Genomic DNA, 71,014 nt, shown 5'->3' with positions numbered 1-71,014 from the left:
CCATGCTGTATTATTACTAATATAATAATGTGTGTTCATAGCCTAAACCTGCACTGACAGCACAATTTGTACTTACTTCTCTGAGTATTAGTTGTGGATATTTTCATTTTCATACCCCCTAGAAATGTCATTCTACTATTAAATTCTATATTCAAAAGCACAGACCTACACCTGTTGAAGGGAATACGAAGCCTAAGTCTGACAATGCTGGGCCAAGTCACTGCAGGCCTGCGTTTTTGTGACACCAGAGTTATTATTTACAAAATTCCTTGTAACCTTAATCCACTCATGTGTGATTGAAATTACTGTTAATAACTGCCACACATGTTCTGAGACAGTCCATTGTTGTGTTAATGGTGTTTTCAGACTTCATCGTTCAGAGCACACTGTGCTGCCAATCATTCTGTTGCTCAAAGAATTCAGTAAACAACTCAACTCACAGACTTGTGCTTCCATACTGTTATTGTTCACTTTGTGTGGATAAAAATCAAATGAGGGATGAGAGTATTCACTTGATCCAATATTCTTTGTGAAATAAAGAGTGAACGTCTTAATAATATTCCGAATAATACATGTCTTTATAGTTGTGGGTCAGTCTTAACATTAGTGGCTGACAATGGTAGTTTCCCCTGAGATCTGAATATTCCAACACAGGCTGTCAGTAATCTGGGAAAAAAATGAAAAGTCCCTGCATTTTCTCATTAGACTACAAAACATACTGACTTCTCTCTACAGAGCAGGGTAAAATACACATGTGCTGAAATGTGAGTCTGAAAGTGAAAGTGAATATCAACAACACTGAGGCAAGATTCCTCTGGCATCTCCACCCTGCCAAGCCCGTGTTCTGTCAGGTAAGCACAGGAACGCCAAGCCTCCGCAGGGTTACCCAGAATAAACCAGGAAACAAACCCCAAATCTTCAAAATAAAAGTAACACTAAATTCACAGTCATGCTACCTTGGGCAGGCCAGGAGATGATTTAGCCCATAGTTCTAAACATTTAGGAACTATATCAAGGATTTATGAGTGGAATACAGTGTTACCACAATCTGGCCTTAAAATATATTTTCCCCATATACTGACTGTAGACTGTAGTAAAAAAAAAAGAATGTTTCTTCTCAGTAAAACTTTGCTAGATGACCACGGACATTCTTTTACTGTTGTAACTCATTTCACTAACATTTCTATTGATTTTTCTGTGTAATTCTCTCTTTCCTGGTGTACTGGAGTCACTCTTTATAGAGTAAAACTGAATTTTGCTAGAGGCTATTGATACACATTTTTCTGTTACAAATAACACTGAACTGTTTTGATGGTCCATTTTCATTATGTACCCAAAAGTTTATGTAGCATAAAATGTAGATAGGCTTGCGAGTTTAATTGTAAACATTGAAAGTAGCTTTGCTTATTCCTTGTGCTCATTGCTGCCATTGTTAACTAGAATATGCCAGTGCTGTAATTTTATCTGAAGCACATTTCTTGATAAATGTACCCTATTTGGTGCTCCGCTTTCCCTAACTCCGGGACTTTTATTTTGACACGCCCTGCGGTTTCAGTGCCTCAGCGGTGTGAACACACTGACAGAGAGACATAACCGGGGGCTGGCTCGTCCTGGGCTGCATTAAAGCTGGAGCTGCCGCAGCAGCACACACATCAAAGGATCTCCGTCTCGTCCACACAGCAGCTCTCACCGACAGCAGGTCTACTGGATGGTGGAGCCATTTCGTCTTTTTTTTTATTTATTTACACACAGCGGGATCGGGAGTCCGGGCAGCTTAACGGGACATAGTCCGGATTTTACCCGTACACGGTAAGCACGGGCTGCCGTTGGATTGCTGGTGGGTCTGTGCGGGCAGGATAATGGCACGTAAATGGAAATCTATGGTGTCCTTATGATGAGGACTTAAGGTTTAGGCTGTGTGTGTTTTGAACGCCTGTAGAGAAATGAGAGTCACGTTCATCGGTTATTTTTATCCTCTATGATAATACAGTACATAGCGTTTTTTTTTCTCCTGTAATTTCCCATCCTGTAACATCTACGATTCCCTCTATATTCCTGTAGCCTGGTTCTTCTTCTTCTTACTTTGTTAATATGCTGTGCATCCTTATGTTAAAATGCATTGTAAGATCACCTCAGTGCTTCTGCGTAATGCACCGTCCTATCATTGAACAACCGCAGTCATAGTGATGATGTCGGTCCACTTGCGGGAAAAATGACCGAATTCCATTGATCAGTTCCGACTATTTGTTTTTGGTGTTGTCTGTAAGCGAATATTCACCTAACCTCTCATTTATTTAGCCGTTGCCTTGTTTTTTTTTTTTTGTCATTTTAGTCGAGCCGTGTCGAGATGATGTACTGAGGAGAAAAGAGCACAGGCTCCCCGGTTGTGTTCATCCTGAGGCTGCAGCGAACGGAGGGGGGATTGCGGTACAAGGTTAATAATCATCATCAATAAAGGTCGTCTCTGCGAGCGGGAACCGACTCGAAAGGGTGAATCTCGCCCCTGTGTGGGGGGATCGGCGGAGAAATATAGATCTATAAAAAATTATGGCCACCCTACTGCGGAAGATCGGTCTGATCCGTCTGCACGATCGAGACACCGAGGACCCAAAGCACCACCAGGGATCGTTAAAGGGGACCAAAGGGAACCAGAAAAACAACGCCAACAAACATTGTCAGACCGCCAACGAAACCAACATCCTGAGCACCCCGGAGATAAAGGCGAGGAAGCTGGACCAGCACGGCAAGGACAAGCCGACCGGCAAGGATAAGCAGGGCAAGGATGCGAAGGAGAAGCAGCAGACGGGAGGAGGTGGGAGTAAAGCGACCAGTGCCTCCTCGATAGCACCGCTGGCTCCTCATCGGCAACACTGCACCCAGGTCCGGACGCGGAGGCTGATGAAGGAACTACAGGAGATTAGGAGGTTAGGGGACAACTTCATCACGGTGGAGCTGGTGGAGGACAACCTGTATGACTGGAACGTCAAGCTGCACCAGGTGGACAAGGACTCGGCGCTGTGGCAGGACATGAAGGAGACCTGCACCGAGTTCATACTGCTCAACGTCACCTTTCCCGACAATTTCCCCTTCTCGCCGCCGTTCATGCGGGTCCTGACGCCCCGGTTGGAGAACGGCTACGTGTTGGATGGCGGGGCCATATGCATGGAGCTGTTGACCCCCCGCGGATGGTCCAGCGCCTACACGGTGGAGGCGGTCATGAGGCAGTTTGCAGCCAGCCTCGTAAAAGGACAGGTGAGCGGAGGAAGGGGCTGGTGGGTGAGGGTCCTATCTTGGAATATCATCAACCATACGGCATGTTAATCATCTCTACTACATTTATTTTCAGCCATGACTCGCACTGGATATGAGCAATTCCATTAGGCAGTCACGCGTCATGTGTAATTAGCGTGTAAAGCTGCTCTTACGCACACATAACATATGGCCACCATGACACGACCTTTAGTCTTGTATGAAGTTTTAAACCATGATTTCTCTTAATTCAGTTGACAAAAATATGGCAATATTGTTTTAGGGTAATTTTATCTGTTTCTAATGGAAATCAACCTGCAATTAGGATTTTTTTTAAATTGTCATTTTTGGATATACTCACTCAGGATATATTTGTAGAAGAGGTGTATCCAAACAGGAATTGTGTTTTAATTTTTAAGGGGAAAAAAATCATTACAAGACAAAGCTATTTGGTAAAATTGGTGAATCTCCTGTATCTCTAGCCTATTTATAGCATCTTCTATCACTCTGTGAGCTGTAGGTGCTGCACTGTAATATCTCAGGCCTCTAGTCTCCTCATCCCCCCTCCTCTCTGCTATGAGCAAACCCATGATTGTGAATATTATTAATCTTTATGTGACTTTACGGCAGCCATTTCATGCAGTGCAATGCTCCGTGTCTCCTTGATGCCAGCTCTTCTCTGCAGTCTTGGTTTGCTCTCCTTTTATCGCCTACATAAATCAGCTTGCTTTGACAACAAAGACCTGCTGCCATGCAATGGAAAAGTCTCTATGCAGGCTGTAATGCAGTGTCACAATAGCTGCACTCCTATCAGATTATCCTAAAGGAGGAATACGAGTATTCAACATGTGCAAAGCGTGGTGATGGATACATAGGCAGATGGATAAATACAGACAGCAGGTAGCCTACCTACCAGCAGTCCTCAGTGACTTAGAATGACTGGATTATGTAATCCTGTCAAATCTGTTTTGCACATTCTCAGTGCACTGCAGCAGCAGCAGCAGCTGCAGCTCTGCAATTCCAATGGAAATCGCTGCATCTCTAAACTCACTCCAGGCTACAATCATTTAACTGACTAGATTCCCTGTTTTCCACCCAGATAAGAACCATTGCTTTCTAGTGCTCACTTCTGTGTTATTTTCCAGTCATTTCATCTGCAGAGTCCGCTTCGTTCACCTCACTCACTCACTCACTCACTCTCTGCCCTTTTGACGTCAGCTGCATGACAGCACTGTGGCAGGAGACCTTATGTAAACTGTCACTGGATTCTCCTCCCCACCCCCCCCTTCCCCCAAACCATCAACATCTTTTTTTTTTTTTTTGGCTTTGATGATGTAACTAAACATTATTCCCGAGTCATCTGTGGTCATTAAGCATCTGTTACCAAGAGAGGTCATCCAAAAACTGTACCCAAAGCAGAGAGAGAGAGAGAGAGAGAGAGAGAGAGAGAGGGGAAATGTGTGTGTGTTCATCTTGATTTTCTGCTTGAGAGATGAGCTAGCAGCTCTGCAGTGCTGCCTAATTACGGTGAAGTATCTTCCTTCTCCAGTTTGCTAATGGAAACAATATTGATTAATTATTCCTGTGTGTGTTTGTGTATGTGTGTGAGCATCTCTTTATCTCTTTGTTTGCTTCTTTTGTGGATGTGTGTCTACACAGGCGCTCGCATGCGTTTCATGTCCTAATTTTCTGGGAGATGCGCTCGTCTCTCATACATCACGACAATCAGAGCACACAGAACTATATATAAACCTAAACACACAGAATATATTTACTCGTCCTTGGGAACCGGGTCCTTGTGACAATAGTGTTGTGACTTGTTTTAGAAGCTCCCTCCCTATTTTTAGTGTGTGAGGATACATGCAGTGACAAAGTGGTGAGGTGCAAGTCAACAAAGCCACATGTGTCCTCACCTGCAGATGTGAGGAAACGCACACTCAATCACAGAGGCTGAGGTGAAGTAAGAATTTAAGAGGTTAAGAGGACCAAACTAAAGGCGATCATCAGTCTGGCCTCCAGATACTTAATTTCCAATTTTAAGACAATCACTGTCAGAGTGTAATCTATCTCGTATGGCATAGTGTTCTGCTGGTGTCTAGTAGTCTAGTCTAGTGAGGGCAAACTCAGCATCAGGTTTTATCTAGGTGTCTTTGTAGTGTGAGCCAATTTGGAAATTGATCTGTGGTGCTGTATTGTTGTCTTTACAGCAGTGTTTAGAACATCAGTGTCACTTAAATTATGGTACATTTAATGGCATCTGTTCTGTAGTCAGTTTGCACTGCAGGCAGGTCTAATTAGATTTCTTTATACACAGATATTCTCTGTTCATTTCTATAAAAAAATTAAAGAATCCCACACATTAGCGATCACTTGTACTAAGTCTGATGGCAAAGTTTTGAGCTTCAGATGTCCATTATGTAAAATTAAATTAGTCATAATTGTCATTTCATTATTATTCATCTCAAAATATAAACTTGTTATCAAATATGGTTTCAAATGAACTGCTATCAAGTGCCAAAAATAGACACTTTAAGTTAAAAGATGTAACACAACTGGTAGATGGTGGATTTTCACAATTGTTTATCCCAGTTGCAGTCCTAGAGCCATAGCTAGAACCAAAAAAACCCAAAAACCCCACAGATGTAGCGTGTCACTTCACTAAAGTCTGGGGGACTCACATCATGACATCATCATTATTTTCACAGACTTTGGAAAGTTTCTCCTGGTACTGCTTGTTTTGAGTAACCTCATGTGTAAAGTTGGTGGAGTGCCCCTTTAAAGCTTCCTGTTTTCTATAGTGGATTTCATTGTTCTGTTGAAGTTCATTTCTATAATATAGATAAGAGGAACCAAAACCAATGACATATACTTAAAAAAAAAAAAAAACAACAGTGACATTACCCTTTAATATGACCCCACCATCAGTCCCATCAGTGCCCACGGGGCTCTCCTTACTGATCTGATGAGGATGATGATGACATTGATCCCTGTTTGTTTATCCTGACCCCTTTAAGCACATGTCTGCGTTATGCAATCCCCCCGGCCCCCAGAGCTGCTTCCCAACATGCACTGGGGCCTTCCCTGCTCTGCCCATTGACTGAAATCTCCATTCACACGATTACCCAGCAGCCACTTTACACGAGTGTGTCCCTCTCAATGAGCGAGCGCTTAGCTGAAATAGATAAACACTGACATGGCACTGTATAGGCCTGGGGCGCTCGCTCAGCTGAACTGCAACGCACACACAAACACGCACACACTCACACTCTTTTGTTTGCCCATTCTTTCCCTCACAAGCAGATATTTTTACTTTTTCTCTATCTTCTATCTTTGGATGCGTCATACTGGGCCAAACTTGTAGATGACTGCGAGCACAATGGTGCTAATTAATGCTCAATTTCCCCTTTTCAAGCTGGAGTCACAGACTTTTTTATGGGCTCTTTAATCAATACACATATTCAGAAGCAGGTTTTCACTCTCTGCGTGAATCTCAGTCACACACTTTCTTCACCTCTGGTCTTAATCTATCTCCCTGTTTCCTCATCTGTCTCAAACAACCACTGTCCTGTCCTGTATACAAAGAGTATCCATCTAATTTGTTCTTGCACACATCCACTGCCCAGTGTTCTCCCCATAGGGAACAAACCAACGAGAAATTGCCAGCTATTGTGTGTGGAAACAAGGACACGATGCTGACAGCGATTGGTTTAATGACGACACTATGTTCAGCTGAGGGTACATTCATTCCTGCCATCGATCACCTTGGTAATCGCACCTCTTTAACAATGGCCAATTTCCATTACAATATCAATCCAAGACGGCAGCAGCCGACTTGATGTGGTGACAGCTTCCATATGGTGGGATGTGAAAGATATGCATGGGTAATGAGGTTGCATGTGATTTGAAAAGAGAACGACACATCCCAGCTTTTCACCAATGCTCTCTGACAGTAGCCAACCGGTGCATTATCTCTGTTTGTCTGCCTGGGTAATCTGTGTTACAGGCTTCTGGCTGTACTGAGTGGCTGAGCAGGTTTCAAGCAGCACTGCTAAAGTGTCACCCAGTTGGTTTATTTTTCATTTGAAAATCTGGCTGGATCTTTTTTTTTTTTTTTTTGAGAAAAGAGAAGATTTTCATATAATGTGGCTTTGTAAAAGAGAGGAACAGAAAGTACATCCCCAAGGGACACTGCATGTAATGTCTCTGAATGAATCACTCACTGAGACACACATTCAGGTTTTCAAAACAAGTGAAAAAAAAATCCCACACGAATGGGAAAGTTTTTTTGTTTCCAGTGCTAATCAGCTTCAAAAATCATGTCATTGTTTCCATGCTGGCAGTGAGATCTGTCATATTCTGCCTTGTTTCAGTTGTCTGACTTCATTTCATGTGTCAAACTCAATATGAGATTAAATGGCTTGTCATGGTCGATATTGTTAGCGAGGACTGATTTCAATTTGATTAAAATACAAGGGTAAATAATAGGACTAGCTCCTCAAAAATGTCTGAGAGACAGAGAGACAAATTGAGAGAGAGTGTGTGTTGCTAAGCCCTGGAGTGAAATGAGGCCAGTGTTGCTACAGGAATGGAAACTGTAACCCTAATCTCCAGATCATTCAATGTTGTCACCTCATCTCCCTTTATCCCCTGCATCACTTTTGACCCAAAATAGCCATGCAAGTACGCACTAGGACATACTGATCTTCCATCAAATGTCATGGGAGTGAAGAATTAACACTGAGCTGTTTGATGTACCTCACTGTTTGGAAGAGTGCACAGTGCAAAAATGTCAGTCTAAAATTGTTAAAGGAGGTGAAAATTGTGAAGAGATTTAGTGCCCACTTTCTACTGATCTGTGGATCTGTTCTAAATGTTCTAGTAACTGTTATCTTGTTTAATCTCTCGAGTCTTTTACCTAAATCTTGTGTTTAGGCTCTTATTTCCCCTGTACTGAGGCTGAAATTGTTTAAAATAAGTGTTATTTTTCCAACACAGGAGTGAGTCAGTGTTTTACAGGGATACAATGCCTTTTTCATGCTGAAAAAAAAATCCTCTCTTTAAACATATTGTAATGATCTCAGCGACAAATACAACACTACTAAGATACACAGGGCTAACAGGTATTCTGTACCAGCTCATAAAGAAGTGTGGCTAAGGCATAAATGTAGGACGTATTGTAACATATAAAGCCTCAGTTCCTGTAATATAACAGCCACTGTTAACCAGACAGACACAAAAAAGGAGAAAAAAAACAGCAAAACTATGAATGAATACCAAAAAACCCACAACTGACAGTTTGCTAATTGTATTGTAAGAAGCTAGCAGGGCTGTTATCTGAAACAAAACACTGGAAATATCAGCAGAGATATACTTGTTTCTGAATACAAACTGGTTCAGAGATTTTTTTTTCTTGTGTAAGCTGACATGGTTGTGAAACAAGGCATTTTAAAGACTCAAGTATAGCTAAAACAAGTCAGGCTAAAACAGCTTATTTAGCAACAAAGCAAAAACTAGTAACTCATGCCAAGTAGCCATTTACTTTTCCTCCTGCTTCAAAACCCAAATTCACCCAAATTACGAAAGAAACAACATACACATTTTCTCACCTACCTGTGGCAATATCTAACCATGCAAATAGTTTTGGTTTCGGTGGCCCATCTTTTAAGACATCCATCTCTGAGATATCTGTCAAGAAATGATGATTGGAATTTAGTTTTTCGGAACTCACAGCAGTGAATTTTTTTTTTAGATCAATAAAACCATATTTTTATGGTTTTCATATTGAATAAATAACACGTAAGGTGTTCACTTGTGAGCTTTGGAGGAAGGTAGGCTTTGTTACCTTCGGAGGGAGCCAGGCTAGCTCTTTACCCCGTTTCGAGTTTTTGTGCTATGCTAACCGACTCATCGACGCTCCGAGGAGCTAACCAGAAATCAAATAACCGTACTTCCCCAAAACATCAAACTATTCCACCAGATAGAGAATGAAACACACTGAAAAGCTGATCATATCTTCCTGTGTATCACTACATAACAATGTTGACCCCTGGCTCCTTAGCTGTAGACTAAAGGCTCCATTTATCCAGTGTTTTTCACCTGAAAATCAGGATAAAGGCATATAGCTAAAGGATTAAAGCGCAGACTATGTGTCTAATAACTTAAGGTTATTTATCTTTACTGCATTGCAGCATGCAGAGGAGCTCTCTGTCTCAAAGAATTTCATTAGTATTGGTTTCAGTGGAGCTGAGTGTCCCCGGTGCCAGTCTCTCCCTGCCAAGAAACGTTTGGGTAGAAGTGGTGCAATGTTACAGAGCATGTACAAACAAATACAGTAAAGTACCTGACATATCACACAGCTGCAGGGTAGCGTCTAGTGAGTCAACCACAGCACAAATCTAAGTGTAGCTGCAGCATGACCAGTGGACAAAGATTTACTGTGCAGTCAGATCTGTGTCACGACCGTCCTTTTGTGATGTTTCTGTGTTTGAGAAGTGATTTTCAGATATAAAACGATGCACTCTACTGAAATTCATATGAATCACATCTTTGTCATGGCCATGTATTAATCGGAGCTTCGGTGTTTCAACGCAGTTGTTTCTTTTTCTATTTATCCTCCCACGCACTCTTCTTCAGGGAAGACTTAGCACCGTTGCCAACAACAGAATAATCAGCTTTATCGTCACAAGCAACACCCACACTGCTTTTCTCCATGTTTTTTCCCCCCATGTCATTCCATGTTCATTATTAGTCCAAGTGTGTGAAAGAAGGGGGGTTTCAGCAAGGTGGTGCCTGGGTGAAAATGTCTTAGTCAGATGTCATGCTGCTCTGAGTGAGATGCTTTTCACGCTCAGCACGAGAGGGTTACATGCTCATATATTTATTTTCTGTATATTTACAACCTTTTCATCGTTTAGTGCAGTGGTTGATTAGGGTCTTCACTTATCTCCCCATTGCCTGGTGAAGTGGGGGGCATATTTTCACTTCTGATTAAACCTGACATCTTAAAAGCTCTTTCCCTGCCTTTAAACAATGATCTAATGTTGGTCAAACTGCATTCAGATCACTTGTCCTGTCAACATCTCCCCTGTGGCTGAGCATGTACCACCAGGTTCATCCATGTGCACATGGGGAGCTGTGTCTCTGTCTTTATATATTTTGTCTGGAAACAGTTTTTCCAGAAAGAGCTTGACAAGACCACTGACAATTGTCAACAAGAGAAGCATCTTTTCTTTGATCTGACAATGCATCTCCAGATCCAAATACCACAAATATCCTTTTGGCATTTTCTTCTTTTTTATTTTTTATTTTCACAGAATATGAATATGACAATATGTAAGAAAAAAAGGCTTTGTATTATTTTTCTGCAAACAGAAATTGTGCCTTTAGAATTATTTAAATATTTTGATAATTGTGCAATCATTTAAGTCACTTTTCAAACAAAAACTCAAATTATTCTCTAGCTTTTCTCTCTTTTATGTTATTGTAACTTGAATATCTTTGGAGTTTTTTACTGTTTTTCAGATAAAATAAAAATGTCACCTTTGGCTTTAGGTATCTATGATGGCCATCTTCCTCCAATGATGAAGATAATTCTTAGTTGTAGCTTTAAACAGTTGCTGCAGTCACCTAAAGTTCTACACATAGTGGCTTTAAAGTTAAAGTGAAGTTGATTTTGCTGCCTTGCAAACACAGCCATAGGGCTTGGAAAAAAGCCGCTAACACCATTAGTCTAATAGTTACGGCAAAACAAAAATACATTCATCATCTAATGGCAGAGATCCTAGATTTAGATCAATGTCTGATCAATTGTTCTTTTGCACAGAACATGTTTGTCTGTCCAGTTTGGTGGAAATTAATTCATAATTTGGAGGTTTTCTCCTGACAGCCAGCCAGACAAACAAATGTACTGTGTGAAAAGAGCTTCTTTGGATGACATACGTAATACATTTATGTTGCCAGGATGTTGAGGTCATGAGTTCAATTTCACCCATCTTTACGAACAAAATATTTAAGACAAAATCATCAATCCTTACAAAAACTTCTGTTTTACTATTTAGAATCTCATAAGAGATTCTAAATAGTATCTGAATCGGACCAGTATAGGAATAGTTTGACATTTTTGTCGAATTATTGTCAAATACAGCTTCTGCCAATGAGTCTGACAAGAAAACTGATACCTCTCTCATATCTGACATATGAGGCTACAGGCAGAAGGCAGTTAGCTAAGCATAAAGACCGGAAACAGCTAGCCTGGCTTGTTTGAAGGTAACAAAATACACCTTTGAATGAGTTCATTTGTCATTTCAGCAGACAGTTTGATGGCTTCTGTGTTTTTTTATTTTTGTATCTTTCCACACAACCTAACCTCATTTCCCGGTCACCCCCTTCCCTTCTCTCTTTCTCTGTATCTCCGTCTTTCCTCACAGGGACGTATATGTAGGAAAGCAGGGAAGTCCAAGAAAGCATTCAGCCGCAAGGAAGCCGAGGCCACCTTCAAGTCCCTGGTGAAGACCCATGAGAAGTACGGCTGGGTGTCCCCGCCCGTGTCCGACGGCTGAGTGCCAGGCCACCGACCCCCTGACCCCTGCGCTAGCCGGACAAAACCCAGCTAGCCCCGACACGCAAAACGACACACCACACTAACTCAACAATCTCTCATCCTTTTTCTGTTTCACACAAGAGTTCTTTTCTTTCTCGGTTTTGTGTGTCTGTGCTATTATCTTTTGAATTTTTTTTTTGTCCTCCATCTCCACCAAAACTCTCGGAGAGCAGACACACCATCATCATCATCACTCCTGCACCGACAAGCAGCTTTCATTCCCCTCCCCCTCGCCCAGGGAGATTCTTTCCCCCATTTTGGAAAGGCCTGAGAGGGGAGTTTTCTGTGTGTGTGTGTGTGTGTGTGTGTTTGTCACTCCATCGGACATCAGCTGGGAGTGTGTGCACAGGCATCGGAGTGTGTGTTACTGTTGGTGGATTTCCTTTTTGTTATTTTTTTCCCAACACACACCCACTCACGTGCAGCCGGACTAATCGAACAGTGTGGACTTTTCCACCCATATGAAAGACTACTGAATGAAGGAGACTCATCCCCCTCTCCTGTTCTCACCATCCCATCCTCTCCTCTTTCCATCCCTCGCTCCTTTCTTCTCTTTAGCAATGAACTGGCATTACTCCTCTCTCTGTAGCTGTCGGGTCATTTACATGTAAATGAAGCTGTTAATGTTTAATAGACGGCAGCGCACTGGCGTTTATACTCACTCATTCACTCCTTCATTTCCCCTTTCTTTCGACTGTGCCATTGCTCACAGTTCAATGCAACATGAAGATTGTAATTTACATGGAGCTGTGCTCTCTTTCTCTCTTTTTCTCTGTCTCTTTCTTTAGCTCGCTCGTTCACTTTGTTTCTCTTTCTTCCTCTCCGTCTCTTGTGGCTAAATTTAGAGCTCACTGTTGCGTAGATGGGTATTGATTTCTAATGGAGAAAAAAAAGTCACATGTTGCTTCATGCAGAGACTATGTATGATAAATAGAATGACAGTCAATCACCTCGCTTTCTTTCTCTCTCTACTCTCATGTTATCGTGTGTGTGTGTGTGTGTAGGAGAGGAAGAAGACTGTAATTCCCATGATTTAGATACCAGATGGTACAGCTGAGGGCCAGGCCTAAGTCTGTGTATGTGTATGTGTGTGTGTGAGCAAGGGAGACAACCCTTTAAACAGAGAAAAATATGATTTACTGTGAATGACAATAAGGCCTAAAGGGAGGGCTGTTTTTTTGTTTTTGTTTTTTTTTTTTGGTAAATTATTTGTCACTGTCTTGTTCCACCGTCTCTGTTAGCTCCTGATTATTACTACTGTAAACACGTGTGGTTGTGAGCGAATATCTACGTGCACATAGCCTCGTCTCCGATCCATGTAAAGAACTAAAGGTCAGTAGAAAACACACTTTGGACGTTTAACTGTGCACCAGACGCGCACACACACACACACATTAAGTTCGCCCACAAACACACTCGTTGCATCCACCTGAGGCCTTGACGGCAGCGGTAATACCAAGAAATGAAGACAGACAGGCGCTCGAGCGCTGCCGTGGATGGAGTGGTGCTTTAATTGAGTGTACGCTTCACAGCCCACCTGATTGATGTCTGCTGAAAGAGAGGCAATAGGGAGAGGAGGAGAAGAACAGAGGGAAAGGAGGAAATTGTGGGAGCTTTGATCACTACCGGCTGCTTCTCAGAAATGTCACGCTGCTTGCAAAATGGCCGAAGACTGACATTATTTGCTCTACCTGCTGTGATTACTTAAGAGACACACAGTTCCTGAGTTCCAACCTTTAAAAGGACTTTATAAAATATCTAATATTAACTTTGTGGCTGCAGCAATGTCAGTCTCAATCAATTGGGCGCCTACTAGTCACAGACTATCTGTCCATCCAGTCCAGTGGGGTCCTTGTGTGTTTGTTTTGCTATCTGCCAGTTAAATGTCAGAAGGAAAGCTGCTAATTGGTCTGACATTTCAGCAGAGCGTCATTAGAGAAGAGCAGCGAGAGCAGAAGGATGGAGGATGTCAAACCTCCCGCTCAGCACTGACATTTTGTCACTTTCCGCTCCTGGTCTGTGTGTTTTGTTTTTTTTGGGGGGGGGCGGGGGGGGGGGGGGGGGGGGGTAGTAGGGAGGGCAGAAAGTGGGTTAGGTGAGGGGAGACAGGGGAGCAGCTCAATGCCAGTGGGTTCTCAGCAGGCCCAGCCGTAATCCTGGAGCAGGATGTTTAAACCGCTGAGCTGAAGCCAAGCCATGCTGCCAGCATGCCACGTTTGGATCAGGTTGCGCTGCGTCTCCCTTGTGTTGCGTTTGTGGTTGACAACAAATGTCCGTCTGTGTGTGAGTGCATGTGTGAGTAAATATGTGTGTTACGCTCCCATCATGAAAAAAAGACAAAAAAACAACAACAGCAACAACACACCATCTGGTATGTGATCATGTATGAAAGCGTGTTAGTCCTCTTTGAATTTGGCTAGTCATTTCAGGGTCGATCGTATAGTGATCTCTTGGCTTGTCAGCGGAGAAAACTGTAAACTGAATTATTATTAAGACAAAATATCTCAAAAGCTCAGTGTTTGCTGGTTTCAAGAGAATCATTTTGTGATATAGTTTAGATTGGTAGTTTGCAGACACTAACTGGGTGAACTGATTATGTTGTATTATATCTGCATGTGATATGTGATTGGTAGCTAGCTACTGTATATCTTTTTTCAAGAAAAGCAAGAAAAAATATGGGGAAAAAAACAAAAATGCAAATGCTTTTCTTTTCTTGGTCTTTTTTTTGTTTTCTTTTTTGGGTTCTGTACTGTATGTATTTTTTTTTCTTTCTAAGCGTCCTAAAAATGTCACATTGTGTTATATGAATGTTTGTGTTTTAATTTATTTGTGGTTTGCCAAAATGAAGATTTGAAGCATGTCGCAGGTATTGTCACAAGAAAACGAGAAGAAAAAAAACTTTACTAAGAGTGATAGCCTAAGTATTTGTGTGATGGGGAAAGTGTGTTTATTTGGGGGGATTTCAGGGAGTCAAGAAGGATAAAAGGTCACAAAGCCTCAAGATTACAAAAGGAATATTTCCTTCATTGGGAGAGCATCAAGGTGGAATTGGGAGAATTCCTATGCTCCCTTGAATACTTCCTAGTCCCCTCCATGATGTCACTACTGTCCCTTCCCCATTGGTCCTGCTCTAGAAAGTGATTTGGCTTGTGGGTAATGCAGTAAACACAAAGATCTGGACTGAAGTTCCCCTCAGTCACAGATCTAGGATCAGTGTGACCTCCCTGTGCTTCAAATCTGACTCGTTAAGGGAATCTGACCTGTGATCAGTAACTCTGGGCAACTTCGTACCACTCCTGACTTGAGTGTTTGGTCGAGACCGAGGTCTTAAAAGTTCAAAAGGTGAAAGGTCGCTGCAAGACCAAACAGGAATGTGCAATAAAAGTTACAGCTTATTCAAACTCTGCTGATTTGGTGGTTTTGTTTCATATCAGCGTCACAAACTTCTGAGTCTGCCCTGCTTCCCATGCATACCCATGCATACATTTTAGTGACCCACTTCAGGCTGCTGTGTCCTCTACCTGGCCGCTGCATTGTCCTACTTTGATTTGCTGCAGTCAGTAAGACAGTGTTTCTAACATCCTCAGTAAGGACAGCCTATAATCATCTGTCCCCTACTCTTGTGCTTTTATCAGACAGCCTCCAGCTTGATGGCAACACAGTGTTCCCTCTGTGTGTGTGTGGAGTGGTCGCTCTAATCTGACAGGGGCACCTGTAAGTGGACGTGTTCTGTCTGTCATACATGCACACACTTTCACTTTTACTTCTAGGGGATTTGTGTAGAAAATATGGGTAAACCAGGGGGTTCATTTACAACATGTTTATTCCTGCCATTTTGGATTCCACTGTAACTGTTTGTCAGCACCGGTGCGGCAGGTGTTAGACAACACTCCTATCTGCTGAACTACACAAACTTGCAAAAACAAAATGAGCACACATACACCCACCCTTACACCCTTACAAACACATACACACACATTGCTATCATCATTGCTGACTTATCCCAATTAATTGATCCCTGAGCACTCTTGTTTTTGTCTAGTTGATATTTCCCTGCTGCTCATTAGGGCAGGAGAGAGATCGAGCTGTGTATGGATCAGAGAGACCGAGTGAGATATTAATGACACCATGCAGGATACTCCGAGGACACCGGGGCAAGCAAAGACGCTTAATTTTCTGATTAGTTAACACAGTAAGCACATAAAAAAGCAAGTTCTCAGTGTATGTACATGTATGTGTTTGCTTCTACGCCTGCTGGTAGAAGCAACAGACAAAAACATTCATTATTCAAAGGTGAGACAACAAGAATCAATCCCCTGAAGGTTACCTTGACACAGAAAAGATCCAAAACCATCTCAGCGAAGCTCAGAGATACAAAAAAAGAAAACAAGAATAGGAGGCAGAGTGAGACGAGAGACCAAGCTGAGAGGAAGGTGACCGTGATTGTGCTTATGTATTCAGGTTATTGCTTTTATTCCTCACCCCCTCCCCAAGGAAGCTGTTTATGTGATTTGTAAAAGCAACACGCAGCACGATGAAACAGCTCCATGAAAATCTGAGAGATTTGAGCATATGGCACCTGTTTTCATTGGGAAAGCTTGGTTGGAATGAGATTTTAACGGGGGTGAGGAAATGGTGATAAGCTATGTTATACGGTTGGTGTCATACTCTGAGTATTGTTTTATTCAGGATTATGGATGTAGTGAAGGGCAAAGCCTCCTCAATGTCATCTAACCACAGGTGTACCTGTGGAATAGTTTGCAGAGAGAACATAAATCTTTATGATAAAGTCAGAGGACATATCACTGCAGCTAGTAGTGCACCGGGGTGTGCTACTAAAAAAACATAAGGGGTGTTTTAAGTGAAAAGTGAAAATTGTTTCTTTAGGGAGGCCCCTGGCCAATTTCTGTGTAGAGAGATGGCTGTTATCACACTTTTTATTTATCAGTCATGGGGAATAGAGTTGAAATGCTCTGTTAACTGTATTATTTAAGGAATAGCTTAACAGTTTGTGATATAAGCATATGTGCTTTTTGTCTGTTAGATGAGAAGATCATTATCAGTCTCATGTGTACGAAGCTTCAGGTTGGGAGAGGGTTAGTTTAGCTTAGCGTAAAAAGTAGGGGAAACAGCTAGTTAACCTAAAAAAATGAATCTACCAATGCCTCTAATGCTAATTAACACGCTAGTTAGCTTAACCACAGAGGTAGCAGAAGCTTTTGCGGTTAAATACAAATCACCTGCTTCGTATTTTAGCTTCGAGGGTTTGTTGTAATTGATTAGCGAAATGATTGTCAATTAATTTTCTGTCAATTAATTAATGAATTAATTAGGAAAACACTGCGAGAGAGACCCTCAATGAAGCAAGTACAGACACCGAACAAGGAGTATGTTAATAGACAAAAAGGGATGGAACAAGACAGTGAAATAAGGCCACACAGCCTAGAGAGCAGGGGGCGAGCTTCTCCTCTCTGTCTGAATTGTATTAGCTTCATTAGATAAGATGTGATTTGTGAGTATCCCATTTCCTCTGCCCCATCTCCACTGACACACACGATGCCGAGGAGATTTCCCAGAATGTCTCTATATGAGATCACCCATGTCGAGAGCTGGCCAGAGGCCGCTTGCTGCTTGCAGAGCACACAAACACAAACACACACCATTAGACACACACGTTTATCGAACTATCCCCGCACACACAGAAACACTTGCTGCTCAATTGGTGACAGAGTTAATGTCAAGAGGATCAGTAGAGGCAGAAAAGGGCTCTTAAAGGGGCCAGAGAAGAGAAAAAAAAACAGAAGGGCAGAGATCTCTGGGGAGAAGCCATCAAAAAGCCTGTTTTGAATTATAGATCCTCCCCTCCTTCTCCACACATAAGTCAATCCATGATGTATATAGCTGTCTTTTGAAATGCATAAAATACTGGAGGTGCTTTTGCATTGATTCTATATGGCTCACACATTATATATTATCTGGTGATCATGCTAATTCCCACAGGATGATATACAATACAACGATGCTGTGTGTTTGTTGGAGTAGGGGCTGAGAGATGCTTCTCCTCCACAGCAGGATGAGAAATAATATGAAATATTGTGTACATAAGTGATGTCATAGCTCCAGTGTAGGATGAGATGGACACTGGAGATGTGATTTCTATACAGATCTCTATACAGGCTGCATGCATTATGCATCCATGCCCAGTACGCTGGTGTCTCACTTGGAAATATGGTGCTAAATAATAAATTTGTTTTGCTTGTTGAAAGACAGATGCATGGATAAGATGGACTGTGTGTATGTGCACAGGAGGCTTTGCACAAATATCATGCATGCATTGTGTATGTATGCGTGCATGTGTGTGAGCTAATGGGGCCGTCAAAAATTGATTCTGTTCCACGAGCAAACATCTGCCAGATAAATTAAAAGAGGACTCTTAAAGCAGTTTGAAGAGTGGACGCTGTTCGCAGCAATTACAGTAAGTGTAGCTTTATCGACACGCAGTGAGCATAGCTGCTGTTGCTCATTAGTATCATTGTGTGTAATTTACCAATATAGCTGGCTACCATCTTCGAGTGTGTTGTGTGAGTCATGCCCTGTTAATGATACTCATACATGGCACACTTTTCTCCTATACACATTTGTACACATATACAAACAGAATACACATCAAAATACTATCCATCAGAAAACCACCATGTGAATACAAAGTTCCCACTCAGAACATTCACAGCATAACTTTCATTAATGAAAGAGCCACTTAGTCTTACTGTGATATTGTTATCATGAGTAAGGCCTTACCATTACAGGATAATGTTTCATCTGAGATGCTGTTTTTGCCAGACTACACAGCCAGACACAAGGCCAGAAGACACCCAAGGTCAATGCCAATGCATTCATAAATGAAAGGGAAGAGATCCAGTGCAAATGAGGTGGATAGCGTGTATGTCCAAAACCTTTTGAGTACTGAAGCAGGACAAAAAAACAGCACACAAAGAAAAAGGAGAGGCAGTCTGCTGACAATTGTAAGCTCCCAGTTGTTTTTTCTTTGATGCAATGTTTCACTATATTGCGAATTTCATTGCATGGACAGCTTTTCCTTTAAGGAGTCAGATCCAATCCCAGAATAAGATATAAAAATTTATTGTATTTCCCTTTTGCCTCTAACAAAACTATGGTCCATACTAAACTACTATTTGTTAATCATAAGTTGTTATTTTATGTGATATTCTGTTGAAAATCACACTATATCATCCTGTGTGTAGTGGTGATGTATTTTTTCAGTTCCAAGAAATAAACAGCCTGTAAGTTTAAATATAATTCCAACTAAATTTAATTTAATTTAATCTGCAGGGAAAACTATTTAATGTGGCAGAATAAACTGATGCCCACTGTTTATTGTACACATTGGCAATTAAGTTAAATACGATATTAGTCCAAAATATATGCTGTTATGTGAAGCTTGTAAAATGGGTGTTTTTCATTTCTCTGCCTCCTGACAAGTGAGGAATGATCTCTGAGACCCGCTGAAAGTCCCTAATTGTCCAAAGGTAGGACAGAATAGAAGCCTACTCCTGCTGTACAGTGATACTAGTCTCTGATCTATTTGACTTCAGGCATTGTATGGCTGTAAATAATATAGTATTAATGCAGTCCAAATCACAAGTTCATGTTCTTCCCTTTCTCGTTTCTGTTCTGTGCGTTTGGCCTTTGATGATGTTTTACACCCACAACTGTACCTGTTTGGTGAAATCAGGGTGTAGGTAGTAGCGAGTTGGAGAGTATAAAAAGGGGGTGATAAATATAGATTCCTGGAAAAAGGAACACACAGTACAATCAGTCTTCTCTCTCTCCTCCTGTCTGTCTTTCCCTGTCACTCTCTGCTTAAGCGTGTGTGTGTGTGTGTGTGTGTGTGTGTGTGTGTGTGTGTGTGTGTGTGTGTGTGTGTGTGTTAAATACAGATAGAGTGTAAAGCTCTGTACTCCTCTCTTTGAAACTGCAGTTAGCTCTTACGTAAGCTCTGGCACTGGGATGGAGGCTACAGCAAGCTTTGGCAGCCACTTCCCCTCTCTCTCTCTCACTCTGTACAATCTTTGCCATTCTTAGCAGACTGGGGCTCACTATAAATATTTTATATGGCACAGTGCATGTGGGAAAAATGTATTTTTAGACTCCTCCGGTACTTTCACTAGAAGCCAGCTCTCTGTGAAGCCAGACAGCTTTTTGGGGTGGATTAATTTGACTCTCCTTGTGTGCGCATGTACATCAGGGTCGGCGTTGATTCAATCAATTCTGACTGCTGTCCACCGACAACAGTTACAGCACTGATTGTCAATGAGTTCTTTTGAGGCAGGATACGCTATGTGAGCATTAAATTCAATTTAAGCTCCAGTTTTAAGGACCTGCGTCTCAGTGTATGTGGGATTTTACACAAGGTGATTCCTCGGTACCAGAGGACAATTAGAAAGACAGAGACATTGATAGCACAAGAAGGGGACTGCAAAGGAAAATCAAAGAATAGGAAGAGAGAAAAGCCTGTGCAAACGCCGGTAGTGAGGGACGGGATGTTAAAATGCAAAGCACACCCTTCCCCCGGCCACCAAGACATGCATGCATGAACATGAGCTGCAGACAGTGGTCACACACTCACAGTTGCAGCGCAGCAAACACCCGAGGATGAAGCCTTTTTCACGCACAGAGACATAAAAGGGAATAGAAAAGCAAAAAACTGCAGCCACTCATTGGCAGATCAGGCATTAGACATGTCCTCGGATCACTGGCTACATCAGTGATGTAATTTGTGCATTTCCACGCATAGACAGAGGAGGATCTGTGCAGTTTTTTCAATCAGGACACACAACATCCTAATGGAAAATTTTAATATGGAAACAAAAAAGAAAAATTATTTGTCTGTTTTACGCCTGATCTACTGGCTCTACTGTTATTTTTGAACAAGGCTATGGGTAACTGGGTCGATTGCGCACACACTCACACACACGTAACCCCACCTAGAGTGCCCTCAATCTAACCTTGATCAATTCTTTGAAGGGTCATGATTGGACGCAGGATACGACAGCACATTGAGCGGTTTATTGAGCTACCTTTTTTACCCATTTTATAAGCTCTGCGGTACGATACCGAATATAAATCAGACTCATTAAAAGCCACTAGGTTGGATGTGTACTGTATGATCGAACTGCAGCATACCCATCCAAAACAAGCTTTCACAGAGTAAAATGATGACCCAGTGTAACAGAGCAACAAATACTATGGCAACAACTTTGATGGATGTTTTATTACAGGAGGATTTCACTGCATTTTCTCTCCTTGGTGTCTAGTCTTCCTCCCTAATTCATTTCTCTCCTCCTGCCTCTCCTTACCCTCCTTTCCTCGTCGTCTTCCTGACAAGAGGACGGCAGCCATCCTGACTGCTAATGAGGGACAGGGTTTTTTGCTATGTGTGCGTGTGTGTGTGACAGAGTCTGAGGGAGAAAGACACAGAGAGAGTGTCTTTGTTTGTGTGTGCATGCCTGTGTTGGGATTTTGGAAGAGGGTAAGGCCAGGAGCAGAAAGAGAAAGAGTGAAAAAGATAAAGGGAGATGTGCTCTCCAGCTCTCTTCCCTCGATCTGTTTCCTCTTTGTTACTAGGCAACACCTGCAGGCATGCACTAAATAAAGCTTTGTACCCGCTATTCAACCCCCCACCCCCACCCCCCATCTCTAAGTCCAACTCTCACTCTCAGTCTCTCTCCTCATCAGCCTCATCCATCTCTTCTTTCCTCATTAATCCCTTAACTCTCCAGGACCCCTATGTTTCACCCCATCATCCCAGAACCCATCACTTTCCCCTCACATCCTGTTCTTTCCGTCGTCGTCCTCTTCCTCCTCTATAATCCCCTCCATACACCAGAACAGAGGCTTTTTTTTTTCTTGGTAGGAGTTCTGGTTTGACACTGAACAGGCACGACAGCGTTCCTTGGTTTGAAAAAACAAAAAAAGGTTAGGGACGTTGTTAGCGAGGTAAATCAGATTACAGGTTCCAGTGTTGTCTTTAAGAACGTCTCTTTCTCTACTGAAAAGTAGCTACTCTCTCTCCAGTTGCAGCTGTTGGATCCAAATCAATTTTAAAAACTTAAGTCAACCACTTACAATACCTCCTAGATACATTTTGCAAACAGTTTACAATAAGGAGCAAACTAGCTTGCTGATAATATTAAGATGAAGGTGATCTGTTGATAAACGTGACATAGAAAAAGGAACTGAGATACAAGATTATCATCTGGATTGGGTTGCACCAGTTATTCGTAAATCCAGTACAAAAACTGTGGGTAAAGTTCTTTGTAGCTACAAGCTAGTTTTTAACTAATAATTTAGTCTGGTCACATTAAAACTTAATAAATGTCTTAGTAAAGACTTAAGCGATGAATAAATCAGCTGCTAGGTTATATAGCACACAATCAAAAGCAATCATCTGTGAAAACAAAGTAATCATGTAGCATAACTTAAAAAAAAATACAGTTGTAGGGCGTAAACATTATTGGGGTAAACCCAACTGACATTTTTCAACTGTATTATTTTTGCATTTCGTATTTATATATACATGGATGGAGAAATGTGTCTTTTACAGCGCTCCGATCATAATACCTAGCTAACGTTATTGGGTCATTTAGCAAAACCATACTTGTATATGGTTTTGTGTGTGTTGTTTCAATTAGATGCAATTTAAAATCTCCCCAGTTAATGTCATTATTAATCAGCTTTTTATCAAGTGTTGTGTCAGATGTATTGAACATATTCCAAATGACCTCTTGTACTAAACAAGTCATGTATTAGTAAGCTAACGTTAGTTTTAACTAGTTTTTAGTTTCAGTTAGCTATGCAACAGCTACACAGCTACACAGATACTGGGTGTAAATATTTTAGTAACAACGAGCCTATAAGTAAGAACATGTTTAACCCTAGTGTGACCCTTTTCAATAGAGCAATACATAAATCTCCACTAGGTAGACCTTCATGTGACTAGAATGGCATTCAGTAGAGCACATAGCTTTGCCAAGGCCAAACAATGCTGCACATTTGTCCAGCTCTTACAACAGAAAAACAGCCCCTGTCCCATACCCCAAGTTTGGTGCAAAACTCTACAATACTTTTTCCGTAATCCTGCTGACAAGTAAACAAACAAACAACAAACCAATGAATGGGCACAGGGAAAACATACATCCTTGGTGGAAGTAATAACTAAGATAAGTATGAACTGGTGCATCTGGCTAATGGTCTATTAAGGTTATTAACAGTTCTGATAGTAACCTAAGCATATGAGACATGGCACTTCCCCACAGACTTATTGAAAATCCTACATTCTGTGACTCACATAAGTACAATTAGCTTTCCTCTGGGAAGCTGCTGCAAGTGCTAAAAGGCAGTCTTAAAGCAAAAGGCTTAAATGCTTTATTGAATGGTTAATAAAAAGAAAAGTGAAAGTGGTCTAAGTCACAGAGAACCAAACCATGAAGAAAAGTATGCATGCAGAAGTGGGTTCATTTCGAATAAAAGTTTACAAGTTGTTCTGTTTTGATTATCATCATAGGTTTTCTATTTTATTTAAAAATGTTGATGCTTCTCATTGTTATTATTTTGCATATTAAGTGCCTCAGAACTCCTTCAGAGCAGCAATAAACCAGAATCAACAAACTGCCTCCACAGACATCAACAGAAACACTCTCCAGCTGCTACATGGATCATTTCATGCACTTTTAAAGGGATAAAAGTAAAACTCAGAACTATTTTCTGGTACTGTACTTACTGAGGAATGGATTTTGCACGTTTTTGAGCAATAAAGGGTAGAAAAGTTGAGTGGTATGAGCTTTATCTGTTCAGAAAAATGGATCTGAAAGGAGACACTGCTGCCAATTTAATTCACTCTGTGGGGAATCCAATGAGCATGCAGCATTAATGCACAGGGTGAACAGGTGACCCGGCCCTCACCTAGATTATGCCCTGAACTCTTAATTCATTTACCTTGAAAATATCATTATTTCTCTTAAGGTGATTTATCAGCGAAGACAGGATGAGGGCTGAGGAGACAGAGACGGATAGAAAGATACAGGCAGTAAAGACAGCACACTTGGGGGCACAGGCAGGTAAAAGTAACCCCAAACTGTCATTCTGACATACTACCCCCATCTTCCTCTACATGCTGCTGAGGAGGATAAATCTTTGGACCATATATGAAATCAGTCAACCTGAAAGGCAGCGAGTAAGTACAGTTTGTAAGCTGTGACCCTGTGCTGTTTGGTGATGTTGGATTTGACCTATACAAAGGCATTTCGTGATTTAAGACTCCCAAACCCTTCTTTTTATATAATGATAATCAGAATATGCATACATGTAAAAAAACTTATGAAATTATTAAATAAGACTGTATCATATTCATATCACTCATTTGACTAGATTTGATAAATAAAACTCTCACATGGTCCTGATATTATTCCAATTACCTTATTTTACTTGACATAGAGACACTGAGTGACGAGTTAGTACTCAGTGTCCCTTCATAATGTTGGTGCTGTTCATCTGTTGACCGAGATAAGAGTGAAGAGGACTCAAGTGAACCTCTTGAGGCTTTAATTTGGCTAAATGCGCTTGTGGGTGTTGGCTCACCTGTGAGATATGACTTTATAACACATTAAAGGGAAATTCAGATTGAAATCCTTGGTGCAGTCCAGGGAGATGGCACATTCAGCACTAATGGTTCTATATGAGGAGTGTGCACTGACACACATGCAGCACGGGACAGAGGATGAGAGGGGGGAAAAAAAGGATTAAAGCCTGTGAAAGCTGCAGAGTCATCCGCGAGAGAACAGTGTGTATCAGAGAGAGAAATAAAAACGCATAGAGATGAGCTCTGTCTCTGTGCATGTGTGGCGTGGGAGGAGAGCTGCCTTGAAATTGTTATATTTTGTGGGTGCACGTGCACACATGGATACAAACACACATTGGCTTTGCACAGTAACACTATCAGACAGAGCCAACATCCATAACCAGAGATTTACCAGTGGATTTTAAAAGGGCAAGCAGTTGTGTGTGTGTGTGTGTGTGTGTGTGTGTGTAGAGCTGAGTGGGATTTGGTTTAATCCAAACATGAAACACAAGATTCCCCCCACCACACACACACACACACACACACACACACACACACACACACACACACACACACACACACCACACCACACCACCCCACCCCTCCTCTCTGTCACTCTCTCTCCCTCTAAGTGCATCTGTGTGAATTTGCCTCCCTCTGTCTCTTTTAGCGTTGCGTAACAGCTTGATTATATAATCCCAAACATATATGCATGTCCATGAGGCTGAGCGCTAGAGGGCATGAGGCATGCAAGAGCATCAAATTGGAAAGGGGGGATGCTTTGGAGCAGGAGGAGGAGGAGGAGGAAGGGAAAGAAAAGAAAAGAAAAAGGGGAAGAGGGGACAGCTTCCACAGTTCTGAGGTACTCTGAGTTCACTTCCTGTCAGGATTAGAGTTCCAGTGAAGTCACACATTTACTGCTGTAAATACCTTCAGGCTGATCACCTACAGGTGAGCAGAGGAGGCTGCATGTTTTATATTATTAACTTCCTTAAATCGTACAAAATGACAGGCAAAGGATGAGGGTCACTGTATAATTATTTGTAAGACATTCCTAAGAAGAAGATCTTTTGGGTTTCAATGTTAGTAAGTCATCAGAAATAATAGGTGAGTTTCTCCTTTTCTAATAATCCATCTGCACTTTTAATAAGTTATTAAATAGATTTTTTAAATATCTGAACCATAAAGTTGCTTTTTTTCTAGATGTTAAATCAGTGAACACTCCAGTGAAGTGGTCATCCTGAACTATTACTCTAGAGAGATTTTATACGACCTGGCAACGCAAATTAACTATTAATACAGAGCCATTAATTACAGCTTCTAGAGCATTTTTAGTTTACTTTTTTGAAAGTTTATGGTGGCTTATGTTATGGTGGGTTTATTAGAACTTTTTTGCAGAGAACGTCTGTGTTGTCGCCATGCCATGATGAACGGGGAAATTTGTGGGCTGTAAAACCAAAAAATGTTCTAAAAGAGTCTAAAGTGTGTTCAGATAGAACCAACATAAATTTCATAGGTGGCACGATTGTATAGAGTCAATAGAAAGACTCAGGTAGGTGCAAATAGAAGCAAAATCATCTGGCGAGATGTTAACTGAGGCAGAGCTGCATCCCTGGAGTCTGAGGTGAATTCTGAGATCAAAGACCACACATGAATCTAGCATAGCTTTGCCAGCTAACTTACAGCTAACATCTGTTCGGTGCAAATAAACAACAAACAGTTCTGAGGTCAAATTCCTGCAAATAACGCAATTCCAATTTCTGACTTTTAGATTGTCACTGAGTGACACCTTTCAGTTTGAGAAGATTTTAAAATCTGAACTTAGGGAGCCTGTAAGTGCTCTCAGAAAGCTCTTCCAAGGAGAAAAATAATCAAAATGGAAAAGAGGAGGTGAGCAGTATGAAGAAAACTAGAGGCAAAGAACAGATGTAAGTTTAGACAGGACATTAAGACGGGAAGAGATGGGAGGTACAGGAGAGGATGAAGGAGAAAGAAGACATAAAGTTAATGTATGTGTCCCTGTGCAAAGTCGATGTCATTACTGGTATTTGTAGGCTGGCAGTAAATGTTGGAGCTAAAAGGCAGAGGGTATCACTCACACTGACAAACCGGCACAAACACACACTTTTAAACACCCAAAGACAGGCTTAGCTGAAGTATACACACATTTCCATACCCAGGCTTAACTCAAACACACACTCCCACACGCACAGACAGGCCTATGACTCAGTAACAACTTTTGCCTTATCTTCAAACCTTCCCCTATCTGTCCTATTCAATTTATTCATCCCCACCCTCTCTCCCTAACTCTCCATCCACTCATCTCTCTTCATCCGCCCAAGGCTTTTATCATTTTCAACTCCTTCTATTTTCATGTGCTCTCCCCTACTCGGCTTGAAAAAACGGAGCGTTTTTCTCTCCTCGTTCATCTTTGACTGACTCCTCGAGCGGATCGCCCCTCTACTGCGGCTTCACCTTCACTCTGAAATACCTTTTACACTTGTTTTATCTCAAAGTCTCTTTCTTTCTTCTCTCCGATCTTGTTCATCCTTTTTTTCCCCCTCCCTCAGCCGTGTTTTCTAATAATCATATTTAAATAAATTTAGTGTCTCTTTTCCATCTGTCTGTATCGTATGCAGCGAAAACCAGGCACGCCTGGGTTTGCTCTTCCACTTGATCCTAGCATGTAACCCAAACATTGACTCTTCTTGTCCCAGACTTGTCCCCGTCTGCTTCTGCAAACAGCGCTGTCACTGGCATATCCACCGACGAGGGAATTGACATGACAGCCGCTCTCCTGAAAGGTAATACCCACTGCTATGCACTTTTGAGGTCACAGATCAAATTTAACAAAAAAAAAAGAAAGGACAGAGGGACAGACAAGTGTGGAGGGAGGTGGGAGAAAAAAATGAGAGAAGAGCAGAGGAGTGCAGGATGCTCTCCGTGGTCCTTCTGTCCTCTGTTCCCTCCCGTCACCAAAGAGAGGTGTGGGGGCTGGTTGTCATGACGGCTGTTGTCATGGCAGCCAGCTGTACTGGGTAACAAACAGGAGAAGAGATGGCCGTCCATCCGTCCATCCAATGCAGGGAAGACACCGTGGCAACCACTGACAGGATGCAGCAAATATGCTGTTGTCATGGGAAGCGTGATTTGATGTTTTCCATGTTTTGAGACCGACCAAGAGAAATGCATGGATACACACAAGATACAAGTGGTTCCTGTACTTTTTAGCCATGCTACAAACTAGCTTTGGTGATGAATGAATTGCACTGAATTTGTTGACTTTTCACCTTGCACCACCAGCAGATTTTTCCTTGACCGAAATGAAATATTTCAACATCTACTCCACAGATCAGCACAAAATTTGGTCCATACATTCATTGGTCCCAGACTAAGGATCTTTATAATTTTGGCAATCTTCTGAGTTTTCCTCCAGCACCACCACAGCTATTGGATGGACTGCCATGGAATCTGGTCCAAGCATTAATGTTTGAATGAGGATTAACTGTAATTAGTTTGGTGAGCGTTTCACTTTTCAGCTTTTGCGATCATCAGGTCACAATTTGAATTTGTCCAGTACTTTGGTTTATGACCAAACACGAAACAAAACTAACATTAGAAACTAGCATTTCCATCAGCCTCAGCTGTACTTAGTGCTAATTAGCAAATGTTAGTATGCAAGTACACTAAACAAAGATGGTGGACATGGTAAACAGTATACTTGCTAAGCACCAGCATATTAGCACTTTCACTGTGAACATGCTATCAGTAACAGACTCTGACTATGGCAGCACACTGTGTATTTCCCACTCCCAAATATATCTAGGTCATATTCCACACATAATATTTATATGGACTGATATCAGTATGAAGTGAAATCAGTCTGAAAATAGATTAGCAGTTTTATGGTATAGCTCTGGTACAGATTGTAGATAAATATTGAACTTAAAAATAAATGTACAAATTTAATTGTGCTACGTGGTTTAATGTACTTCTGTCATTCTGTTTCGCGAGCAGTTCCCCATAGGCATTTTGCATTGGTTCTGTTTTTCATTTAGCCCTCTTAGTTGTTTGAAGACAAATATAAGTAGCTGTCAGCTAAAGAGGCATGTTTTGTCTCATTGGCAAACTTGGCTGCGTCTGACAGCTGTTGTTTCTGACTGCTGTGAACATGAAAAACTCACGAGCACATTCGGTTCCTATGCAACTGTGAGCTGTCGTCACCAGGTTTAGTTGTGACATAACGGCATATTTCACAGGTATTTATAATAAGGTGATTTTGATGGTTTTTGCTTGTTTCTGTCACTTCTTTACATTTATTACATGTAATTAATAAATCCTCCTGCACCTTTGACTCGTCCTTCAGACACTGTGAACTGTGGGAACTATTGCTGTAGGGGTAATTTAGTTCCTTATACCTGTGTTTTATTATGTCTGCAGTTTGCACAACATGACTTTTACACTTCAACAGGCACAGAATGAACTTAAAGTCAAATAATTTGACCTGTGACACAGTTAATAGTTCACACTTTTAATCAACTCTGTATTTCTGCTGAATTACAGGAGTAAAAAATGAGATGGAAGTTAATATAAACCTCTCAAACAAGAGCAACTGAAAAAAAAATGGATGCCACTTGATCAGTGGAATACATTTGTTAAAACATGAAAAATAGCTATATAAAATAAGACAAGCCTTTAAACTAAACAGCTGACTCCTGGAGGGATCACAAAAACGAAAAATCCCAAGGGAGTCCATCTCTGGGAGGGAATCCTTCTGCAATGGCAGTGTGATAAACAGAGAAACCCGTAGAAGCGTATCACCCTCCTCTACCACATCACGTGGTCTTGGATCTGGTCAACAGCTCTTAGAGCTCTAATACGTCCTCAGTCAATCCTGCATTCTCTCTCCCGTCTCCTCTACGTTCTCAGCTGCTGGGCCCCTGGTTGCTGCTGCCGGTCTTTGGTTCTGATGATCCGTTTTCACCACTGTTCTCCAAGTCCAGCTCTTCTTCATTTTCCGCCGCTTCTTCCTCCTCTGCGACCTTTTCCTCCTCATCCTCCACCTCTTCTTTTCCTTCCTTTTCTCCATCTCTCCTTTTCTGCCCCAGGCCCTGTTTGTCCCTGAAGACCTCCACGCCTAACATTCGGAGGTAATGAAATCTCTCGTTGCGGGGGACGAAAGCACGGATAGACGTTTTTCCCCTCCAGCCACACAGCTGGATGGGACACTGAGGCTCTGCTGGGTTACTGACAAACAGAGGGAAGTAATAGGTGTCAGAAAAAGACAGAAACCAGGTCACCACTAATAGATAATGATAAAATATGAATACAAACATCAAACTATATAAAAAAAAACAACTTACTTTGGGTTGGGAATGTACTTCAACACAATGCTACCCATTCCTGTGGAGATGAACACATATCAGTAACAGGGGGTTGTTTCAAAATCCATTTGAGCTGCTAAACACCCACAGAGCAGGAAAACATCACCATGCTGTTGCCATTTGGACAGCGTCTTACATTAACATCTGAGAACTACACACTGTAACTACAGTTTTCTTTTGCTGGAACTGATCCGCTCCTACTGTGAAGTTTTTGGGTCAGTGCCTTGCTAAAGGGCAGCTCAACAGCAGTTGTTGAAGAAGGCAAAGAATTATTCATTCACTTTCCCCTTTTATATTTTGCCAGGTAAGCCGGGAACCTTCCAGTCACTAATTCACTGCTCTAACCTCTGGGCTGCTGCTGCTGCTGCTGCTTCCCAAGATCTAAATTTTGTTTTTTTTTTTGCTTAGTTTGCAGAAATCTGTAGGAATATTAATCATGCAGCTTTACCTTCCCAAAAGTGGCCAGTTGGTTAAAACAGACATTAATGGTGCAGGACGTACCCAGTTTCTTGGCCTGAGCGTGAGCGTCGTCCTCCAGTTTGCTGAGGAAGGGGTTCTCCTGGGTCAGCAGCACTTTGATGTCCTCAACACTGACTCTGATTATCCGGGACCGAATGTACGGCTGAAGAGTGTAGATGCCCTGGTAGGACAGAGAGGTGGATTACAATGTGCACACAAATACAATATATTTAAATTATTTACAGTTACACTGTGCATATAAAATGAATTAATTATCAGTTTATTAGAGTGTGAACTCCACCATCTGGCCTTCTCGTTATTGTGCTGTCTCCATCTTATAGATGGTGTTTACAGTAGTGATAGCAAGAGGAACCTACTGCATGGAAGAAGCTGCTTGTGCAATGACATTTATTTTGAAAATCAAAGAATATGTAGGTTGCTAAATATAAGCTTTGTATTTTACCACGCATCACTTCAGACTATGAAGTTAATTTGCATAAAAAAGAGGATTACAATGTGTGAAAATAAGATGCGAGAGAGAAACAATTTCACAATAAAACAGCTTTCAATTAATGAAGACACTTCTCAACAAAGAACAAGGGGATTTACAGAAAATGATTTTTACTCCACTTAAGGCGATTTAAAGTGTGAGGATGAAGAGTGACTGGCTGAAACCTGCCTCCTAATGTTCAGGGTGCTGTGGTGATAAATGCATTGTGTGTGTGTGTGTGTGTGTGTTACCTCCTGAGCCAGTCTGAAGGCACAGCCAAACTCCTCCCCGTCACTGTTGCGAGACCACACCTTCACCCCTGTGTTAATGACCTGAGAAATGAAAAAGAGAAAAAAAAAAAAAAAACCCACAGGTTGGCATATGGCTCTGTACAAAAACAACACAATGATGCCAAATTCCTCTCACTTTAACTACGCTAATTAATATCACAGCTAAAAATATAATCAAAGGTGGACTAATTATGTTACTTGTGGCGTGGTTATATTATTGGTAATGTTTTTGTAATCACTGATGTTGAGCAAACATTCTTGCTTCAGGCATCTACAGCGCAAGATATTACAAAACTGTGGGTAAACATGGTGCAGCAGGTCTCTGGTGTCCCAGCAGGAGTGGGAGGCAACTGTCAGTGATTTACATAGTAAAATTCAACTACACCTCTGAACTAAGAACGTGGGCTGTATTGTTGTAACCTAAGGGAAATGAAGCAAAATTTTACTTTATGTAATAATTTAATATGAGAATAAGCAGGGGGAATGGATATTGCACGCTCTAAGCATGAATGTGTTTGCATTCTGAGGCTCAATTTCATAGATTTTCTCTGTCAAATATTACGAAGGAGAAGGGAAGAGATCTTACGCCCTGTTTTTCAATCACCACATCCAGAATTTGTAATAATGTGGAAACATTTGAAAGAGACTAACAAGAGAGAAACATCAAAAACAATGTGGAGAACAAAGAGAATGAGACGCGCGCACACACACAGTGCCACCTGTGCAGGTGCTACAGGGTGGAGGACTAGAGGGATTTGGGATAGGAGAGGGTCCCATCTGTTAGGCTGCTTCTCTCTGGTGGGCTGGTACATGTGTGTATACACACACACTCACACTAGAAAAACAAACTGAGGTATCAATGTAATGCCAATATGTCTGCATTCAAAAACTAACGAGCTTGTGCACCTCAGCCATCATAAAGATAACGCAGCTGACTGCACTGCATAATTAATCAATACTAGACGCACTGCCTCCAGGGAAGAATTGATTATTGATTTGTTGTATCTATTTTTAATCTGATTTACATGCAAGGAAATCCTTTGCCGTCATCATCAAACCTGGTGTTCAATGTGCAAAATCATCTACACACACACACACACACCTTCATGCGCTCGCTGTTGTTCAGCAGCACGTTGCGCAGCTCTTTAGACACCATGTACAAGTGTCTCTTCTTGCCCTCGTGGGTCCTGGTCAGGACATTGAGCTTGGGGAAGTTGAGAGACAGATCATAGAAAGATCTAGAGAAAACAGAAAAAAAATTGTTTTGCCACATCGAAATCCTGAAAACGATCATGTCCACATCTAATACACATAGAGACGCTTACTGTATGGTGTTGAAGACAGGGTCGTCTTCAGTTAGGAACACAAAGGGGTCTTCCTTGTAACCAAACAGCTTCATCTTCTTCGAGGGTGGAGGGCTGGAGAACAGAGAGAGGGAACATATTAAACAATTCACTCATACTTACCTTAAACAGTATCCTCAAAAAATTGTGTTTATGTAAATTCCAAATACTCAATGTACTTAGGTTGTGTTGCAAAATTATCCCATGCCACTAGATTAACTAAGGCTGTCATGGAAGAAAAACATGTATGAGGTTTTAATGAACGACTGAATATTCATCATTAACATGGTCGACAATCAATTAAAGAAACAGCTTAAACTGTGCACATTTCATCAGCACCACAGAAGAGTTATTTCCCATTTCTTTCTTTACAATGGCTCAGGAGCCTTCAGTTTTCCATTGTTTATTAACTCACCAAGCCAACATGACTCACCCACACACTCCATCTTGTTTAGCAGTAGTCTCCTGAGCCAAAGAAGCTCCTTTGGGTGCCTCCTCCTCTGCCTGCCCATCCACTTTTCCCTCTGGGCCGCCCCCCTCCCCCTCGGCACTATTGGGGAGGCGGGGAGTGTCTGCGGGGGTCGAGGCCGCCGGAGAGCCCCCAGTCTGCGCCGCTGAGCTGGACGACACGTCCTTCCTCAGCTAGAGACGAACGGGGGTGGGGACGGGGAGGGGGGGGGGGGGGGGGGGTGTGCAGGAAGCAGACAAAGAAGAAAGATAAAGAAGTCCCCGGCTGTGGTTAGTAAAACTGAACAGGTGAGTGATGCAGTCTGCCCACATGGGGGAATTCTGCTCCATTTCCCTCTTCAAGTAAGACTGACGATCTAATCGTCCATTAAGAGTTTTTGTTTGTGAGGAGGTACCTTGGGATATCTTTTGTTCCACGGCATCAGGGCTTTCTTCACCAGCACCGCCACAAAGAAACCTCCAGTGTTCTGGTGATGTGGCAGAATCCTCATACTGACATTACACATTACACATTACACACACACACACACACACACACACACACACAAACATAAATCACGGATTTGGGTTTTATGGTGCCACCTACTGTGGAGATGAACATGGATTATTTTTTTCCTCTATAAAATAAGAGGAGCTGTAACAGCGTGTAACAATAGTTCCCTCTGCTGGTCGACATGGTGTCAGTCTGACTGTTTAAATAAAAGCTGCAAAGAAGAAATGACATCATTCTCCATTATGTGAGAGTGCAGGTGTGTGCATGTATCTGCATCTGTGCAGACGGTGTGTATATGTGTGTGTGTGTGTGTGTGAGAAAAGCTGTGCCAAGAAAAAAAAATTAAATCAGACACTTTACTTCAGCTAATGAATTTGGCATCGCTGAAAAGAGAAAAGGTTGCAAGTGTGTGTCCATATTTTTCTGCTCTTGTGAGAACAAAAAACTCTCATGAGGATAAAAAAGATGAGAAAAATGTGTTAAATTATGATTAAGGTTCGGGGGGAAAAGGACCTTTTTTTCCATACACAGAAAAAATTCAGCCAAGGGAAAAATTTTATTAGATGATTTAATCTTTTTTTTTTTAATAAATCACACTCTTTCTGTTGAACTCACCAACGGACCACGCTCTGATTATTTTGGCTCTGAAAGAGGTGTCACACTAGGCTGCCCATTCTCACTGCTCCTATTTGCTTTGGCTAGAGAGCCTTTAGTCAAAGCTATTACAACCAAGTCGACCATACATGGACTTAAAGATTAGGGTCTGTTTTTCAGGAGAGGCCTCGGCTTAGGAAATGACAAGTAATAAACAAAGTCCTCCACACTTTATTAACAGTACATACATCTAGTTTACTGTGTGTGTGTGTGTGTGTGTGTGTGTGCACCCACCATCTCTCCAGATGCATACTAGCCAGTTTCTCTGGGTCTTTTGGCGGGAACATGGTGGGACGGATCTGTGTGTGCCGACTGCTTGGAACCTCGGACCAGTCCGAGAACCACTGGCCCTCTTTGGTCATCACCTACAGAGCAAAGAGCACGATTCACAGTCAGGACACTGACCTAAAAACATTCAGCCTGACTCTGAAACTGAAACGCTTCCATGAACTAAACACCGTCTTCCTTCACAGTTGCGGCTGGTTTGTTGTAACGACCGCCAGAGACTAAACATTCCAGTACCTTCCAGGAAGTGACCCCAGGCATCCACTTCAGCCCTGGCAGGTCAGCTGCGCTGTCGGCCAGCTCCAACGCTCCTGCCAATGTGGACGGAAGAGACATCACAACTTGGCAGCAAAAGACTGAGGCGTTATATTTAGAACTCATTTTTGTATCACGTGCTCTGAGCGTGCTTCAGCTTGTTAAAAGTGAAGAAAATTTTGGTGTAGGCTCTACAACTCAGAGACAAAACCGGAAATGGAGCAAATGAATAAATGGGAGGTCAAAGTTCAATGTACCACTTTATTCTCTGGTTCACGGAGAACCAGAGAATAAAGTATAAACTGCTTGCATGAAACAAAACTAAAATTGAACTTTGATTTGAAAAATAAAAGTCAAACACATATTGCTTAAGTTGTATAACCTGTGAGAGAGAGTGTGTGTGTGTGTGTGTGTTTGTTACCTTCGCTCTTCTCCAGCAGGGCCGCTATGACAGCTTCATCCTCTATAGGGTTGAGTGAACAGGTGGAGTAGACCATCCTCCCTCCCACAGCCAGCTGTTCAACCCCACGCACTGCAATCCGCATCTGGAGCCTGGTGCGCATGCACACACACACACACACACACACACACACACAGTAATACAGTCAACTTTTCTAATTGGCACCAAAAGAACACACTCCATTCCCTTGTTGTATAGGCAATCTAGTCTACCACATGTGTGTGAATTCCTATGTTGTCACGTTAATATTAGTAGCACACGCCCTCCCCACTCACCCGTGGAGGTGCAGGCTGTTGCTGGTCGTCCATTTCTTCCACACATCTATGTTTTTCCTCATGGTGCCGTCCCCGCTGCAGAAACACAGAGCAGACAGCAGCAGCAGTCAGACGTAGCCCCAGTTTGGCCCCGAGGAGCTAAAACCACCACAGATCCCCGACACTTCTCATGGCGGAAAAAATGTCTGCGAAGCACAAACTGTAAACGCCGGGCTTTAGCTGACTGCTCACATCACTGCTTCCTGCCTTCCTCTGTCTTCATTACTGCTTTTCTTCCTCTCCCTCTCACTGTGTTGTGTTTGGCAGGGGCTCCTGGCTTCAGCGCTGCAGCTGGCCAAACTCTGGCAGCATTTGCAAACTAGCGCAGTTCTGCTTTGACCACAAAATGATGCTAGGCTTCAAGTGAAGAAGGGATACAGCATACGCCAGGGTAATTCCATGTATGATGCGGATGCTAGTTTGAGGACTTGTCTCATATCAAAATGTGGCAGCAATAAATTAAAACATTAACAACAATCATCTATAAGGAGGTGGAGATGCCTTGAATTTTTCAGGCTGGGTGAAGCCTCATCTCCATCTGTCACACACACATCTCTTCTCCAGTCGAACGCCCACACACACACACACAGCAGAGCTTCTCAACCATGTTCCTTCCTTTATCCACTTCCTCCTCACAATTCCCAACCCTCACTCCTCCTGCGGTACAGTGGCACCCATCGGTGCAGACACGTCCTGCGGGCCGTTTACTTACCTACAGGGCACGTCGCACAGAATGCGATCGTAGAAGAGGATGTCCCTCTTGCCGTCTGAGTCGATCTGCAGTGTGGGGATGCAGGAGGCATCGTGGTTGACCACCATGATGCAGGGGCTGTTAAGACGCTTGGCCTGGTGCACCAGCAGGTAGCAGCGCTTGTTGTCTACGTCGTTGGCAATTACGAAGCCCTCTAGAAGGCGGAGGTGTACATCAGAATTACATATTGTTCATGCAGGGGCACAATGGCTGAGACTACTGTTAATTTACTGTTATATTGTACTGTGTGGTATCAGCATTAGTTCATATCCATGCATGTTCTCCGTGCATTTTTATAATTACAGTGTACAGATATCAGTTCAAATATGTCTTTGTTACCTGGAAATGGCACATCCATGTCAGAGTGGAGCATCTCAATCAGCTGGGCTGTTTTTGACCCTGGAGCTGCACACATGTCCAGGATCTGCACACAAACACATGCACACCAGCACTTCAAACAAGTTTGTTATTTTATTTATTTATTTATTTATTTATTTATTTTTAAGCACAGCTGTTTCCCCAGGGCCCACAGGAAGAAAATAAAAAATTGAAAATGCATCAAGCACTGACAGTTTTAACCTTCAACGAGGGCAGAGCTTTTACCTTGTGGTGGGACTCAATCTTCAGGAGCAGAGGAGGGATCATACTGACAGCCTCCTGTCGACTGATGTTACCCTGCAAGGACAAGCGTAAAAACGATGTCGGCCTCTTCATTCCTCCAATCATTTCAGAGATTTTGTTTTCCTTTTTTTTTTCCAACTACCTATCCAGGGTAAATCTGGTGAACATAGCCAATATTTAAACCTGCAACACTTCTGTTATAAGCCTTTAACACAGCCTTTAATCGGGTCACAGGTGTTTTTGGTAAATTCTGTATCTGGTTTGTGTCATACTCACCGACTCAGTCTCGCTGACCAGAAACTGGTGGAACTTCTCCAGCAGGGGAGACTTTCTAATAATCTTCCTGCTCATGTTAGTATGCCAGGCCTGCTCATCAGGATACCTGCAGAACACAGACACAGTGCATGCTAAGTTTCTACTTTGAATCTGTGCTTCCTTTTAGTTTTGGGTAAAGCATGCAAGATCTTACCAGCTCAGAGCCTGTGGAGCCTCAATCTTCTGGCCATCGATCTCCAGCTCCTGAATATCCTTGAAGTACTTTTCCTTCAGACAGTGAAGGATCTCCTTTGCATGGCTGGAACAAAGCAGAAAAGAGGAGAAATATGGCAAGTGGTAACTGAGGTAGCTACAAATACTTGTGTCAACCAGCAGTGAGAGAGCTTAGTTCAAGAGACTGCAGGGTTTATACACTATAAAATAAGACAAAGGTTTACATCCAACACATAAACTTCCTTTCACACCTTTACTCTTACAGATCAGGCTTTTCTGTCATCACTTGCTGCTGTCTGATGGTATGTCATTAAAAGATTGTACAAATATAGTTCAAACACATTAGTCTTGTCATATTACAGTTAGCCTCTCGTGGTCTCATGGCCTCTACATTCAGTCCAAATATGAGGCTTTTCCTGTTATAATGTGAGGTGGTAGAGATAGCACATTCTTCCCTTGCCCCGAAAAGTAGAAATTCAAAAATGACAGATCTGTAATTTTGTAGCCATGTAGCCATCACGTGATCTGTGAGGTTTGCACACTTACCAGTGAGCAGAGGCACCTTAATTTGACAGCCTCTCACATGGTGTTTAGCATGAACAAGACAAAGGATAGGAATCAATGTTATAAAAATGTCCAGCTGACCTTTTGTATCCAGTGATGCGGATGGTGGCTGGCAGCGGTTCCCTCATCGCCTCCATAAACTGTTCGAACTCTCCCTCTGGCACCAGCCCTTGCTCCTTGTAGTAGTGCTCAAAAAGCTTATTCTCCTTGACAATGTCTGCATAGCCAGCTCCCCAACCCTGAATACACAGATGTATGGGATGTATGGCCATTAGTATGGGCTATGTATACTCCATTGCCAGTTTATTAGGAAAACCGGGCCAAGACTAATGCAGTCTGATACAGCTGTCCTGTGATAAATCCTACTGTCATATTAGACAGTAATACTTTTAGCTAGGTGTACCTAATCTAAACTGGCAACTAAGCGTAGACTGACTATTTAAACTGCCTTTCTGTACAGAATAACCAGGAAAGCACCTACTAAATGGAGAAAAAAATCATCTGTTAGGAAAAAAAAGTAAGATGAAATGTCATTCAAAAATGCGTCAATTAAATTTTTTCTTGCTTATGGTCAAGGGTAGATAACTTGTAGAACATGTCATAACACCTATTACATTTTAGTTTGGTCTAATCAACAATTCGGCCTGTAGTAATCCACAGGTAACACTTATTTCAGTCGCATTTTGGAGTTTCAATCCTGCTTCCTCCTTCCCTTCATAGTGTTGTGAGAAAAGATTACTAGATTTTTTTAAAGATGTAAATCAACGTGCCCTTGCCTATACAAATGGCGATATTAAATTAATAAATTCAAGAGCGAAGTCTCACAATCTAAAAAGGCTGGTCACCCACATGGTTTAGAAAACAGCGTTAACAGAGTTAAAGATAGCTAACAGTAAACATCTTGTTGAAGCTGTTTAGCAGCGTCATGACAACATAACTGAGCACGGTTAGTAAAGATAACCACCCAAAAAAAAATCCCCTCAGCTCTCTTCGAATTAACTACATTTAGATATAGGTAACAATATGTGGCCTAGCTGCAGAAACTAATATTAGCAAGAGTTGCTGCAGAAGTATGAATCTTACAGCGTTGTCTCTGTTGTCCCTGCCAGCAGCCTGGTTTTTCTGCCGTTGCCTGCTTCTTTTCCCCATGTTGGAACAGCACACAACTACGGAGTAAAGTCTGCGGTAAATCGTGCAATGTGGATGCAGGGAAACGCGACTTGTGACTCGGATAAAATGTAAATCTACAGGGTGCACCGCTGTGCTGTGTATCCTCGAAACGTGTTGCCTCTGACGCACGTGAATCAGGACCTTTCGAGGTGGCCACGAAATTCGCCTGAATAAAAGTAAAACATCATCGGGACACTTCGGGGCACTTCGGAACATATGTCTTTCCACGTTACAGCATTAGAATTGCGGGGGGTTTTTACAGCTTGAATGCAACGTAAACGTTTTTCCTCATTTCTAATTCTAAAATGTTAGTCTAGTGAGCCACAATTTAAACAGGTCATCGTTTACAGCATGTGAAATATGCAAATTAACGACGTTGAATAACTTATATGGAAAACCGAGCATTTTGATTGGTTGATAGGATTCAGTACCATATCTGTTCAGGGATTGTGATTGGTCCGAGTAGTCAGGGATGGGAAACCTGTAAGTCAGTCGCGTGCACGAACTGTATGTCATCCGTAGCATACTCAAGTGTTAGCTAGGGATACACCATATTTTCATATTGGTGCATATATAAATATACTTTTGTTCAGTAAGTTTAGCCCTCCCGCGATGACGGACGCTCTTCTCTCCAGACTCTTCTCCTCCGAAGAAGAAGAGCTGTACATTTTGGATCGTATGGCTTACTTTATGGTTTTCATGGGAGCCTGTACTTTCGTTACTTTGCTCTTCGAAAATGTCCCATACGGGCGATATGCTAGCAGCAAGTATGGATTTCCCGTTAATGTCAGGTTTGCCTGGTTCGTTCAGGAGATGCCTGCTTTCCTTGTGCCTCTGTGTCTGGTAGTCTGGACCTCCTCTGCGAAAACCTCAATGCTACCGAATCAGCTGCTCATTGCCATGTATTTTTGCCACTATGTCCAGAGGTACGTAACCATCATCAAACACAAAACCCATAACTTTACACCTGGAGACACTCAGGTGTTATGTAATGTCAACTATTACCAGCATGCACAGCATAGTAGGTGGTTTCCTATGTGTAAGGAGAGCTTCAGCCCCTCCCCTCAAACAAGCTGGTTAATATTTGAATATATGTTATTTCATAATGAACACAGTAAGAGAGATGAATATTAAAATGTGCATTGCATTTTATAATATGTCACCTGTTCTAGCTAACTAATCCATGTCAATATATCAAAGTGTGTATTTGAAATAAAAGGTTGCACAGTTAACTTATTTTATTTTATTTTTCTGCTTCAGATCCCTTATTTATCCATTTTTAATCCGAGGAGGTAAATCAACACCATTCACCTCATTCGCCCTGGCCTTTGTTTTCTGCTTCTATAATGGCTACATGCAGATCAGGTACCTGAGCCATTATGCTGAGTACCCTGCGTACTGGGTTACACATCCATGCTTCGTTGCTGGTAGGTGTACTGTGCCTGCTACTCCACTTTTTACAAGGGGACAAGACTTGTTTTATGTGCAAAAGAGCATGTCTGTGACAGGAAGGTAATCAGGGATAAAGATGACGGCTAATCCAAATAGAGACATTTAAAACAATAAAAATATTGATTGTAAGTAAAGTAAAACTGGTTTCTGTTCCATTAGCATAAGGTCTTTGACAGAGAAAAAAAGCATATTTAATTTATTTATTTTTGAATAAATTTGTTAATACTGACATTATAATATATAAATTAAAGAAAGACTTGAGCATACTGTACAAGAAACAATTGCAGTGGTGGGTGAAAACTTGAAAAGTGGTACTCTAAAAATAATCAAATTAAGATTCACAAAACACTTGGTTAACAAGCTACTCAAAGTACAAGTAACTTAAAAATAATATATAAGAACAGCACTAGATAAAACGTGCTTCAGTGAATCACAGAGAGACAGAGTAAGGTGCACAGTCAGAATAATTACAGGCTCCCTGCCTCTTACCGTAACTCCCGGTTCATCCCTTCTACCCCTCTTATCTCCTTCTACCCTTCTCTTTCTTTTAAATGAAATGAAATGAAATGGCAAGAGTTAAAAAACATAGCAATCATTAAAACTCTTATGTCCGTCTTGTCTGTTTCCTCTTTTAGTTTTTCCTCCACTGCAGGTGCTTTTCATGCTTTCCAAACATCAAAGTGCTCACTAGTTTTTTGGCTCCCCTTGCTATTCAAGCTAACACAGGAAGCTGTCAATTTATATGTTTTTCCACTGTTGCTGTCCCTCCACTCCACTTACAGTCCCCATTCATCCTTTACCTAACAAAATATTAATGTATTCAAGCAGAATGAAGTGACAGTTTTATTTAATTTGACCTGTGCTGGACACAACATTTTTAATTACTTACTGACTTAAATTTATTTCGCAATTTTTAGTAAATATATTGTCTGAAACCTATGTAATTATAGCCTGATACTGAAATTACCATTTTGTTTTGAATCTGAGATGTGGGTGGCAGAAATCAGGATCCCAGCAGATAGTCTGTCCACAGTCCAACCCAGAAGTCCAGAATCTTGAACAGCTTGTACTGTGATTAATCACGGTGTCTGAAATATAATGTATGTATGATTATATTTAATATAACTGTTGTTACATTTTTAATTAGCAAAGTGAATATAAAGGTTTTTCATGATATACATTTTTGGCCACAGTTAGCCACAGTGGGACCAACTAAACAGACTCTAACAAACCATGATATGGAAAGCAATACTTCAAGTGTATTTTAAAACACTTGAAAGACTGGTTTCAAGTCTTCAGAGCTTTATTCAAGTTTTGAATAAAAAACACTCATTAAAAAAAAACTCATTAACGTATCTAGAGCTCCTTCATTAGGATTGTGTGGGTGTGTTTTCACTGGATTTGATTGACAGAGGCTTGCAACTGACAGTACACCTGTCATTAGATTTGATTCAAACACATCTAAATCAGCAAGAAGCTGGTTGAGAAAATTTAAGCACTTCAAGTCACAGCAGCAAAACTTCACATGAATTCTGACTGAATACTGTGATTGCTGTAACTTTTAAAAATACAGCACGGCTGTCTGGCTGTTGTTCAGTAAAATCTTGTGCTAAAGCAGCTTTTGGCTGGTTCGTCTCCAGGGTCTGTTCTGTGGTTGGTCGGCTGGCTGGTGAATGTGCACTCTGACCACATCCTGAGGAACCTGAGAAAGCCCGGAGAGACTGGTTACAAGATTCCCACAGGTAAGGTCTTTAGTCATAAAAACAGTGGAACGAATGAGTTTTCTCGCCACAGTGAACAAGTCTTTACAGTACATCTAACTTTCAGAGACTTTATATTTAACCTAATACTTTTATTACACTTACATGTTTTGCACTTTAACACGTTGTTAATTTGATCACTGCAGTTACTTGTTACTGGCGCTGCTAAGATCATATACAATTAAAAGCACTTAAAATACTTACATTTAACCCTCTGAAAGGAACTGTCACAGTGTACTACTCTTTTGAATGTGTGACATTTACTGTTAAAGGCACATTTTACTCTGTGATGTTGCTTTTACTGAGGTCTACAGTTGAAGTACTTTTTCCACCGCTGCTGTGGGGTGACAAGAAAGTCAAGAAAGCAGTAATCACATCATGGCACAGGACAGCGCGGTCTCTGTGCGCAGCGCTAGATGCTAATTTTCCAGTGCGGTCACAAGATTATACAGGATCACACTGTAAGCAGAATCACAGGTTGTCACTAGTTATCTTTTCCTCTCTGACTTGCCCTCTGTGAGCCCTTAAATTAGTGTATAAAAAGGTTCTTGCTGCTTTGACTCTAATGTGGTCCAACTCAGCTTGTGTGTAACTCACTCACAGTACTTGTAGTGTTGGTGTGTGTAGTTTTGTTTCAGCTGACACAGACATAGAAATTTCATAAAACCGCACAGTGTTCGTTCGATCGTAATCATGTTAGACAGCATGTCAAGCCTACACATGTGCATTATATGTCTGTACATGTAGTGGCCAGACTGAGTCGAGATTCATGCTAAATAAAGCATTCGGCCTAACACTGTAGAAAGTGTTCATGTTGTGACTTTCATACTCAGCGTGAAATGCTTATTTTTTTTCACAGTGAAATAATTCTGCCAGCTTGAATGCGAATATTTCCAAAACTACTGAAAGCACTTTGAAAGGAATCGTTCAGCATGTTTGGAAATACATTCTATGCTTTCAATGCATTCTTCCTCTTGTTGAAGGTTAGATGATAAGATCTCTCATATGTGTACATTCAGTGTGAAGCAGGAGCCAGCAGGCGGTTTGCTTAGGTTAGCATTAAGAGTGAAAACGAGGGGGTCTAACGTTAGCCGGGCTCTGTGTGAAGGCAGTAGGATCCCCCTTGAAATGGCAGTTAATGGTTTTATGGGTTGGTCTATTTCTTGGATGGGAGCAGTCACTTCATGGTGACACTGGGAAGCTGCTGGAATAAGTTGGTGCCAAGTTGATTTTTGCACAGATTAGAGCTTTACAGGTGCTATTTTGTCTTTGTATTAGCTTCATATTGAACAAACTATTCCTTTAAAACAAGGAATGATGGACCTTTTAATCTGTTTGTATCTGGAAAAGTGTCTGGTACAAGTCAGTTAATAATGCAATATAATAATAATACTGGCCATTTTATTTAACTTGTTCGAAATAAATTTAAGTTAAATTTAAGGCTGTTTTTTTTTTTTCCATCAATGTTGACGTTTAAAAACATCAGTGTGAAGCTGCGAGGCTTAGGGACAACAGCTTTTACCCGTGGACATTTTGTATAGTGTATATGACCTTTACTGTGTGAAAACTGATGCACATTCTGTGAGATGTGACATGTAGGAGGAGGTTGTATAAACAAGATTTTGGCCTGTTTCCAAATTCCTTTAGACACATAACTTTGAGGGCGGTAAGGATAAGTAAAGTAAAATCTGCACTGCTGCTTTTTTACATCACAGAATTGAAATTCAAACCATGAGTTGGATTTTTCCTTTGCTAAATGAATCAGTAATCATAACAGGTTCTAAAAGAGAGGTGGCTCCCCGGACCGAGAACGTAGTCACATCAATGGCACCTTGAGCCTGAACTTGCGGTGAACCTTTTGAAACAATCCATCCCAGACCCTTAAGGAAAATAAAGTGGAGAAGGCGAGGCGGCAGGAAGCTGTGAGCTGTGTTGCTCCAAATGAACTTCCAGGCACGTCTGGAATCCCCTCAGCCAAGAATCTGCCAGTTTTGCATACAGTAGAAGGCAGCAGCACTACCATTCACATGGCCTGCAGTCAAAGAGAGAGTGCTCAGTGTGTGAGTAAGCTGTGTGGATGCTCTGTGAATTTTTCAGCAGCATGTAGACCCAAAATTATATTAAGAGATACTGGAAATGTCATTACTTATTCAGTTAAGTGTTTAAATGCAGTAGGTGTTAAATTATCAGAGTTTAATGTTCTCCCAGAATGAAATATTAAGGCTGCTTCAGTGAATGTTTAAAAAGGATAAGCATACCTGTCCTGAATCCTGTGTCTTCCACCCACAGGTGGAATGTTTGAATATGTGTCTGGAGCCAACTTCTTAGGAGAGATAACAGAGTGGGCAGGCTTTGCACTGGCTGGTCACTCTGTTCACAGTGCAGCCTTCGCCATCTTTACCACAGTGGTCCTCACCAGCAGGGCTGTGGCCCACCACAAGTAAGAATGATAACACACACGCAGTAAGTGGGTTTGCATGCAGAGTTTTGCATGGAGCACTTGTATTAACAGAAAATGTATCTTCCCTCTTCCTCTCTCTCTGCAGATGGTACCTTGCAAAGTTTGAAGACTACCCGAAAACCAGGAAGGCCTTGATTCCATTCATATTCTAAAAAAAGACAAGGTACTGTATTTGTGTACAAACAGCTGAGATGAACATTCCCATATTTTTTCTAATTTAGGAAAGCTCTGATGTCAGAACAAACCTTGAAGATGTTTTTTTTATTCATTGAGAACAGATTGAAACACGGGCTTCATGCTTGTAAATGATCTCATCTGAGCTGCGAGCAAGCAACAGTTAAAGGCCATCATCTTAAAAAGATTTTTATTGTTGCCGTTACTTTGGTAATAATACCCATAAAGCACCAGGAAACCTCAACAACCGTGAAGTGAATGTGCTGGAAGTGTTGTGCCTGCAGGAGCAGCAACATTTAGCGCTCCTCCAGAGGAAATAAGATAGTGAATGGAGCATACCTCAACAGTAATACAGTGGATTTATAACGCTCTGTATCAGCAGGAAACAGTTTTAAGACTTCTCCGCTGATCTGCATATTCTCCCAGATGGGACATAAACCAGGAAATGCAAAGCAGACATTTAAAGTTTGCATTCATCCTCAAGAGTCATCTGTCACAAAGCTATCTTTTCAAAATAAACAGACGAGAAAGGGAAGTTGAATTAACTGCAACACGTTTTCCTGCCTCATTGTGCTCCGGGTGTCATCAGAGAGACTTTTCTACTCACCTCGTCATCCGAAACTCCTGATAGAGAAGCCACTTCAGAACAAAAGGTAACTGCCCTGTAAAGACTGAGACAGTAGCAGCCCTGTCCCCATCTACAGGGCTGCAGGGAAATCAAGTGGAGATGGAGCATGGCCCTCAATAACTCACCCAAGCCTGAAATGAGAAGAAGAGAGGGCAGCCTCAACACATCAATCCTGTCAGGGTTTCTCAGAAAGAGAGGAAGAAATAAAAGGACTGGTGAAGAAATGAAAGGGAAACGTATCATGGGAGTATGTGACAACAGGAGAACGTTGTATGTGTAAGTGACACTGATTGGATGAAGTTGTGTGTGATTGAGTGAAAAGGAGAAAACTGGGAGAACAGATAGGAAACTGGAACACTGATGTTGATCTTAACATCTCTTTTGCTCTACTACTATTTCACTATCACATTTACCATGAGCCAAATAATCTTGTCAGTGTGAGTTAGGGCTTTTCTTGAATCGTGTCTTATTTTGTAGATACTAATAATGTGACCTGCCTTACATTCATTGTTCCTCAAAATAGGGTTAAATCGGAAACAAGTGCAATTATCACTTCACTTTGGCAAAATCTGTCTCAGCTTACATTCATATACAAGTGAAAATGGCACAGGCTCACTCTCTTATGAAGCTAGACAGTTCAGAGTGTAACTGTATATAGAGGTGTGTATAGTGTACCTGTTCCCAAAAGTGCAAGCTGTCTTCCCATAACTCATCAGTTCTCTCTTTCCCAGCGGAGGGACATTTTCCAGCACCGGTCATAGCCAAGGTCATGTCATTATGAGTTTTAAAAATGGGTTGTATTGAAAATAAATGTATTTTGTCACTGTTTTTACACTTGGTATCATCAATAAATAACAGGACGGCTGTGTCTGAGTGTGATGGAAAATGAAGGCTGTGTGTCGCTGAAGGCTATGCAGAGTGACATCCTTCATGTTTAAGATCCACACTGTCTCTCTGTTTCTCTTCCAGGCTATTTCCTCTGTGTGTCCTCTTTATCCACGCTTCTGGTAATTGCATCGCTATATTACACGGCCAGTGTTTACTGAGGCTGCCTTCGGATTTTAATACCATTCATCTTCAGGCAGACACCAATGGATTTTCTTTTTATATGCAAAACAAGTCAATGAAATGGCTTGTAACTCTTAAACTCACACATTCATTCAGGCAGGCAGCAGATACTCCACAAGGAGTTGTTCTGTAATATTCAATATACACGTCAACCTGTGCCACATATACGAAAGCAAAGCAGCAGCAGCAGTGAGGACCTGCAATGTCTCCTCCTACAGGCAAAGAGAATTCAAGTTGTGGCTACAGAACACCAAATGCTGGCTTTTTAAGCTTATGTTTTGTTGGTTTAAAATGTATAAAAAGTGTAATATGTGAAAAGCAACATGTCCAAATCAAAGGCATGAAAAAAAGCCTCAAACACACACAAAAAGCGTTTGCAAATAATACACCCATCGCCTCCAGGTGGTGCAAGTGCTATGATTAAAAAATACGTTTTACCTTTGCCTGTAGATGGCAAATATTGACGTGTCTGCATCTTCAGGTCTAAACCATTGTTGTTACCCCTCTTGGTTGTGGGTGCAGCAGGTTGACTGGAACTGTAGCTCTGGATCAAAGTCTGTGGTCCAGATCTGCAGTTCTGAGCCAGCAGAAGCTGCTGCTCTGCAGCTGGATGATATTCCCTGGGCCCATTGTAATGGTGCCCTCATTATACTGTGCACATCCCCACAGAGGGGCTGGCACACCACAGGCAATATGTTCATGTGTAGAAATGTGCTGAAATAGCTGTTGATACAACCGTGCAAATGCAGCTTTCCACTAATGTGGGTTAAATATCTAGAAACTGCTACGGCCTCATTACCATTCAAGCCACATGCAGCCTCAGACAAGTGCTTGCTTCCTTAATTTTATCTGCTAATACTGTTATGCCTGTGAGCGTACTGTTGACTTCTCCAGCCCTGTCTCTGTTTACGTGTGTGTCTGTGTGTGTGTGTGTGTGTGTTAGGCATCTGTCAGCTATGGTCCAGTCTTCACCAATGTGGTAATCCCATAAAAGCTGACAATGAGACAAACCAGCTTTGAAATGACAAACACACGCGCACTGGCACACAGTCAGTGTCAGCGTTTGGCTTTAGCCGAGACTGTGACATGAGATATGAGAGGAATAACCTAGTCAATCTTGTGTGTCACTCAAACGCCTATGTCTCATACAGTGTAAGATAGAGGGAGATAGAAAGAAGAGCTTGGATTTCTACAGGCGTACAGTGGGAGTGAGCAGCTGTGTGTATGCCTGAGTGTGTTACACAGAGAGCTACATATCCTAGCTGACACATAGTTTGCTCTGGGGGTTTTTCCTTGACTCTGTCACATGCTGCACGTGAGCAGCAGGCATCGGGGGCGGGCATTATGCAAGAATCTCTCTGCCTCACTCTCTCTTTAACATGCATACGCATCCCAGAAGGTGCTGGTTATGCCTTATCCAGCCTCTGCCACTGCTCCATCATAGAGTTTAATGGGCTGGGAGATGGCTGTTACTGAGGCTGGATGGAATACAGAGTCAGGAATGATCAACACCACCTGCTGTGCCCCTTGAAAATGAGCAACTGGATTCAGCGGCTGCAGCGTACATCTGAAATAATAAACAGGAAAAGAAAGTGCTCCATTGACACTTAGACAGTGAAAAAAACTCAGTGTGTTGCTCTGTGGAATGCAGCGTGAATTTTCTGCTGTTTGTATGCATGTATATGAGCAGCAAGGGCCAGAGGTTGTGATTATGGCCCCCAGCAGTATCTTAGATGCCAGCCGACAACACAGTGTGGTCTCCCTCTCTGTCTAATGTTTATGTAATTTGTATTTTGATGAAGAGTCATGTTGCTCTGTTTTCTCTTTCATTTTTTTTCTTTGTCCGTGCCTGGATTAGACACAGAGCAAGGCCCTGGGGTCCCAGACTAGTAATGTCCCCCAAATCTGCATCTTTACCTATGTATAAATATGTAATATTGTTCTAATTTCATTTTAAATGTGCCGATACTTGCAGACAGCTATTTGAGGCTAGGATGTTAAAGGTCATCTGTCATTCCTCCAACATTCAGCGACTGTCCAGCCTCACATTGATGGGGATACCCTGTGAACCCACCCACTCGCCCCCCTCCCCTCCACCCACTGGTGGTGGCCGGGAGGTGGAGACAGACTAGAAGCACCTCTGGGTTCCAAGGCCCTACTTCAAGAGCCACGGACCACAGGACCCGTTTTCATTATTGACGTTTTACGTGTATCTTCATTTGTTGTTCAATTAAATATTTATCAGACAAAAATTCAAATATTTATTCTGTGCAATTCATCAGCCGGCCGGAGTGAAGAAGAAGTGGGCGGACGGGGGGCGCAGTCATCATTTAAGAAACCCCTCGTAGCGGGCATGCGCATGGATTTGAAGAGAATACGCCATATTGAATCCTCGTAGGAATCGGCTAGCATTTTTTTTTCCAGCTAGCGGCATTAAGGGGCCACTTTATCAATGGTCCTAATTCGGTTTAATGTTTAAATACTTATCTTTCCGTAACCCCGGACAGTGTAGCGACCTTTGAAAGGTCCAGGAAGCGGCGCAGATTCACAACGGCCTCGCTTGCTTTAGTTAGATACTAGTAGGGGGGATACCAGAGAAAGAAGTTGAATGGATCCGAGGGTAGCTTGGATTCAGCCCGAACAGAAAGGACCTGCGAACGCCTTATGGATGCACGTCTGGGAGACCTCTCAGGGAGTACGGACGCTCAGTGCTCAGCAACAGCTCCACAATCAAAACCACAACCAGGGTGTGAGTTACGCTGCGTTGGATGTTTTAAAAAATGTGGCGACCGCGGTGGCATCGAGCAAGAGCATTTGCAGCAGCAACGGTAACGTTACTGCCAGTCGGAGCAACGGCAGCAGCCATCACAGCATCATGAACGGCACTACTAGTATTAACGGCACTGCGATTTCCTCGCTGGGGGTAGCACTGTCCAACGGGAACGTACACAACTCTTTCACTACGGCAAACACCGCTGAACCAGGTGAGGGCAAAATCCTTCCTCAGAAGACGGGATCTGTCTCCTCCTCGTCCTCCTCACAGGAATCCGGGACGGACAGTCCCCCCTCCAGCTGCTCACTTGAGAGGACTATGGGTGGAAATGTAACGGGCAACATTAATAAAAACGTCGGGGGTGCCAATATGCTCTTCAGTTCGAGCGACAACATGGACAATAATGTCAACCTTTACCACCACCACCACCATCACCGTCACCTACAGGAGCACCCGGCTTTCAATTTACAGCAGATCTGCGTGAAGCGTCACCAGGTTCACCCCTCTGTACCTGTAAATCACACACACAATCACCACCCAGGCCGAAGGAAAAGCGACAACAAGGCGAGCACTTATGGGATGAATTACTTGCTTTCAAACTGCACTAATGGCAATTATGCGAGCACTTGGACGCCCTGGAAGACGAGGAAGTACAGCCCTGGGGTCATCGGGTGAGTGGCTGATCACTCATTGCTTTAGGATTAAATCGCTAGCGTAACGTTTGTCTGTGGCTTCTGGTTTTTAATGGCTGATACACGTTAATTCTTGTATGTGTGTTGAGTATGCACATGCACCGTTGTGTCTTCGGTCCATAATTCAGACAGATAAGACCGTACAGCTAGCTTTGCTGGAGTTGGGCTGTTTGCTGGATAGCTAAAAAGCTGCCGTTATATCTTAGCGTAAAGGCAGCGGTAGACGGTCAAATCAAGACCGGAAGTGCCGTGATTTTGTCTTTTGAAGTTTGAACCGGGCCGTTAAAAAAATAAGGATTTCCAACAAACTACTGCGAAGTACGAGTATAAAACACACATAGTGTGGAAGTGTATATTCATATAACCACACCACCAAATTTTATTGAGTAGTGTTTTTTAATTGGTCATTTATTTAGAAGGTTTTCACCGGATATGCCGCTTTTTAGTGGAGCCGTTTGTTATCCTTACTAAGGTTAGCTTAGCTAACGGTTTTCCCCTTTTTTCTAAAGTTAGGATACCACCAACGTAATAACAAAATTAATAATTTCCCTGTGAATTAAACAAAATTAAGTCTAATTTAAAAAACAGAGTCGAAACGCCGAATAACAAACTAAAAATAATTATACAATATTATAACTTTAGTCAGGTTTTAGCTAACGGGGTTGGATAACACGTAACTTGTGTAATCTTGGGTGAAGTAACTGAGCTGTTCATTCACCCCCGGGCAATCTGCAATGTGCCTGAACTATTCCCAGTTGCTTGATCATAAAAGTACTGAGGCTGCTTACAGTGAGAGTACTGTAAAAGTTTGGGTCTAAAGGAGGAATCTTGATGTAGTGTGTTTTAGTAGTTTCCACTTCATTTCACTACATTGACTAAAAGTGAAATAAAATTAGTAAATCGGGTTATGCACATTTTTTTTGCTCCATTGTATTCAGTTCTGGATAACTGGCCTTTATGCACAAGTTTTTCTGTGGGTGCAGTCACAGTTAACACTCTATTTTTCCAGGTTATTCTTTATGGTTCTCTCTATCAGAGTGACATAACACACAGGGGTGGGGCTTCATGTACATGTGTCCTATCAACAAAACTGACCAAAGTAATATTATCAATATGAACACAGTTTGAGTACAGTGCATTTTTTTAGTTTAATCTCACTTTATTGTTTGGTATTTATGAATGATTAGTAGGTGTTGTATAAATGTATAACATCTATATTGTTGGTGTAGTAAGAGCTGTGTAACTGAATGTATTTTGATTTTTGTATGTTATAACTGTAGTGATTTTTCTCTGACAGATGCCTCCTTACAAAACAAATGACCAAAGAACTTCCAAATGTGTTGCAGGAACTTGTGATATTTGTAATGGCTGGTTGCACCCATCTGGGAATTTTCTGTACAAGGACTTGGTGTTTTTCATGAAAGCAGTTCCACATGCGTTTCCCACTACCCCTGAACCTGAGTTAACTCTAAATTTAAGTTGTTCTTCAATGTTTTGTCTGGCAAATAGTAAGTGAATGACATATTTCATTCTCTCTGGATATTTGTGAGTTCTGCAGGTTTTCTGATGCAAGTTTTAGCTTGTGTCCGCAGTGGTTTGCCTTCAGGGGTGACCTTTGAAGTCCAGCGTAGAGGGATTTACGATTGAAAATACAAATAATTGTGTAGTCATGCTGTATTGTTATTGTGATGATCAGAGATTAGGTTTGGGTTCATAGAAAACTGTGTGTTTCGCCGTAAAAACATTGACTCCACAGTAAGATACATGGCTCTCATGGTAGTGTGGTTATAGACTAGGGTTGGGCGGTAATAAGGTATATCGCAGGGTCTTAAAAATAGCAATGGTATCAGCTTCAATACCGTCAGTTAAAAAAAAATGCAATGCACTTATATAGGAGATATGGATTAAATATTAAACATAATTGATTTAATGCCTTGTGTGGTTGAATTTTCAGTTTTACTTCAGCATTATAATATGTTTTACTTTTGGAGACTTTTGATAAAGTTTATGAACGTGACTTCCTTATGTGACAGCGCGGGGAAGAGAGAGAGAGGGAGAAAGATGGCTAGTCGCACAACAAATGACCTGGTCCCTAAGAAGAACACGACTTCTGCAGGTTGGCAGTATTTCGGGCTACAAGCCAACAGTTTGGTGACGCCGTCTGAGCCTTATGTTCATAATTTTTAATTCAGAGTTTCCACTAGAAAAACTTGGCAGCGGACAAAGTGACCGGCAGGTTTTCAATTTACCGGACAAATTAAATTAAAATGATAAATGATATGCAGGATATATTAGAATGATATCAAAGCATGTCAATTTAGAATCTTTTTATTGAAAAGTATAGGCTGTATCAAATATGTGCCGTTAATTGTTGTTTTCAAATAGCCTAAATATGCAATAAAAACTATATTAACAAACTGAAAAAGACCCCTGACATGTTTCAGGCTTTTTTAAATGCATTTTTGCTGAAGTGAATTGTAGGCTACAGCAGCTGAATTAAAATCAAAAGTGTGCAGTGTCTCTACGCAACTTGCAATGCGCATTATCCCATAGGCGCTGAGAGAAACCTCTCTGTGCTGGCACACTGGAGACGGGGATCACGCAAGCTATCTTGGCTATCTAGCCCACTCAGAGTAGATTTCGCTGAAATCTCTAATGAGAAATTTGCATGCTGTTGAGAAGTTCAAGCCTCCACAATCACAGAGAAGCGATGGCGTCTTGTTGCGCACTTGTGGCATGTATGAGCGAGTTTGTAGCTGCAGCCAACTTGTCCTCACTTGTAATGTCTTTGATTCAAAATTCAAATTGTACTTGTAGGGGACATTTTCACTTGACATTTTGACTAGCGGGGTTATAGAATAGCGCCAGATTTTAAGGGAAACCCTAGTCACTGTAATAAAATATGGAGGAGGTTTGACGGTATGAAAATTCGCCCAACTCTATTATAGACCACACCAGTGATCATCATTGATCACTTTTAATCTGAGCCCTAAAGTTGTTGAAGAGAGACGTTTGACTATACAGTCAGGAATGGCTGCAGTAGCAGTTCTTATCTTGATTGTGGGGGTGGGGGCAACAATAACTATTCCCCATGTCAGTGGTGGACTATTGGCATGGATACGCCCTGATCTGACTGGCTTGCTGGCAGAGAGTTTTTACCAAGGAGTGGGCACATGGGCTCCCTGCATTTTCTCCAGGCCTCTGGTAATTGATTGTGACAATCTCCCTGTTCTGTATTTCACACTGACATCATGGCATTCATTCCTAGAAAAATGAATGGCCACGGGGTTGAACAGAGTCCTACTGTTCAGAAGCATTTGACTGGTCAGAAATCTTTATGTTAAGTGTGCCCCTCTGCTGCCAAACACAGAACCATATCAGCAATAACAGGAAAGCCTGGGACTCTCAGACCTACTCTGAACGATATGGCCCTCATTGTTTTACTAAACCCTTTTTCCACATCCCTCGTAGAACCTTTAAAGGTGTGTGTTGTTGTACTTGTGTCTTTGTGTGGACTAAATGACTTCACTGATAGTAAGATTAGAAGAATCCGGAAAGATCCCAGTTGCTTTCAGGCACAAGGCTAGTAGTAGGGTTAGGTTAGGGAAAGTTTAAAAAGTAGATTATACTTGAAGTAGTTAAAATTTAGTAACTATACAAGTGAAGTAATCTGATTTTTCTAGGGATTTTCAGACTTTATAAAATGTTGTTGCAGTTAATGACACTAAGAAACAGCATTTTAATGTGGATTACTCTTGTCTGCTTGATACTTGACCTATTTAGAAAGAAGAGTGTAAATGTTAATAATGAATTGCTTTGCATTTTGTTGACAATACAAGAGGCCTCAAGTTGAGTAGGCAATTAGGAAACAGACACGACACAATACTTCTATTAGAACATCGCTTTGCATGTCTGCCTCTGGCATGGTGGGGGTTAACCAGAGCAGTGATAAGAAAGACACATACCTTGGGCCATCTGAAGCACCCCCCCCCCCAGAGTGTAAACCCAATCTGGTATGTGTGTAAGTTGCTTTTTAGAAGATATGTGCAGTTTTGGATAACGAATAAATATGAAATGCATTAAAACAGAGGGCAGATTTCACATCATGCACAGTTGCTACTCTCAGTCCAGGTTTCATACTGCTCTGTGTGTTGCATAAGTGTTAATGTAGTGAGATTAACACTCATGTGTGAACCTCCTTTCACTCCAGACTCCACGAGGAGGTGATGGACTTCTACAACTTCATGTCTCCTCGGCCAGAGGAAGCAGCTATGAGGAAGGAGGTGGTGAACCGGATAGAGATGATCATCAAGGAGCTGTGGCCCACTGCAGATGTAAGATTCACGTACACGTCTCTGTTTATTTGGATTTAATATCTTAGAGAGCAGGCTCCTAAATCATCCACTCTTAGAGGAGGACGTATTGGCATGCAGACACACTGTGATCTCAGATCGCTCGTAAATAATTTTTGAGATAGCATTTGACAACGGTTTTCTTTTGAAGGTCTTGTAGTGTTTGTGTTAAGATAACAACTAATTGAGATAACAACTAGCCTTTACAATTCAATTCTCTTCTTTTGCATGAGGTTCAGGTTGATGGTCAGAACTTGCAAAATAATATGCACTTATGTTAATGATATATAGTTAGTTAGGGTCTGAAGTTTCAAAGCTGAAATTACTAAAAGTAATTCAATCAAAAATAATAGAAGTAGAAGTGGTGCTGCCTTTTTTAAAATAAATTAATTGATATTTGGAAGTGCAGAAACAGTGAGCGGGGCCCTTGCAGCTGGTTGGTTAGTTTATTGAGGCGGGGTTGGTGTAATGCCCCTCTCAATACTTAATCATGTAAAACACGCACAGCAGTGATTTGATGGCTGCCAGTCTTCCCCACTTCCACTGTGAGCCAGATTGTCAGGTAAATGGATCAGGCCTCTGATTTGTACCAGCCTCCCTTTTCATTTCAGCCTATTAATCCTGGCTTGTCTTTGTGCTGTTGCCTTGTCGTATTTACCAGACGGAAAGGGAAAGAACTCCGCTCTGTTTCCTTTGGAGAGCTTTTGCCTGGAGCCCCCAAACGCAGCATTTTTTCTAGCTATTGTATACTTAATTTGGCAGCACACTCAACTTGGCAGCATTTGCCGTCTCTGAAGTGGAACCCGGAAATACCTAGTTCCTGGTAGTTTGCAAAATTTGAATTGGATATGTACATCATCACCACAGGATCTGCAATTGTTCAAAAGCATGTTGTCAAGCCCATTATGGCTAGGCTGTGATAGGAGAGGCCTTGAAATGTCAGTGTGTGTTTGTTTTCTTTCTCTTTCTCTATATATACATAAATATATATGTTGTGTTTAACAGCTGAACTTCAGTGATTTTGGTCATCGTTGTCTTATATCTTCAACATTGTTTTTCCAGGTCCAGATATTTGGCAGCTTCAGCACAGGACTCTACCTTCCAACAAGGCAAGATATGATTTATGATTAAAGAAAAGCATTTTATACATGCTGTATTTTGTTTGCCAAAAATTTAACTGAGGCCTTTCTCATTTTGGCCCACAGTGACATTGACTTGGTGGTGTTTGGGAAGTGGGAGCGCCCCCCACTGCAAGAGCTAGAACAAGCTCTTCGCAAACATAATGTGGCTGAACCTTTCTCCATCAAAGTGCTGGACAAGGCTACAGTGAGTAGTGGCACACAGGCCGCGTGTCTCCGGGTGAACTCTTCCGGGCATTATGTCGTCTTGTGTTTATATTCTGTCTTTAAATAAAGCCAAACTGGTTTGCAGTAACAGAAATCCATCAAGTACAACAGATTTTAATGCGATAGGGAGGGAATATTCTGTGTACTCTGATGCAGTGATTAATGAGCTGTATAATAGAATTGTTTGACGGTTAATTTCAGTCTTCTTAAAGGTTTTATTCTTCACAGTTAGTAATAAAATAGTACAGCTCAGTAAATGGGAAACCAAGAAGAGAACTGGCGTAAACCCAGCCAAATCAGAAATTGGCAGCACTTTTTACATTCCTAGAAAAGTTCCTCCGGCCTTCAAATGGTCAGTTAAAAGGATCCTTCACTCTTTTATCTCTGTGCAAAGATGAGGGGAAACAAAGAGGTGAACCAACCTATGAGACTCAATTAGTGTCCTCCATCTGTTTGCATTGTAGATGGCCTATTGTACCAGTTGTGGTGGACTTAATGGTCTTTTTTTCTTGATGAACAATGAATATACTTATTGCTGTTGATTGTATATCACTGTAATGTGAATGCTGAAGTGTATACTTTGTCAGCTTTTTTTCACCCAAAATGAAAGTGGCCAATTCAGCCCAGGTCAGTGATACTGACGCTGATAGTGACGCTGCTGTTTACTTCAGTTTGGTTCAATCATAACTTCCTGTCATTGTGTTGTTAAGCCATTATTCTGCAGCTCAGTGTCATGAGTGCACCTACTCTGGTGGAAGTGTTTACAGCTACAATCCCACAGTGGGAGTTTTGGGAACAGTGCATCAGCAGCATGCAGTATCATCCTGTGGGATGTGCGCACGATCAGGCAAACCACTTCAAGCTTCGATGCTGCTTTGACTGACATGATAATAAGTAGCTAATGGCTGAGTTTTCATTTTTGGATTAGCTATTCCTTCTAAAAGGCTGTCAGTTGGGACAGATGCTCCTTTTTTTCTGATTCCAGCACACAGTGAGTGTCTTTATAGATAATGACTTGCATGTAATGTTGGCTAATACATGTCATTTTGTCTTCTTTCAGGTGCCAATCATCAAGCTGACAGACCAGGAGACTGAGGTAAAGGTGGACATCAGTTTCAATGTGGAGACTGGAGTTAAGGCGGCAAGCTTCATTAAAGACTACGTAAAGGTGAGACATGCTGTCAGGGTCCACAACTTACAGATACACATGTTCATTTTGTATAACTTTAATTGTTAAATCAGACCAGGGGGCAACAAATGACACACAGAAATTCCTTTGCACCTATCGCTACTGCAATTTAAAATTAGATGAGGATTGTGAATTGAAGTGTTCACAGACTAAACGAAATCCAGCCACAGCTCTCATTACAGGCAGTACATACAGAGTGAGGAAGAGAGCAGGAAAAGGTCATGTAGACATATTTAAATGAAAAAAACCACCGGAGGAGTCACATAATTGCCATTTTACATTGGGGTCTAAATACAGAACTTTGGAAATTCCCTCAGTGAATCAGGCAAGCCAGCATTTTAAAGCATTACACTTCACTTCACTCCAGTTTTGTACTGGCTCATCTCATTTCCAAAGTAAAGCTGGAGCAGACCCCATCCGCCGTGCTCAGTATACTATCCACTTAACTCAAACAGAGTCTGTGTGTTGCTGAAAACTTTGTTGCTAAATGTGTTCAGCAAAGGTGAATTTCACCCCGTGGCTCTGGCAGAATTCCTGCTGAAGGTGGATCATTTCCCTGCTTTAGTCACAGTTGTAGTAGCTAATGCAAGAGAGGAATTCCAGGTGCTGATGTTCCAGCAACCTGTCAGGATTTAGCTGTTGTCCTTTGTTGTTGTTACATGCTTGTGTTAAGGCTCTCTGGGAATGCAAGTCACAGCTTGAAAGACTGCTGCTGACAACCACACTCAGCATCAATCCAGTGATAGTTGATGTTGTTAAGCCGTGGGTTTGACAGACTCCAGTGCAGTCTTGTCATTGGGAGGTCACCTCAAAGTTAATTCTCATGGGTCAGGTTCCCATGCAGTCAGTTGGAACAGCATATCTCCCAGTCTTGTTCTCGCGTCTTAAAAGCATATTTGAAATGTCAACCAAGCCCTGCTGCTCCACTGGCACAGATATGCACATGCAACTGCCAGGAGGTTATGCTGCCTTTTCAATTGGAAAATGAACATATTTGTAATTCCCACTCCCAGGCCCTCTGGGTGTTTTCAGCACATTATCAAGTCACAGGCTCGAGGAAGCCTTGTTTAATACCTTTCTATAAAGTTTGGTCCAGTTCGAAGCTACGTAGCGTATTTATGTGGTAGGTAACTATTCATCTGTTGCACTGATTACAAATTATGATTATTCAGCTGCCTCGACTTTTTAAAGTAGTAGTAACACTGGATCACTGTGGCTTTAGGAGGGACTTTTTCAGTGCTTGGCTGCATTATAGGATCAAAAGAAAAACAGAGAGCTTGATCGGGTAGTTCATCAGAGTTACTATGGCAACATGACTAATGTATCTAATTGTCAGACAACGCAGCGTTTCTTCTGAGTCAGTGGCTCTAAGGCTGAAGGTAGAACAGGTATATCTAGTACCAGAAACTGTCACAGATTCCACTGCAAGATTTATTTGTATGAATATACATTAAGGCTGTTTAATGGTTATAGCTGCTGAATCACAATTTACATAACGGACTCAAATTGAAGAGGAAACAGTAATTGCCCTTGAATCAAATCACCAAGCACTGAATCACAAATCAAGCTGAATTGGTATTTAGCCAAAGATTCATACCTCTGATGGTAAGTGATGTACTATAATTATTTGCAGCCATTTAAATGATTTGCTCTTTAAATGCAGTCTGGTTCTAACTCTAACTCACTGAACTCTATACATCTCATCAGAGATCCTCACTTCTCCTCAGTGAGTCGTGCAAATTGAACCGGAGTCCATTTTTCATCTCCTTTTTCTGTTTAACATTCTTTCCTCTACTCCGCTCCTTTGACTTAATCCACAGATTGACTGAATCAGCCGTTCTCATTCCACGTCTGTCTTTTCTTCCACTTTTAGAAGTATCCAGTGCTGCCTTACCTGATCTTTGTACTGAAGCAGTTTCTGCTGCAGAGAGATCTAAACGAAGTCTTCACCGGGGGCATCAGCTCTTACAGCCTCATCCTCATGGTCATCAGCTTTCTACAGGTACACAAACGCACGGAAACACAACCCCGGCAAACGGTACAGCATGCTGCAAGAGCCAGAAGTAGCCCTAGTGCATGTTGTGGTAACAGATTGATGATTGATAATACAGTACACATTGATAGTACAATCATAGTAGCAGGACTGCAGTTTACTAGCAACAGATACTGATGGTATTGTCGTCAGCAACATTAAACACGTACTTGTTTTAAACACATAATAAGCACGTCTCCCTGTCCTTTGTCCTCAGCTCCATCCTCGTATCGATGCCAGGAACCCTAATGAGAACCTGGGGTCCTTGCTGATCGAGTTCTTCGAGTTGTACGGCCGCCACTTCAACTACTTGAAAACAGGGATTCGCATCAAACAGGGAGGTGCATACATACCCAAAGAGGAGATCATGAAGTCCATGACAAATGGATACAGGCCATCCATGCTCTGCATTGAGGACCCACTGCTTCCAGGTGCGTGTTTTACAAGTTGAAGATGATTTCCAGTGCATTAGAAATATTTTTACCGACGTAATAGCTGGCTCCAAGTTCAAATACCTGAATAGCATATATGTTGTAATGCATGAAATGTCACAATCAGTGGCAAGTTTAGAAATAGTAAAGACTGTGGTTGAATTGCACTCATGACTACTGTTATTATGTTCGCCTTGTCATTGTGCAGGTAATGATGTGGGGAGGGGTTCCTATGGTGCCATGCACGTCAAGCAGGTGTTCGACTATGCCTACACTGTCCTGAGTCATGCTGTGTCACCACTTGCACGGTCCTATCCCAACAAAGACTGTGAAAGGTTAGAATTCAGTCCATTCATCAGTACTGAAGATAATTAGAATAAAGCTGGAGCTGTGTGAAAACCCTTCTCTCTCCTTCCTGCAGCACCTTGGGCAGGATAATCAGGTTGACCCAGGAAGTGATTGACTACAGGGAATGGATCATTAAGAAGTGGGGGGGCCGGGATCTGACGCGAACAGACAACAGAGGTACCATTCTTCACATCTGAAAAGCGTACTGATAATGTCTTGAGTCCAAGGCTGTAAGAACGGACTGGATAGGGACTGATTACTGTGATAAGTAGGAAATGCCTGCTTCTTTTTATTTTTTTTGTCATGTGCACAAGAACTTCTTCACTGAGTATTTCCAGAAACAAGTGTCAGAGACTTAATAGTCTACCAAGGCAAAACAAGAAAGTAAACTGCTTATGCAAAAATATTCAAATCCACTGAGTAAACCTTGTAGAATTTGTCGTCTGCTGACCTCCACCCATCCTTACCTCTCATTTGTGCTTCTCTAGTTTCACCTCCCAAGGAGCCAGCATCGGAGCAGGAGCCCGGCTGTGTGCTGGGTGGCGGTGTCGGGTCGGAGGAGCAGCAGAGGGACTCAGTGTCGCCCCACAGCGCAGACTCCCCCATGTCCATCTCCAGCCCTCAACAGCACTCGTCAGCCTCCTCTGTCTCCTCGCTGTCTGGATCAGACAACGTACGACGTCAATACGCACACACGTAGAATGAACACACACACAGATACACACTGTAAAATGATTTTACGTGGTTTTTATCTAAGCAGGTAAATGGTGGTGGTAAATCCTGACACAGTGAAGAGTCAGTTAATGTAACAGCTGTTGAACTCCTGTATGCTTCCATAATGTCTGCAGACAGGAACTAGCTGGTTTGAAATTCCCATGATAAACTGGTTTAACTAGTAAATTGCTCTATTTTTTTCCTTTGTAAATCATGTATTTTCTGGCACAACTTCAGTTTCTTGTGATTATGCAGTCGACATCCAGCATCACGGTGTAACACTGCCACCCACCTGATATAATTGCATGCTGCATTTTATTCTCTCTGAAAGCCAGCTGATGGAAGCACACAAACTTACAGCAGCTACAAGTGACAGAACACCCTGCTCATAATCTCTTCCTCTGCATATCATGTGCCAGGACTCTGATTCAACGTTGCCGTGCTCCGTGCCTCCGCCAGCCCTGCCACCGTACCCATCTTTCCCGCCTCTGGGCGTAGCTTTGCCACCAGGACTCAATATGGGTACTGGCAAACCCGGAATGGGAGGACACCATCTGCTCATGCCTCCAGTCTCACAGGTGGGCACACAGCAATGGCAGCAGACACTGGGGGAAGACAGTACATTAGATCATATGTAGAAATTTAAAAACTAAATTTATTTAAATGTAGAAGATGACATCTGGAATTACAGCATCAAAAGCAGCCAATAACATCTAAACAGCTCGATGTTGTTGCTTTTACCTGTTAATAATTATCATCCCTTCCCTCCTCCAGGCTCGCCTCTCACTGCCCGGTGGTCTAGCAATGCACTCCATACCTGGCAGACAGGTGTGTATAGACACCGGGCTCCCCCCCTTCTTCCACATGCCCCCCCCAGCCCATGCTCATGCCCCTGCCCCTTCCAGCCCCCAGCCTCCGCCCAGCCCCCACTCCAGCCACACACACAAGGTAGGCGCCGGATGCCACACAAACATTCAAACTCACTGTCAAGGCAAACTTGTCTCTCTCTCTCACACACACACGAGTTCACACTTTTTCCATCCCATATTTTTTGTGTCTCTTCAGCAGTCTCCATTCTCTGTCAAGTGTCTCGCTTACACTCATTCATCTCTTTCCTCGCTCGCTCTCTATCAGTCTCTTCAAAGAAGTCGTGTAACAGGTTACATAAAAAATGGAATTGCTGTCTGTAATCCACAAACAGTAACACAGTCACTGAGGCCTGATGATCCAGCGTCTGATGTGTACCTGTTGCTAAAAAACCACAACTAGTTACAATTATTGGATTAAACAAATGAGATAGAACGTGTTACTTAGGCAGCCTTAGAATTACTTGTATGGAGATTTATTTTTACTGTTGGTCCGAGCCAGGTTAGCTGTTCCCCCCACTTTTCAGTATAAGAAGCTGACTTTAGCTTCATATCTAAAGCTTCTCATCTAAAGTTAAGCAAGAAAGCAAATAAACATTATTCACCAGACTGTCAAATGATTCACAGCTGAGTAAACATGTTTGATGTGAATGTAAGAAAAATCTCTTTAGATCCTGAGCTTACATGGATTTGATTGGTTAATGCAGCTTCAGGTTTTTTATTGTAGGTTTTTGCTGTTGTTTTTTTTTTTTTTTGACACAGTGCTACCATCTTACTTTGTCTTAACACAGTAATTAACAGAAGAAGAAGTCTGTCTGCAGGGTTCAATGTTCTGTCTCATAGAAAAGAAAGAAAAGAATGAAATACGTTCATGAACTAATAATGACATCATTTTCATTTTTGTGCCTCATCGGTTTTGTTTATATATATTCTCTCTCTCTCTCTCTCTCTCTCTCTCTCTCTCTCTCTCTCTCTCTCTCTCTCTCTCTCTCTCTCTCCCTCCCGTCTCTGCACCTCTCCTCAGAACGGAACCAAGTTCAACGTGAAGGGCTTCCACAACCCACCGCTGGTCAACAACCCTGTTCTAGTTAACCGCGGACACACTCACACGCACACACAGTATCACCGCAACACTTGGCGACGCAGAAAGAGGGACAGCCTACCGGTTAGCCTCAGCAGATAGAAACCACTCCTCTTCCCGTAACCTTTCCTCCCTTTCCACCTCTCTGGCTGCAAAACCCTGGCTCTTCGTTCGTCTCGAAGGAGGATGGACAGGCAGACAGAGAACCAGAGACCAGCAGTTTTCATTCTGGGGCTGCCACGACATGGAACAACAGCCCTCAGCTCTGCATCTTCCTCCTACTATCTCTACCTTCCCATTTCTGCATGACTTTTGTTCACACTTTTGTAGTTTCAGTATTGTGTTATTTTCAGTATTTTGTTCTTCTCACCTTTGTTTCAGGTCTATTCCTGATTTTTTTTTTCTTTCTTTTTTTTTGCTATTGGACTTGGTGCCATCGCCAGGTTCACTTGACCTCGCCTCAACTCTTGCAGCCAAGCTGCCTGAGGTTCAGTGTTAATTTCCTTTTATTTTTTAACAGTTTATACACTTACGAACAAACTGTTTTTCATTTTGTGCAATAATGTTACATTTCTTTTTGGAACTAAAGTAAATGCTTATTTAATTTGGTGTGTGTATGTAAAGGCATTTTTATACTGTTATTTTATTTTTGTAGAGTTTTAAATTTTTGTTTACGAAACCTTTCCCCAGGCAGCATCTCTGGAGTGTGTGTGTGTGTGTTTTTGTGTGTCCATCAGTTGATATTTCTGTTTGTGTGTGCGTGTGTGTGTGTGTGTGTGTGTGTGTGTGTGTGTGTGTGTGTGTGTGCAGGAGTGTGCACTCCTATCTGTCATCAGGTTGAGATGGACCGTAGTTTGCAGGCCTCCCCTCTTCCTCTTCTTCTCTCCCCTCTTTGCTTGTGTTGTTTTGTTTGAGAAAGAGAAGTGGAGCAGAAAGGGATACGGAGCTCTTATCTCCATATTCTTTCCATTTTCCTTCATCTGCCTCGTAAAAATGGGCGAGGTTAACGTGAAATTCACCAAGGACGCTTTGTTCCTCAGTCCAGTTAGTCTAAGGCATCCTGGAGGGAAGTGGAGGGATAAAATTGCACCCTGAGATATCCTGAGAAACGACAGGAGAGGATTTACTTCGGTTTTGGCCGAAAGGTGGTAGCTCCTGAGCAGATTGTGTGTATGTGTATACTTCTCTACATGAGTGTGTCCCCTTGTGGGACCGTGCTGTTGCCACATATTGTCAGTCAGGGGGAAGGCAGGCGGAGGCCTGCTCGTGGAGGTGATTTTAAAAGAAAAGCTTCGAGATGGTGCAGGATTTTGGCCTGAGAGAGCTTGTACTGTTAAATTCATATGCTATTGTGTTTTCATTTTTGTGCTTGTCTCTTTTTATTACATGTTGTAGGAGGGGTTGGGGCCAAGAAGGCAACAGCTTATCTGACTTGAATTTGAAGATCAAGATTAGGGTAAGAGGGCATGAAAGCCACTGATTCCAAGTCAGAGAACTCCTCAGATGCTAACCCTCCCTAGTTGAGGGACGTGGTTGTGGAAATTTGATCCCAGGGCTGAGGTCAACTGTGGCCCACAGCTGCAAATCAGTGAAGACCAACACTAAGATGCTCAGCGATAAGGTTCCTCCTTTGTGGTCCTGGACAAAGGAGAAGGAGGGAGGGTTGGGTGGGGGGCTCTTCCTGAACCAAGGACCCTAATGAAAGGGAATTATATTTTGATTCCATTCAGGAATCTTGTGTATATTTGATTGCCAGGTACTTCCGCTAATTGTTTGCAATGCCTTTCTTTGTGTTTACTTGGAGTGTGTGTACGTCGTATTCCGCGAGCACACCCTGTCACACATATACACACACTCACAGACAGGACTGTCAAAGGCTGTGACTCGCCCAGAACACTACACATGCTGGTGTTATTACTATGCAAGTGGATTATTCTAATTATTGTGTCAACACTCTTGTTTTTTTTCCGTTCGGGGGTTATGTTCCGATGACAGACACTACTTGTTGGACTGGTGCAATGTTACCGACTGTAAGACTCTTGAGCCAACTCATGTGAACGACAACCCCCATCTCCCGACCCCCTTGTATTTGTACGAAGGTCCTGATATGTTTAAAAGTCTAGTTTTCTACATCTATCGGTCAAATGTAAGGAACGGAGGATGTTAATGTCAGTGGTTGGGTCTGGGTCTGTGTAGTGTGTGACATAGTGAAACGTGTGTGAGAAAGTATTGAGACTCATGACTTGCAGCCACAGGTTTTTAATCAGGCGCCCAAAAAAGTGCACCCAGAGAGCGACTTGCCCTCTGCAGGTGTCCTTCCGATGGGACCAAAGTGTCCACCAACAATTCTTTACCTTTTACTGAGACTCTGTTCAGTAACGTTGCAGTATTTTTAGTTTTTAATTTTTATTTAAACCATGGCAACTCTGATCTGTCAGTCAAAACCTCCCCCCGGCATCTCAGATGAGTGGTTTCTGTGTGGACCGATGGCTCTCAGGCAAAGCAGATTATGAGCTCACCATCACCTCCAAATAAAGAAAATCCTGGCACATTTTTAATGATTTGACCAAAACAGTAATTCATCATGGACGCCTCAGACTGGCAGAAAGGGGAGATGTGCCCAGCTACACTGTCACACCCTGTCACGCTGTTATTCTCTATGGATGATTATTTTCGAAATAATTATTTCCATCTGCAGGGAGGTGACATATGAAATTCTCAGTAACATGTAATCCTAGTCCAATACAAATTGGTTAACAGGGTGGATGTAATTGGCAAACCTGTTTAACCCTTTCATACTGCATCCCTGATAGCCATGTCTGCTTTTAGAAATTAGAACCAGCATTTATGAGGAGCTGATAATGAAACTGGTGATGGAAGGTTGTTGACTGCGTTAGAGTTGCCTGCGTCTTCGCAGTATGGATTCAAATCTCTGTGCATCTCAGTGGTCCGGTGTAGCTCGCTTTCCGTTCTCGCTTTTCTCCCATGTTCTCGCATCAGATGGTGACGGAAACGGTTAGTTGCTCTGCCACGTTGCCTCCACTTCTCCAGACTGGTGTAAAAGTGAGGGAAAAGGAAGCAAGTGAGAATGACTTGGACCACTGAGATTTTGGCGAACACATGTACATTTAGATGCAATGTAATATCACCCCCCCACCCCCCCATTGCAATAAAATGAGGGATTTTAAACTGGCGGCCGCTGTTTAGAGAAAGGTGGCAGCCCCTCTCTGTCCTGGCTGATTCATGTGAGCAGTAGCCCTCAGAATGGACACCAGTCTATCAGTGGCCAGAGGGAACCACTGCCCAGCTTTTGTTTTGTTTTGTTTTTTTGTTTTTGTTTTGTTTTTGACATTTTTATGTAAATATATTTTTTTCTATTTTATTTTTTAATAAACATTTTAAAACTGCCAGTCAGTGTGTGGTCTTTTTTGGAGTGACTAAGATAATAATTAATAATAATAATATGGGTATTTAAAGCTTCTTTCATTCATTTTTGCCCTCACAACAAGCTGTAAACACAACTGACACAGTAACTTGTGAAGTTAGTTTTGTCTGTATGCGTATTAATACACTTTCAGCAGACATGTAGCAACATTAGCATCAATTTGCAGTTGTGTTTCTGGCCAGTGCAAGCCTCAGTATTCACTCTCCCTGTAGATCTGTTTTGGTTTTGGTTTCCACCTGCTCCTGAGGGAAATATTTACCTCTTTAGCTGCTAAATGCACCAGTACATCCACTGGCTAACTGCTAAATGTTGTTGTTTAGTGATGGGCAGGTAGAGTACAGTGAGTTTTACAGGTGCCTGTTGTGTCTGACAGCAACAAAGATGATTGCAGTAAGACTGGATCAAAACAGTAAAGGAGTGGGCCATAGAATCAAAACAACGAGCTAAGCAAGAGGCTCATCAGCTGGTTCGTCTCTATGAGAAACCCCATCCACATAACACATTTGACCTACTGTTCATATGAAAGTATTGATTGGTGCAGCTTTCACTTGCCATATTTTCTTGAAAATAGCCAGTGTGTTAATTCCTGTGCTTTACAATTTCGTTCTCACTGTGTCAGTCTCTTTGTGGCTCTGACCGCTTCATCAGTCAACATGTGACTCTTCTCATCAACACTAGGTGGTGCACGTGTACCGCTGTTTGTCTGTGTTGAATTAGGAGAACATCTCAAACGCCGGGCTGCTCTGCACTGCTGATGTCTTCAGTATGCTTAAACCCCTAAACCAAATATAGAGGCGTTAACTCCTCATCACCACACTTTGTCCACAAGCTTCACATTCAGTCACACGGGGCCTTCAATGGTTGTCAGGTGTCTGTGTTGTTGTTCAGGATTAGGTGTACTATCTGTGCTGGCGGCGGTGTGTCTCGTGATAGGAAAGAATCAGTCTTGCCAACTCTGAAGCCCCATTCCCAGGCATCTTCATGTCAATCCTGATCCGTTCTTCTTAACCTCACTGACACGACCTCCGAGAAGCGATAAAGCTAAACTACAGAGGAGGCTTGAAAAGATTAGAGGTAAAGCTTTGGCTGAAGGAGGTTAAAGAGGCCAAAGAATAAATAGCATTTGAATTGTAAAGCAGCAGCCTCTTCAAAAGGTGAGACATATGGATTGGTGTTCCAAGCCGCGTGGACAAGGCTGACAGGAAAAAAGATGATGAAGAGAAGAGAATAAAAGGTTTCTTAGAGGAGTCTGAGTGCTCTTAACAAACTCCAGTAAGAGAGCTAACAACAGGGACCAGCAAAGAGCTTGTCTTTGTAATACTGTTGACATATTGGACCTGTCTCCTCAGCTTGAAAAGTGCTGTATTTTCTCAGCAAACAAACAGAAAATTGTCCATAATAACTAAGCCAGAGAGGAATCTGTCCAATAAACAGATGGCTTGTTTTGGTATGTCTGAGCAGTGCCAGCAGTACAACCTGATGAACCAGCGGCCGTTCCTCAGCCAGCGCTGAATTAAACTGCTTTGAGCGGAAAAGCTTCATGCACGGCTGAATGGACAAGACTTTCACAAGTCAGTGATTAACTGCGTCCACACTTGTTAGATTCTTATGTGGAGAAAAAAAAGGGTGGACAGAGTAAAACCAGATGAGTTTTTCCTCTCTGACCATATCAAACCTTTTTTTTTTTTTTTTAAAGTTAAGTTTAATTGATGATTGTTTAGATCAGTGGTTCCCAACCTTTTTGGCTTTTGACATTTTGAAATAAATCAAGGTTGGTGATGAACACACAAAAAGGGTGGATCGTCCATGATGGAAAGCAGTTTGTTCAGTGACCTCCTGCTCCTCACCGTCTCAACTGTCTCCAGGTCTCCTGGCCTCATGAATCAGTGTATTGATCTGACTGGCATCTCTGGCACAGATGCTGCTCCCCCAGCAGACCACAGCCAAGTAGATGACACTCACCACATCTGTGCTCCACATCTCCTATCCCCTCACCCATCACAATCATGGGTTTGGTCGCAGTTCTCCTTCTCCTAAAGTCGACCATCTCCTTGGTCTTGTAGTCAGACTCCTGCCCATCTCTAATACTCCCCAGCACCACAGAGTTATCATAGGACTCATGCAGGTGGCATGGTGCACAGTTATACTTGAAATCTGAGGCGCACAGAGTGAACAGAAATGGAGAGAGGACAGTCTCCTAGCCCGTCTCTGTGTTACTAACCACCACATCAGACAGGGAGTTTCCCAGCAGAACAAACTGGGGTCTATCAGGCAGGTAGTCAGAGATCCAGGAGACAAGGACCAGCACCTTCAAAGTTTTTTAGTTTGGTCTCTTCAGTCGAATCAACCCTGATTCCAGCAGCAGCAGGAGGCAGCTGTTTGAAGTGAAAAAGCCCTAAAACCAACCTGTACTTTAGCTGCCCAGCAAACATCACAGAGATAAAGTTATCGACTAGTGTGTGAACATAGTGGAACAGTTAGCTGCTAAAGAGGCAGGTATTTTGTCTTGGGAGTAAGTGAAGACCAAAAACAGAGCTGCAGGAGATCCACTGTTGGACACCAGATGAATACTAACGCTGCTCTGTGTCTGCTGGATGTGTAAACTGGCAGCTGTTTGCCAAAACATCCACCAAATAAATTTAAAGATAATAAGATCGGTGATGTGTTTACAGGTTGTTTCTACTGCTCTCAGGTGGCCAAAAAAGGTAGTTAATACAAGTTCATCAAAAAGAGATGTTACATTCCCCGGTTGGGATCTGATTTTTTTTTTTTTCACAAGAAGAGCAAAGATTACATTTTACATAAATATGACACAAGTGGAGTGTGTGTTTTTACCACAGGCAGTTAACCTTTTACATTATACAACAACAGTAAGACAAAGCAGATACTCCGTAAGCATATTTCACATTGGTAATTGTTTCCTTTATGACAGTAATAAAGAAACAAGAGGTTAGTTTGAAAAAACATTTATTTGCAGTTGTATTTACAGTTTTAGTGCAGAGAGATCACCTACTGCAGAGTTTAATGATGTTGTGAGGCTCCAGCATTTATCCAGGGAGTCTTCAAACTCAATGATCATCCACTTCTCAAGGTTTCCTTCTGCAGCAAACAGAGCCAAACAGCATTTTAACAAGCTCTGAAAGAATCCCCCAAACAACAGCAATCAAAAGCAATTAAAAGCCTGATTAGTTTAGCATTTTGTCAATTCTCAGATACGTTGTGTATCTCTCAAATAAAGCATTTTTTTTTTCGTCAAGGGATCAAATGCAAAACAGAGTGAGTGAACAGCGCGGTTTAAATCACTAAGTTTGATTGAGAAAAACGCTGCGTGTCGTACTTAATGAATCCCACAGTGTTTGTCTTAGATGAGGAATCAGGAGTTCTCGGTGTGGGCGGTATCCCTCTTTCTCTCTCTCTCTCTCTCTCTCTCGCTCTCTCTCTTTCTCTCTCTCTCTCTCTCTCCCTCCTTCTCTCTCCCGCTCTCTCTCTTTCCCACCTTCCCACCTTGATTGCTACTTATCTAGGTCATCTCAGTGTGTTTTAATCACCGCTGGGTTGAGAGAGACCCAGTTAGGTGATGAAGCCCACTTTTCTCTCATCAAGGTGGGAAATCTGCTTTATTTCTAGCACATCATCAGTGCTACTGTAATTATCATTGTTCGTGCTCCGCTACATCTGGGAACTTATCCAGTTTTATCAATAATTCAGTATTCACAAGATGTTTTTTTTTTAACCTAGATCATTTTTAGCCTTCACGCTCTTCACATACTAAAGAGGATATAGAAGATCAGATTCTGTTTTGACCTTTGCGCTTCACTGACTCCACGAAACAGGATTGATCTCCATCACTGTTGATTTCCCATATGGGGGACTATGGATGTGTGACACTGAGCAGGCGCAAATAAGATTGTCTATATGCTGATTTATGACAATCCTGGTGAGTGTATGGGTGCAATTTCACCGTTATTGCTGTACTTAAAGTTGCAGCACACAGAGAAAAAACTGCGCAAGAATCCAATTGTAATTCTCTGTTCTTCCTGAGCTCATGCTGCTCTTAGTTTTAAAAATGTGACAAGCTGCAGATTTCTCTCAGCAGGCCTGTCAGCATCGTGCATCCTAATTATTCATCTGATTGCCCGAGACAAGCTAAAAATAAAAATTAAAAAAACAGATTCTTAAACACGGTGGAAAAGTGGAACCTGCACGAAAGCTTCATGACAACAGGCAAATGTCCATACAGCTAAACACACAAAGGCCCCTTTATCTCAGCCACGAAGCCGTTATGAGTGTCAGGTGTCGCTGTCACTTTGTACCTCAGGCTCTAATGTTTTTCTTCCAGTTCGCAATTTGTAAACAGATCTTTTCACTGTAATCAAGTGAAGACCGTGACCAATAGGCCATAGCCATAAAAAAAAAAAATGGATTGGCAATGCAACAGAAGGATGAATAAAGATGTTCTCATCATGGATGCCATTCATTGTTTGATGACTTCTTTATTTAAAGTTAAACCTACATGGGATTTTCTCATTTTATCATGTTTTCTGAATTTAAATATTTTGGAGTAAACGAGCCCATGAGAAATGTTGCAAAAGCAGCACCTTCAAAAATTCTGTTCTAAATTATTCATCATATCATTAAAGCTGCACCAGTACCAGTAAATGAACAAAAGATCACATGACATAGCTGTAATGTCAAAGGCGTTGCTTATAATGATGAACCCAGAGAAAATGATCAACCAATTCTAAAAACAGGAAGAAAGCAAAATGTTTGTCCAAAGATTTAATACTTTATTTATTTAAATTTTCAAGGATATACCAGTAAAACCAGCTAAAAGCCTACAGCTGAACTGTTGCCTCATAATGAGTTTTTGTCAAGGTGAGTGATCATGAAAAAGCATTTGGCTCATTAACAGGTAATAAAAACTCTTCTGAAGATAGTAATATTTCTACCACCAGCTGTAAGAGACATCAGTCTCAACCTTCACTTTAGTATTTACCACTGCGTAAGGGGTCATTTCTGCATTTATGTATGCTCATAGTTGCAATATTTCCTCCAGCACATGAAGGCAGCCGTTTTCCTCTCTCCATCTGCTTGTGTTGCCTCGTCTTGTATCCTGACACTGTGCCTCTATCCGTATGTGGGAGGGTGTTGATGCAGAATTAGTGTGTTAAGGCCACTCTTCCTCAATGTGCTCTCATTCTGTCACCGCCTTTAGCGCTTGGTGTGT

General features: G+C 42.0%; 4 protein-coding genes across 4 annotated transcripts; 3 read left to right on the top strand and 1 right to left on the bottom strand.

Annotated features, from left to right (window-relative positions):
* Positions 1-1,641: 1,641 nt before the first annotated feature.
* ube2ql1 (ubiquitin-conjugating enzyme E2Q family-like 1) lies at positions 1,642-13,866 on the top strand. Its single transcript, XM_041054245.1, has 3 exons — positions 1,642-1,809; positions 2,333-3,252; positions 11,676-13,866. Exons 2-3 carry the CDS (start codon positions 2,548-2,550, stop codon positions 11,805-11,807), a joined length of 837 nt encoding a protein of 278 aa, XP_040910179.1. The 5' UTR covers positions 1,642-1,809; positions 2,333-2,547; the 3' UTR covers positions 11,808-13,866.
* Positions 13,867-29,001: 15,135 nt separating this feature from the next.
* Positions 29,002-39,083, bottom strand: nsun2 (NOP2/Sun RNA methyltransferase 2). The gene is made up of 19 exons (XM_041054122.1): positions 38,889-39,083; positions 37,887-38,044; positions 37,222-37,326; positions 37,029-37,134; positions 36,735-36,806; positions 36,471-36,555; positions 36,093-36,285; positions 35,342-35,416; positions 35,028-35,158; positions 34,589-34,662; positions 34,301-34,431; positions 33,315-33,411; positions 32,885-33,093; positions 32,434-32,526; positions 32,211-32,346; positions 31,070-31,150; positions 30,371-30,509; positions 29,849-29,888; positions 29,002-29,732 (listed from the first exon to the last, which is right to left on the bottom strand). The coding sequence occupies exons 1-19, from the start codon at positions 38,952-38,954 to the stop codon at positions 29,411-29,413; spliced, it is 2,313 nt and encodes a 770-aa protein (XP_040910056.1). The 5' UTR covers positions 38,955-39,083; the 3' UTR covers positions 29,002-29,410.
* Positions 39,084-39,462: 379 nt separating this feature from the next.
* srd5a1 (steroid-5-alpha-reductase, alpha polypeptide 1 (3-oxo-5 alpha-steroid delta 4-dehydrogenase alpha 1)) lies at positions 39,463-46,293 on the top strand. The gene is made up of 5 exons (XM_041053433.1): positions 39,463-39,901; positions 40,236-40,402; positions 42,068-42,169; positions 44,477-44,627; positions 44,734-46,293. Exons 1-5 carry the CDS (start codon positions 39,588-39,590, stop codon positions 44,798-44,800), a joined length of 801 nt encoding a protein of 266 aa, XP_040909367.1. The 5' UTR covers positions 39,463-39,587; the 3' UTR covers positions 44,801-46,293.
* Positions 46,294-48,958: 2,665 nt separating this feature from the next.
* On the top strand, positions 48,959-65,744 carry tent4a (terminal nucleotidyltransferase 4A). The gene is made up of 13 exons (XM_041053991.1): positions 48,959-49,962; positions 54,194-54,317; positions 55,398-55,444; positions 55,541-55,661; positions 56,742-56,849; positions 58,744-58,872; positions 59,120-59,333; positions 59,542-59,668; positions 59,755-59,858; positions 60,170-60,354; positions 60,815-60,973; positions 61,170-61,343; positions 62,286-65,744. Exons 1-13 carry the CDS (start codon positions 49,127-49,129, stop codon positions 62,442-62,444), a joined length of 2,487 nt encoding a protein of 828 aa, XP_040909925.1. The 5' UTR covers positions 48,959-49,126; the 3' UTR covers positions 62,445-65,744.
* The last annotated feature ends 5,270 nt before the right edge of the window (positions 65,745-71,014 follow it).

This window comes from Toxotes jaculatrix, chromosome 13 (assembly GCF_017976425.1).
Source record: "Toxotes jaculatrix isolate fToxJac2 chromosome 13, fToxJac2.pri, whole genome shotgun sequence".
In the NCBI taxonomy this organism is placed as follows: Eukaryota; Metazoa; Chordata; class Actinopteri; family Toxotidae; genus Toxotes; species Toxotes jaculatrix.
The sequence above is the reverse complement of the archived record's forward strand: the minus strand, read 5'-3'. Positions and strand labels throughout refer to the sequence as shown.

Coding starts and splice junctions, on each gene's coding strand:
- ube2ql1 (XM_041054245.1), top strand. CDS start 2,548: ATGGCCACCCTACTGCGGAAGATCGGTCTGATCCGTCTGCACGATCGA. Junction 3,253..11,675: donor CCAGCCTCGTAAAAGGACAG/GTGAGCGGAGGA, acceptor CTTTCCTCACAG/GGACGTATATGTAGGAAAGC.
- nsun2 (XM_041054122.1), bottom strand. CDS start 38,954: ATGGGGAAAAGAAGCAGGCAACGGCAGAAAAACCAGGCTGCTGGCAGG. Junction 34,663..35,027: donor CCTGCTGGAGAAGAGCGAAG/GTAACAAACACA, acceptor CCACATTGGCAG/GAGCGTTGGAGCTGGCCGAC. Junction 29,889..30,370: donor CGCTCAGGCCAAGAAACTGG/GTACGTCCTGCA, acceptor TCATCTCCACAG/GAATGGGTAGCATTGTGTTG.
- srd5a1 (XM_041053433.1), top strand. CDS start 39,588: ATGACGGACGCTCTTCTCTCCAGACTCTTCTCCTCCGAAGAAGAAGAG. Junction 39,902..40,235: donor TTTTGCCACTATGTCCAGAG/GTACGTAACCAT, acceptor TTTCTGCTTCAG/ATCCCTTATTTATCCATTTT. Junction 44,628..44,733: donor AGGGCTGTGGCCCACCACAA/GTAAGAATGATA, acceptor CTCTCTCTGCAG/ATGGTACCTTGCAAAGTTTG.
- tent4a (XM_041053991.1), top strand. CDS start 49,127: ATGGATCCGAGGGTAGCTTGGATTCAGCCCGAACAGAAAGGACCTGCG. Junction 55,445..55,540: donor GGACTCTACCTTCCAACAAG/GCAAGATATGAT, acceptor TTTGGCCCACAG/TGACATTGACTTGGTGGTGT. Junction 58,873..59,119: donor TGGTCATCAGCTTTCTACAG/GTACACAAACGC, acceptor CTTTGTCCTCAG/CTCCATCCTCGTATCGATGC.